The sequence below is a fragment of the Glycine max genome, chromosome 17 (genome assembly GCF_000004515.6).
Source record: "Glycine max cultivar Williams 82 chromosome 17, Glycine_max_v4.0, whole genome shotgun sequence".
Lineage (NCBI taxonomy): Eukaryota > Viridiplantae > Streptophyta > Magnoliopsida > Fabales > Fabaceae > Glycine > Glycine max.
Genome location: NC_038253.2, coordinates 41,539,960 through 41,608,683, shown reverse-complemented (window position 1 = coordinate 41,608,683; position 68,724 = coordinate 41,539,960). Strand labels below are relative to the sequence as shown.

The 68,724-nt window shown below is 31.9% G+C and overlaps 14 protein-coding genes and 1 pseudogene across 23 annotated transcripts in view; 7 read left to right on the top strand and 8 right to left on the bottom strand.

The window, feature by feature from the left end:
• Nucleotides 1–4,082, bottom strand: part of LOC100793671 (probable alpha-amylase 2) — a 4,907-nt gene extending 825 nt beyond the window's left edge. Inside the window, exons 1-9 of the mRNA XM_006601647.3 lie at nt 3,675–4,082; nt 3,540–3,576; nt 3,081–3,118; nt 2,636–2,762; nt 2,412–2,592; nt 2,202–2,314; nt 1,495–1,586; nt 1,112–1,233; nt 1–596 (exon numbers count right to left, since the gene is read on the bottom strand). The exon at nt 1–596 is cut by the window's left edge and continues 825 nt beyond it. Of these exons, the coding sequence (XP_006601710.1) occupies nt 1,174–1,233; nt 1,495–1,586; nt 2,202–2,314; nt 2,412–2,592; nt 2,636–2,762; nt 3,081–3,118; nt 3,540–3,576; nt 3,675–3,692 (666 nt within the window). The 5' untranslated portion in view covers nt 3,693–4,082 and the 3' untranslated portion in view covers nt 1–596; nt 1,112–1,173. The remainder of the gene's footprint in view (nt 597–1,111; nt 1,234–1,494; nt 1,587–2,201; nt 2,315–2,411; nt 2,593–2,635; nt 2,763–3,080; nt 3,119–3,539; nt 3,577–3,674) is intronic.
• A 4,480-nt stretch (nt 4,083–8,562) lies between these two features.
• Nucleotides 8,563–9,821, bottom strand: LOC100793140 (uncharacterized protein At1g76070). Its single transcript, XM_006601306.4, has one exon. It carries the CDS (start codon nt 9,506–9,508, stop codon nt 8,819–8,821), a length of 690 nt encoding a protein of 229 aa, XP_006601369.1. The 5' UTR covers nt 9,509–9,821; the 3' UTR covers nt 8,563–8,818.
• A 3,323-nt stretch (nt 9,822–13,144) lies between these two features.
• LOC100782536 (uncharacterized) lies at nt 13,145–14,604 on the top strand. Of its 9 annotated transcripts, none has more exons than XM_014770101.3 (4): nt 13,145–13,400; nt 13,709–13,782; nt 13,960–14,085; nt 14,218–14,604. In XM_014770101.3, exons 3-4 carry the CDS (start codon nt 13,992–13,994, stop codon nt 14,358–14,360), a joined length of 237 nt encoding a protein of 78 aa, XP_014625587.1. In that variant the 5' UTR covers nt 13,145–13,400; nt 13,709–13,782; nt 13,960–13,991; the 3' UTR covers nt 14,361–14,604. The 9 variants fall into 9 exon arrangements, with proteins under 9 accessions (XP_014625587.1, XP_006601364.1, XP_014625588.1 ...); XM_006601301.4 differs by having other exon boundaries at nt 13,709–13,811; XM_014770102.3 differs by having other exon boundaries at nt 13,145–13,442.
• A 1,468-nt stretch (nt 14,605–16,072) lies between these two features.
• Nucleotides 16,073–17,247, top strand: LOC100781648 (uncharacterized). 2 transcript variants are annotated; one of them, XM_003550393.4, is made up of 2 exons: nt 16,073–16,580; nt 17,056–17,247. In XM_003550393.4, exon 1 carries the CDS (start codon nt 16,137–16,139, stop codon nt 16,542–16,544), a length of 408 nt encoding a protein of 135 aa, XP_003550441.1. In that variant the 5' UTR covers nt 16,073–16,136; the 3' UTR covers nt 16,545–16,580; nt 17,056–17,247. The 2 variants fall into 2 exon arrangements, with proteins under 2 accessions (XP_003550441.1, XP_006601363.1); XM_006601300.4 differs by having other exon boundaries at nt 17,050–17,247.
• Nucleotides 17,248–17,574: 327 nt separating this feature from the next.
• On the bottom strand, nt 17,575–20,577 carry LOC100792610 (calcium-dependent protein kinase 2). Its single transcript, XM_003549427.5, has 8 exons — nt 19,832–20,577; nt 19,577–19,720; nt 18,926–19,078; nt 18,700–18,815; nt 18,323–18,490; nt 18,085–18,212; nt 17,742–17,838; nt 17,575–17,657 (listed from the first exon to the last, which is right to left on the bottom strand). Exons 1-8 carry the CDS (start codon nt 20,511–20,513, stop codon nt 17,604–17,606), a joined length of 1,542 nt encoding a protein of 513 aa, XP_003549475.2. The 5' UTR covers nt 20,514–20,577; the 3' UTR covers nt 17,575–17,603.
• A 3,450-nt stretch (nt 20,578–24,027) lies between these two features.
• Nucleotides 24,028–28,171, bottom strand: LOC100792082 (calcium-dependent protein kinase 29-like; annotated as a pseudogene).
• Nucleotides 28,172–28,644: 473 nt separating this feature from the next.
• LOC121173895 (uncharacterized) lies at nt 28,645–30,672 on the bottom strand. Its single transcript, XM_041011552.1, has 2 exons — nt 30,318–30,672; nt 28,645–29,096 (listed from the first exon to the last, which is right to left on the bottom strand). The coding sequence occupies exons 1-2, from the start codon at nt 30,633–30,635 to the stop codon at nt 29,040–29,042; spliced, it is 375 nt and encodes a 124-aa protein (XP_040867486.1). The 5' UTR covers nt 30,636–30,672; the 3' UTR covers nt 28,645–29,039.
• Nucleotides 30,673–32,119: 1,447 nt separating this feature from the next.
• Nucleotides 32,120–32,967, top strand: LOC100791551 (glutamate-1-semialdehyde 2,1-aminomutase, chloroplastic-like). Its single transcript, XM_006601646.4, has one exon. The coding sequence runs from the start codon at nt 32,135–32,137 to the stop codon at nt 32,684–32,686; it is 552 nt and encodes a 183-aa protein (XP_006601709.1). The 5' UTR covers nt 32,120–32,134; the 3' UTR covers nt 32,687–32,967.
• A 1,996-nt stretch (nt 32,968–34,963) lies between these two features.
• On the bottom strand, nt 34,964–35,859 carry LOC100780203 (E3 ubiquitin-protein ligase ATL23). Its single transcript, XM_003550390.5, has one exon. The coding sequence runs from the start codon at nt 35,745–35,747 to the stop codon at nt 35,223–35,225; it is 525 nt and encodes a 174-aa protein (XP_003550438.2). The 5' UTR covers nt 35,748–35,859; the 3' UTR covers nt 34,964–35,222.
• Nucleotides 35,860–39,300: 3,441 nt separating this feature from the next.
• LOC100499751 (uncharacterized) lies at nt 39,301–41,170 on the top strand. Its single transcript, NM_001248594.2, is given in 4 exon segments — nt 39,301–39,391; nt 39,565–39,687; nt 40,502–40,582; nt 40,685–41,170. Coding segments are annotated over 3 exon segments (297 nt in total). The 5' UTR covers nt 39,301–39,391; the 3' UTR covers nt 40,778–41,170.
• A 1,184-nt stretch (nt 41,171–42,354) lies between these two features.
• LOC100779667 (probable 26S proteasome non-ATPase regulatory subunit 3) lies at nt 42,355–47,645 on the top strand. The gene is made up of 9 exons (XM_003550389.5): nt 42,355–42,458; nt 42,551–42,632; nt 42,706–42,902; nt 43,055–43,195; nt 43,291–43,427; nt 43,551–43,605; nt 43,677–43,787; nt 44,016–44,255; nt 46,842–47,645. The coding sequence occupies exons 2-9, from the start codon at nt 42,554–42,556 to the stop codon at nt 47,352–47,354; spliced, it is 1,473 nt and encodes a 490-aa protein (XP_003550437.1). The 5' UTR covers nt 42,355–42,458; nt 42,551–42,553; the 3' UTR covers nt 47,355–47,645.
• A 1,346-nt stretch (nt 47,646–48,991) lies between these two features.
• On the top strand, nt 48,992–50,778 carry EXP1 (expansin 1). Its single transcript, NM_001250921.2, has 3 exons — nt 48,992–49,174; nt 49,399–49,720; nt 50,220–50,778. The coding sequence occupies exons 1-3, from the start codon at nt 49,036–49,038 to the stop codon at nt 50,524–50,526; spliced, it is 768 nt and encodes a 255-aa protein (NP_001237850.2). The 5' UTR covers nt 48,992–49,035; the 3' UTR covers nt 50,527–50,778.
• A 3,895-nt stretch (nt 50,779–54,673) lies between these two features.
• On the top strand, nt 54,674–55,871 carry LOC106796602 (peroxidase 64). The gene is made up of 3 exons (XM_014769431.2): nt 54,674–54,877; nt 55,072–55,260; nt 55,436–55,871. Exons 1-3 carry the CDS (start codon nt 54,674–54,676, stop codon nt 55,643–55,645), a joined length of 603 nt encoding a protein of 200 aa, XP_014624917.1. The 3' UTR covers nt 55,646–55,871.
• Nucleotides 55,872–55,954: 83 nt separating this feature from the next.
• Nucleotides 55,955–58,418, bottom strand: LOC100790505 (UPF0496 protein At1g20180). The gene is made up of 2 exons (XM_003549423.5): nt 58,243–58,418; nt 55,955–57,827 (listed from the first exon to the last, which is right to left on the bottom strand). Exons 1-2 carry the CDS (start codon nt 58,292–58,294, stop codon nt 56,734–56,736), a joined length of 1,146 nt encoding a protein of 381 aa, XP_003549471.2. The 5' UTR covers nt 58,295–58,418; the 3' UTR covers nt 55,955–56,733.
• Nucleotides 58,419–62,392: 3,974 nt separating this feature from the next.
• Nucleotides 62,393–64,967, bottom strand: LOC100779140 (putative cinnamyl alcohol dehydrogenase). Its single transcript, NM_001255475.3, has 5 exons — nt 64,736–64,967; nt 64,432–64,659; nt 63,759–64,047; nt 63,045–63,198; nt 62,393–62,719 (listed from the first exon to the last, which is right to left on the bottom strand). Exons 1-5 carry the CDS (start codon nt 64,942–64,944, stop codon nt 62,511–62,513), a joined length of 1,089 nt encoding a protein of 362 aa, NP_001242404.2. The 5' UTR covers nt 64,945–64,967; the 3' UTR covers nt 62,393–62,510.
• Between the last annotated feature and the right edge of the window lie 3,757 nt (nt 64,968–68,724).

Here is a 68,724-nt window from a genome sequence, read left to right as displayed (position 1 = left end):
GGACATGCTTTCTTGCTACTACACGATTATTTATCTGCACAAACATTCTTTACCAACGAATTAAAAATCTGCCTTAGTAAGGTAAGTAGATTTTGAATCAGCAGAGCTGCATGCATTAGATATTTTTTATTAATGCCAAAGAAGAACATGATTTAAATTTAACCAAATTTTCATCTTGTCTTTTTATCTGATGGAATATATATATATATATATATATATATAAGGAAAAATATTCAAGATCCACTTGGTGGATATTGGGTAGTTTCAAAATTTTCTTAATATTATGTATATGTGTAATTATAAATTGCCTCTATATCACTGCTTAAGTGTAGCATAACAAACAAAGGCTTCAAATTAATAGATTACCAAAGTATTTATATAATGGATAGATTACACATAGAATTAAATAGGATGGTAAGATTATTAAATTTAAAAGTATGCCCATCAAATAATCAAACATATTTATGAACGTGCATGGTACCAGATGTAACTAATAATACCTTATAAACAGGAAAACATTATTTTAAATGGTCACTAATGCCAAAAAAGAAAAAAAGTACCTCCATGATATGGTCTTTTGGGAAGGGCCAATGAGCCTGCACAATGTGAAACAAGAGCATAAGTTCAAGATCCAGTAGATAAGAAAAGTATTATAAAGAAAAGTATTATGCAAAGGCAGTGGAATTTTTGCATGTTGCATTGGCACCAACATTAAAGGCACTAGAATTTAGTTATTAGAGGCATCTCAGTTGCATACAACTTTGAGGCAGTTTTCCTAATTAAAAATAACCTTTAAACTTCAGTTACTCCTGCATAATATTTCAACAGACATGCAAAAATTTGTTTTCGAGAGTAAACTTAACTTTACACTTATCTACTATCCCCGTAAGCTACTCGATCATGTCTATTCAGGTTGCCAGCAGAGATGAGATTACACATAAATTTGGGCTGATTCAACAAGAAATTTTTGGGTTTTTATAGTGCTACATGAGAACTAAAAATTTACTCCTCAACATGAAATTCGTGCACTATAAACAATAATAGCAACCTCCCACTATTTTCCAAGATGTATATCTTAGTGTATCATTGTAACAAAGAGATAATTTGCTACCTGAGTTGAACCTGTATCATGATCATCTACAAATGTGACAGATCTTGAGGGCCACCATCCGATCACACCTGGGGGCTTCCCTTGAGGATCACACAGACGCCAGAAGTCTCCTTTAACAGCTTCTTACAAATTAAGAAGAAATCAACAGACATGAAAAAAGGGATTGGTTGTTTATGCTGAGAAATGTAATTAAATGAATCGAATATTCAATGCACCTGAGAGTATCAGAGTTTGTAAACTTGATAATAGGTAGAAATCAACTTATTGAATGGTAAAAGAAGAGAAGGAGGATTAATGAAATCCTATGTGCCTAGGAAGAAATCTAACTACCATGAGCATTTTTCAAACATTCACTGACATACTAAAGACAAAATGTTGGGTACCTGGAGAATTCCTTTTGTTGTAAAGTCAAATGCAGTTGAAAGTTGTCCAGTGCCATCAATCCAATTGATTAGTCGTCGCTGTCTATGGCTATCTGCAAAGCATGTAAAATGAAAATAAGTAAGCTAATGACTAAACAATGATTAGAGTACAAAGTACAAAATGCAAATATTGAAAGTCACACACTTCGCACAAAGCTAATCCACCAAACCATGACCAGAATATATTTTTTTTAAAAAGATGACCAATAAATTAAATGCCAACATCTACTTTACATTATTATTTAATTTCCAAACAGGTCAATAGTCACTTGTACCAAAAAGAGAAACTTAGCAAGTTGCAACTACATCTGAACTGTTTTCTACTATTTATATTTTAGTTTTTAAATAAACGAATTTAAACTTGAACTTCCAGTTCAATTAGGTATGCCTTCCAACATAAAAAACAGTGGATATCTAAGTTATTAGTTAGTAATGCCTTGAATTTCTCACTCAGCAGAAAATGGTGTCAGTTTGGCATTCCTATTTCTGTCTATATGCATCAATTATTTGTCATATCAATAAATAAAAAAATCAACACTTTTTAAAGGGAAAAGAAGATATTGTAGAGCTTTTTTGTCTCCTCATAAAAATTTTATATTTGGATCACCAACATATTCAGATTTCAGAAAATTCAGAACTGAGTAACATTTAATGTTCAATTACTGTACCTTGGTTATAGTCCAAGGTAGAACCCTTGTAGTTGCAAGAATGCCAGTACTCCCCAACACAAAATAATGGTTTTGCTCCTTCAATATATTCTTTAACATATTTTGGTGAAAACCTGTGAGTATCAGAATTGAAAGTATATAAACATAATTAATGAGAACATAATGAAAGAAAAAACACAGTAAAAATAACCAATATTCCAAACATCTTACCCCTTTACAAAACCAAATCGAAAATCATGGAAGCCCACCTCATGGCGCAACCAACGGAGCCATCCTATGATATCCTTTCTCACAAAATCTTTAGTATGGTCGATATTGGGAAATCCATGGAAAATATCTCCTGTGCTTCGATTACCCTGAAATAAACAACACATGTATACAAATGAGAGAACTTTTACGTAGAATGCAAATTAGAATCAACAAGAATATATAACCTTCAGGTGAGAAGGAGTGAGTTGGTGGCGGCAACCAGACTGAAGTAAATCCAGCTTTAGCTATGTCAGGAACTTTGCCTTCTAAATTATTCCACCAGTTGTATTTGTTAGACTCCCAGTTGAATGCCTGCATAGTTTTTCACATTCTTAGATACTAAAAGATTGTATGTCACAACATGATATGCATGCATGCAAGTAACTAATCCTACTAGTTTTCCAAGATCATCAAATCATTGCAATTAAACAGTATTATTGGAGCGCAAACTACAAATACTTCAATAAAGAAAATAGAAAGAACAAAAAAAAATGAAATTCAGGACGATTTGGTTTTTCAAATAGCAACAACATTAACCTGATCACTATAACACAGCTTTGACTTGAAAATTCTTCTATTATGGACAGGGAACTAAGCAGATAAGCCTACACCAGAGTCATGGAAATTTACCTGAAGAAGTATTTCTTTTCCATCACGCAAAACTGCACCTGGTCACATGCGGGGAGAGAAGGAATACTTAGAACGTAAAAGACCCACTACTGAAATATCATCTCAAGTAAAGTACAGCAATTAAACTTGATGCTAGTTCATGACATTAAATATGTTTTAATTTTACGCAGAAGTAGAGCAAAGATATTATATGAATGGTTTTGAAAAAAGTACAACTTACGGAAAACAAGTCCTCTAATTAGAACAAGGTATCCAATATTCAAGCATTGAAATATAAAAACTTAATAACCGGAATCCGGAGCAGTTAGCTGATGTCATGATTTAGACAAAAATTACATCTAATAAAGCACATTTTCTCACACATAGACTGAGGACTGAACAGAGAAAATGATGTGGTTTAACCACTTAAATTCTCAGTTATGTTAATCAGGTTTGTTAGGAGTCAGAACAAAAGCATACCGAGATCACTTTGTTGAGTGGTTTGATCACGTTCCTCCTGCTTGTCAACCAAGAACAAAATAAGCACAGAAATATTATATTATAAAAGGAAAAAATAGATAGAGAAAAAGAGAATGAAGAGGATTTATTGCATACACTGCTCCAATAGCCCATATTAACTCAAAGATTATGAATACTGGACTCGATTAAGGAATTCACTACCAACGCAGTTACCTGCATCAAGGAGAAAAAAAAATGATTATTGAATTTCAAATAATAATCAAAAGAAAAGGGGTGAATAAGAGAAGAGAGAAACGCACCACCAGGTTGATCTGAGAAGGGAAGAGCGTTGGATGCATTGATATTAGTAGAGAAAAAATCAGTGGAATTAGAATCAAGCATGACATTAATCAGGAATATGGAATATGAGGATAAACGAGAATCGGCCTCTGAGCCAAAATTCATATTCAATATTCATCCAATTGGAGGAATAAAGAGGCATTGGGAATTCAACGTTTTTAGCAATTATTTCCAGAGTCCTCTCTTCTCCGCTACAAAGTACAAAGCTTGGAGAGTAAGCTAGCAGTAGCGTTCAGATTCCTGAAAATGATTTCTCAATTATTCCCTGCATTGCATTGGTGCAGCAGCTCTACGACGAGCCCAGCGTGTCTTTCTTTCGGCCCAGACAAATTATTCTAGTTCTAGACAAAAATATATATACATTCTTTTCAAGTAATCATGACGTGATCAGGAGTGTGTTAAAAATAACTATAAAAAGTTGAGATTTATCTCGTACATACACAACATGCACTTTTTTAAATTGTAAATAAATTAGAAGGATACCTGACGGGGAAAAGAATCCAAGTTGAAGTCGGACTCAACAGAAAAAAAAAATGTAAAATTTTGACACGGTTCCAAATTATGTGGAATTAAAAAGGAGGTTTATGATATTCAGGCTGCTCTCCAAATAGTTCTGACAATTCCCTCGCCTGCTCCATCTATTAAACTGAACAGTGATGCGGCTTTGGTCCTCTGGGTGGGGTGATGCGAGACAATTGTGGAAATTTCATTTCAGGCTTCTCGACTAACCTTGATCCTTGCTCCATTAAGCTTGGTGTGAAAATTCTGGGTGAGAAAGGTATGCCAAATGTCTTAGTTGAGTCTGATTCCAGCTCAGCTATTAATTTACTGCTTAATGGGTGTTCCCATTTGCACCCGGTTAGAGAGGTCAATCAAGTGGTGGATAGTTTTGTTAAATCAGGATATACCCTTTCATGTCCGACAAGACAAGAGGAAGGGATTGGTCCTGACATGTTTGGTCGGGGACAACCATAGAGGACCACAAGCTGGATCATAAGCTCATCGTGCTCAATGTGGGACTCATGCAGTTCTTGAGGGACATGGAAGTCATCCAGGTTCCTACCTTTCTCTTCATCAGAGATGGCAACATTGAGGGCAAAGGGGAGCTCATTGGGGAAATTCTCAGGTACCAAGGAGTGCGTATCACTTATTAATTTCTAATTTCTTCTTACTAAACATACATGTTCATGCTTCCTTATTTGTAAAAAAGAAGTTCATTTCAACAAACATCTTACTTTACTACCAGTAGGGAAGGGAACTTTGTGAGAAAGGAACAACATACTATATATGAACTTGGTAAGTGTAATGCGAAATCCTAAATAATATGTAATGTAAATTTGGCGAGTGTAGAAAATAAGAAATCAGTTTATCTATGGAAAATGCTTTGTTGTAACTTGCAAGTGGTAAAATTCATTTCAGTAAAAAAAAAAAACGCCTAATTCAATAATTTTTAGCATACTCTGTTTCCAATTGTTGGAAGCAATCAGAATGTTGGGGATGGGATGAGATGCAGGGTGTGGGTGGTTGCTATGAGCTGAGTTCCGATATCTAAATCTAAATAATCTAAATATCCTTGTTCTAGACAAGAGTGTGATGTTGTATTAAAAGATAGAAGTGTAAAGTAAATTCCCAAATAATGAGATATGTGAATTTGGCGAGTGTAAACACAAACAAATCTTCTTATGACAAATCTTCTTATGTTATGTATGGAAAGTATTTTGTTTCACAAGTGTTAAATCTTAATAAAAAAAGAAGAAGCATGATTTTGGTCATTTAATATCTTAACTTGAATTATGTGAAATTTTGGTCTTTTTAAGTTTTTCTTTGAGCAAATCAAATTCTTTTATCTTTAAAATTTAATAAATTTGGTTTTCTTGTCAATTCTCTTCCTCTTAAAACCTTCCATCTTTTAAAAAAATAGAGATTATAGTATATTAGAGATATGAAATATCTTTAGAACTATAGAAATAAATAAAATTGGTAGAAATTGATAAAATATGAAGGAATTAATATGATGTGAAGGGTTTAAAAGATACTAAAATTTGAAATAATTCAATCAATTTAATTACCTGGTTTGGCCATCATCAATAAATTTTGCCTTTTTTTATAAAAAAAAAAATCCAATCAATTTATTTTATAATTTTTTAACAGATAATAAAAAATAGAAATTTTTAAGTAGAAGAAAACAGTACATAAACGTAATTGTAATAATTAAGAAATTGAAAAATAAATTTATTGAAAAAATAAATCCACTCATTAATTACAAATTTACAATTATAATTTTGGTCTTGGTTGGCCTAATTAAGGTTTTCGCAAGAGTGTTTCTAAGTTCTTCCTGTGGGAGTGAGTTTCACTGAAATTTTATTGGCTCGTGTTATTTTCATTCCTCGGTATTACTAATAAACTTCCCTTTTTAATTTTCTTTCTAAAATACCTAAAAATACACTCCGTTTCATTTCTCTCTACATGGATCTCTCTCCGTGAAACAATGTTTTCTACTTTTGTTGGTCTACTGTCAACAAGCCAGATTTTTTGGAAAATAAAGGTGGGGGAGGAAGTTCTAACTTTAAGGCTTCAAGTGTTAACTTTGATCCTGTATGTAATTTAGTATCTACACGACTGCAATTATTGTAAAACAAAAATTTTCCTTGCTCATAGTTTCCTACTATGCAGTGGTCCTTGATGCAGTAACAATTGGTATTTGTGCTGTGACCCCTTTTTCATTGTGCTTTAAATTTGAATTATGCTATGAAATTGTGGAATTAGTTTTTTTTTTCTTCCCTATGTGATTGTGCCTTTTGCAATGATATGAAGAAAGGGACTGGCTTAGTGTAAACATATTTCTTATCTTTGTGAGAAAGAACAATTGTGATGTTCTGTATGGTGAATGTGCACACAAAATTAAGGTTGCTACTTGCTAGTGCTTAGACCAATACTAACAGAGCCAATTTGGAAAAACATGTTTGACTATATTTTCGAAAGCAAACACACCTGGATGTGTGGATTCAATGGTTTTCTTGATTGGAGTGAACACTAAAATTAGAACACTTCGAAATTGTAACAACACCTGTTTACAAAAATAAATATTGGAGTGTTGTTGAATTGAGAGATTCTTGTGCTTGTGCAAAGAAGAAAGGATTATGATTTTTTGACAAATTTATGGAATGCGACTGGCCTCAAGACAATTCCCAAATGGTGAGGGTGAGTGCAAAAGAGAGTGCATTTTCGGGGTAATTTAGGGGGAAAAATAAAATAAAAGGGAAATGTATTAGTAATAAAGGGGAGTGGAAATAACAAAAACCATTTTATTTTGGTCTTCAGTTTCAGTGGATTTGTTGTCAGTCGAATTGAATGCATGTGGGGCAATTCTTTAGCGCACCACATTTTTGGCTTGGTGCACCCCATTGGTGGTAAAAATGGGGTGCGTTAAAGAATTAACTGCTTGTGGGCTAAGCCTGATCCTTTTAAATGTTGGGCTACATCATGAACGATCGTGGCTGATGATGTTTCATTATTTATTTTATTTTTGGCTTAAATAATGTTTTAGCCTCTCAATTTAGGGTATACTTTTTTTAGTTCTTGAAATTTAAAAATATTTTTTTTAATCATCACATAATAAATTAATACTTTATGATGGTTTTTAAATATTTTGTGATAGATTTTTTTAATACTTTGTAACAGTTTTTAAATATGAATTCAAGTAACTAAAAAAATAAAAATTAATTTAAAACAGCTAAAAATCATTACAAAATATTAATTTATTATCTCAGGAATTAAAAAATATAATTTTTAAAATTTAACAACTAAAAAAATATTATTAAATTCCAGACACTAGTAAAATTATATACCTCAAATTCACGAAGAAAAACAGTAATTAATCCTTATTTTTTATTGATGCTTTTTTCTAAGTGCGAAATTTGTTCAATGGCTTCCAAGAGTTAAAAATAATGCTAATTTTTATTATAAGTTTATGCTTTCTAAATTACTATTTTTTCCTTTCAAAAATAGTAATTTAGAAAGCGTAAAGATATTACCAAGTCGGATATATGCAAATGTCAAATGTAATGATGGGGCTGAGATTTTGTCGTGTTGTTTTATATTTTATTTGTTCAGATTGTGGTGTTAGGCTTTTGAAAGAAGGTGGATCTTATCTACTTGTGTAACATGACCATTGAAAGTGGTGACATGTGATTTTGGTAAACTTGGTAATAATTTGTAAGATTTTTCGATGAAGTAAAATTCTGATAAATATCTCGTACTAATAATATTATTATGGTATAAAAAGCTACAACTTTTCTTAGAAAAAACTTCTACCACTATTTTCTTTAACTACTTTTTTATTTTAAAAATAAAGATAAAGATAGGAAGTGCCTCTTTTTCAATTAGGATGATATAGTACTAGTTTAAACCCACTTAAAATCTCAAAATATAAATTACTTAAGTAAACACCACTACTAGTCTACTACTATTAAAATAGTGAATTGTATTTGTAACTGTATGCACGCTAACTTGTTTGAAAGTGTCGGTGGATATCTTCAAGCAAATGCAGCCACCAACCACATCCTATTCCTGATTGCTGCTTTCAAATGCTTACGCGCACACTCATTGGACCAATTACCATCGACAGCATCGCGGAATCATTAACTAATTAAATTAAGCAGTTCCCAATGTGCTAAAATTTGAAAGAGAAAATTCAATTTCTTTTATTTATTGTTTTGAAAATTTCCCAACAACTCGATAGTTTTTTCTTCATAATTGACCAGAATAAATCAAATCAATCGTGATCGCTAAACCATGATTTATGATTAAACCATATTTTCTATACAAGGGAAGGAAACAAAATACATACTCATGGAGCCGAGCCGAGCCACCAAGAACAGTAGTATTTGTCTGCGGATGGAAGAAAAGAAGAAATCTACAAATTAGAATAAGTAAAAGAATCATTTGGCTGTAAGAAGTGGATTCAACTTAAGAGGCCTAGGTGGTGCCATGGTTCTTCTCTTCCATAGATTAATCTCTTTCCGTGGCTGCACATTAAGATTAAGCGCAGTTGCACCACCAAGGGTAAGAGGAGCAGAGAAAGGGATAATGATCTCATCATCCAATCTATCAACATCATCATGAGGCGCAATCTGAGCCTTCCAATCGAAATTCGAAAAGGTTTCACGCCCACTTGCAAATCGCCTCATGTGACCCATTGGCGGTGCAGGTGCTCTCTCACTCTCCACATCCGCATCAGACTGTTTTGGTTTCCCCGCGTGGAACAACAACATCCTCTGAAACTTGGAAGCGTGTTTCTTTACCTCGGGGTCTCTGGGAGTAGGCATGGACATGGACATGTTCTTTGCCCCTCCCTTCTTGTGCTTGATCTGTCCCATGCAGGAGATTTTGGGGGAAGTGGGTTCTTGAGTTTCAACGCCATGACCATTCTTTGCCTTTCTTCTGGCTTCATCGGGAATCATGCGGCCAGAGAAGAACCCTTTGCCTCCATAGTGTTTGCACTTGTGATCCCTGCCTGGGCTGAAGGGAGGGTTTTGGAATGTCACGCTCATTGCAGCAGCTTTTGGCAGTATTTTGAAGATCTTGTTCTTCAGCTTAGACTTTTTCTCTTTCTCTTTCTCCTTCTCCATTTGCCAAGGAAGGAAGAAGAAATTGTTTGAAGCAGGAGTGCTTGTGTTGTATTTATATGTGCTTAAGACAAGTTAAACCTTAAAACCGTCATATGTGTTTGATTTTGTCAAGAAAGGTGGGAGAGTAAGACAGTAAAATAAAAGGTTTGGTCAAATGAATTCGCTGTAATGAATATGAATAATAAACATACAGTCACAAATGTTAAACAACATGCCACTTTTATCCGCTAACATATGCATAACAGGCTGCGGTTAATGCTGCCTACATTTTTTCTTCTTTGATCTCACGGACGCATACAATTTTCGATTTCTTTCAATGTCAGGATTTTTTCTCTTTTTTATTATATTTTAGTAATGATCATTTTTTCTTCTCTTCAAAATCAAATAATGATCTTTTTTAAGCTTATATCCTTCTTTAAATTACTTACATGAGTCCAAAAAATATCTCTCGCTATTAATCCAAGCTTACTGTATTTTTTGGCTTCAAACGTAAAGATTTTTTCTCGTTTTCGATGGTGCCGTTTTTGCCCTTATTCGTCACTCTCTCTGACTTGTGAAGTTCTTTTCTATCCAATCACTGAACATGACACGTGGGTCAACAAAGATTTAAGATAACGAGTTATTAACGACAAACATATGGTTTTGGTGAAATAAGACAAATTTTGCATTTGCTATCTCTGCACAAACGTGGAAAAAGTGAAACATGACATTTTAAAAGGATTTTCTGTTTTTGTAATCCAATTATAGGTTAAGGCCTAAAGGGGTTGAAAATATAAAAAAAAATTATTATACGAAAACTACAAAAAAAAAAACTATTTATTATATAGTTTCTTTTATTTTTCAAATCATCAATTTATACTACTACTTTATAGATAAAAATTCCAGAAGGTTTGTGATTTCGTATATGTAATTTTGCTATTGTCAACTTGTCATAAATTGATTGTTTTTGTGTGTATCCATGAAGATAAAAGAAATACTACAACCAGAAAGAAAGGTCATCAACCTCTCATACTTGTGTCGCCTAACACGAGACGATATCGACGCTGAGAGTTAAAACATTAACTGTACGATGTTCAAATAAGTTCACGTAATACCAAAATGTTATATTTTGTATGTAAAACAAGGTACTGTAAAGTTAATGGAGAAAATTTATAATCAGTCCTTTAGATGTTGTTTGTGTTTTTCACCAATTAAAATTAGATTTTTATCACAATAATTCGTATAATAAATGTTTGTATTAAAGGTTTAGGTAAATTGTCGAGATGAAATTTTAATTCTAATTAAAGAACAATAAAAATAAAAACAACACTTATTGTAATAATATAGATGTTCCTAAATTATTTTACAATTTTTAATTATATCTCTAATTTATTATTTTTCTTCGATTGAGTCCTTGAAGCTAGTAAAGATCTAATTAAAAAATTAATCAGTCGCCTAATGAAAAAAAAACATAGTTCGGATAACTAATTAAAAATTGTAAAATAATTCAAGACCCTACAAATTAAATTGACATATAAACAGTAATAATAGATGCCAAATATATTTTTATGTAGCAATAATGCAGGAGAAGCATACCTTACAAAAATGCAAGAGAAGCATATCTTTTTAATAATAAAAAAACAAGTTTAACTATATATACCTTTAGTGTCCCAGAATTATAATTGTGTAATTTTAGTCTATTAGTGTCCCAAAATTTAATTTTCATAAACTTAAAATTTATATAAAAAAATAATCTCTAGCACTATTCATCCAAATATGTAAAAAAAAATGTATCAACAAATGTTAATGGTTAATTTATTAATATTTTTAATGATAAAATTCAAATTCCATCTTTTTTTTTCTCCCTTCACCACTATGTCAATATTATATCTTCATCTAAACATGTTAGATTAGACGTTACCTTAAAATTGTTGTTAATATGTCATGGTTATGGTTAGATTCATGTCACATTACTAAATGATGATTGATGACATAAATTATTTAAAAAAATTAAAATTAAAATTAATAATTCTTTTAAAATACTAAAATTAAATTTAATTATATTTGCAGAAATAAAAAAAAAATTTGAGGGGAAAATTAAAATATGTTTAAGCATCTTAAAAATAACTTTAAGAATATAAAAATGAGTGGTTTGGGCCTTTGACTCAAATAATCTACTCTCATTGATTTTATTTATAAGATTCAGATACAAATTAATGTTTATTTTTTTATAAGACTCAATCTATAGTACTTCTTGCATTAATTGTTTTCAGATTAGAAGTACCCTTCATTAAAAAAAAGAGAATGTATTCACAAACAATTAGAAGAGAAAAAAATATTAATGAAAATCATAATTTTGGAAAAAAATTTATAAATTTAAGACAAATTTAGGAGGAGTGTATTGAATTAGGATTTTAAAAAACTATTTTGACATAAAAAAATCATATAAGTTTTAAAAGATTTCGTAAGAATGTAATAACTTTTAAGATTCTTTTAAAAGACTTTTATAATTAGAATTTTATAGTTCAGATTTTAATAGACTTACAAAATATGAATTTATAGTATTTGAAATGACATTATAAATTTTCAAGATTTCAAAGAACTCTAAAAATTTTAAAAAAAATATTCAAAATTATTGATAAGATCCATTAATTTTGTCCACCTACCACTTTAAATAAAATTCATCTTATACAAAGAATTCTGTTACATAACAAATCAATGCCCCTAACATATTTAGAAGCACAATCAACTTATTTTCCTTTAATCATTAATCATGTTAATTGGACAAAAGCTTAATGTCTCTGAGTAACATGGATACTTTGAGTCATTCTCATAATAATGATCTCATCAAATAAAAAATATGTCTAATAATCATTTCAAACCTCATTTATATATTTATTCATTTATACATGAGTCAACTTTCGTTAAAACGATATATTTTTATGTTCATGTATATTCGCATTCATTTATATGTATAAGGTGTAACGAAGATGCTCCAAATTCAATGAATTGGGAAGATATTTCATATCACATGTTCCAAGGCATGTTGACCATTGATTGAAAGAGTAAAAAAAATTATAAATGTGTACCGCTTTCAACAAAGTAACAATGAATTATGTGTGATGGAAAAAGAAGAAAATAAAGAAATAAAGTATCATAAAATCTCAAGGATTTTGATAAGATTGTTTAATATATATATTCTACTAAAAAATCTTATAAAATTCATCCTAAAAAAGAATTTATACAAATTTGTATACTTTTGAATATAAAAAGTTTTTTTTCTAAAAAAAAAACTTGTATAAAATCTTAATTAAATACATACTAATTTTATTCATTTCCTAAAAAAAATCTCAATAGTTTTAATTGAATATCACAAGACTTATTTTTATTATTTAATTTTTTTTATTGAAGACCTTAATTCTTTTTATAAAAAAATATTTTAAAATTCTTATTGAATACATCCTCCTTGTAATTGTTGCTATCAATTAAACTAATCACTTTTATTAATTTTGATGAATTGAATAATTGAATATTATTTATTTATAGGAAGGGGGGAAGTAGAATGTATGTTGGGCTAATCAACTTTGGTTGTTTGATCGGTTAAAATTGACTGAAAATCATTGATTTTGATTTTGATGCTTCACACATATCATTTAAATTTTCGAAATCTCCTTATTTAGACGTGGGAATAAATTTCAATTAATATGAGAAAATATCATAAGTGGCACTAACATTTCTCTATGATATAACATCCACGCACAAATAAATAGGATCGGCTGATTCTACAGACTTGTATAAAAATGAATATAAGCAACGGCTGGCAACGTTGGTGATGTTCCTTGTTTTTGTTTCTGGTCAGTTTTGTGATCACATCAGCTAAGTGGCGGCGAATTTTTGGTTGGGTGCACAAAGAGTGAGCTTTATTCTCTCTTTTTGTGTTTTAAGAATGCAACTTGTATGTAGCTACAGCTCCTTTCCATCCAAATTTTTAATTTTGTATGATATATTATCGCCGCCATTTTGAGACTATTTTTGCAATGGCACAGATGAATCGTTCACTTGTTTCTTTATTTCCTCTTCAAAACACCACGTATTCTCCTTTGCCATGTATGATAGTTGAAGAGCACACCAAGTGTTTGCGAAAATGTGCTAATGATGCTTTTCCAATTCTTATAGACCGTGTTTTGAAAATGAAAGAAACATTGTTTTGTTTGTATTCAGGTAGCCACTTGGGTGATTTAGACTCCTTGCTCCGCTACTTCACCAAGTTAAATAAACTCTGCATCCCTTAAATAGTGTGTTACCTTACCCGTATCCATCACAGGTGTTTACTTGGTAATTGATATATGAAAAATAATGAGGGTTGTGAACAGTGAAGATATATGTATATTGTGCATCTTTGCTTGGCTAATTCAATTTCCATTAATTGTTATTGTTGTGCTGATTTGTTTGTTCTGTAAAATGTTTTTTAGGAAGAGGCTGGATAGTTTCTCTTTCTCTCTCCATGGATCTTCAGGATTTCCTTATCCGTGCTCGGGTCTTGAGGCTTTACAGACAAGCATTGAGAATTGCTGGTCGAGCCCCTTCTTCCGCTAAAGGTGAATATTCTTAAATTATCTGGGTCATTCCTTTATCCAAATCAACAGTCTTGTGATGCTATATACAATTATACATTTATACATGTATGTAAGTTTTATATATGACATTGCTCGGTGTAATGGACTGTACAGCTGAACTGAGGCAGACAATTAGGCAAGAGATGGAAAATAATAGAAACTGCAATGACAAGCAAAGGATCCGTTTCTTGATTAGTGAGGGATTGGATAAACTGAAACGACTGGATGAAATGCTAGATATGCAAGGTTATCGTTGATGGATTGAATACGTATCGGTAGGTAATAAAATATCTTCCCCTTGTTAGAAGAGGAGTAGAAAGTCAAAATAGTTCATGAAGGATATGGCGTCAGTAAAATTATGATTTAATTTTTTAAAGTCTCCGTTGATTAATGACTTGGCTCGATGATTATCCCTTTCCAGAGAGATTCTTCAGTGAATTACACTATGGGTGATGTAAAATATCTTTTGATGCAGTACTTATAGATTCTTATGTGTTATTACTTAATGGTGTTATCTACCTATTCTTGCTACCACTTTTTATCCCAAAAAAAATATTCCTGTCTACCAATCCTCTCTTCCTGCCAATTCTTTCCGCCGAATATGTCGCTAAAGAATTGTATATGTAGATAAGATGAAGTCATATATATATATATATATATATATATATATGCTTTTAGCAATTTTTTTTAAAACAATTATTAACATTAATTTTAAATAAAGGTAAAGTGGATAGACAAGAAATGATAGGCAATGCCAACAGAGTTTGATCCAATTGTTAAGGTATAAATTCATTTAACAAAGATGTGAGTATGATTCCTTTTATTGATCATGTAATGATTTTATTGGTGGATAAATTGTAAGTAGGTGTCTAAGTATTCATTAAGTCTTAAGACATGTTCTGATCTTAACGAGTCTTTGAGATTCTTTTTTTAAAAAAATTATTATAAAAAGGAAATTGATAGACAATTAAGAATGTTAAGTATACTATAAAAATAATTTACTATTGTTAAAGGTTTTTTTCCAGCTAGTTGTAGAGATGTAGAGATAATATGAGAAATGTATTTTGATTCATTTAAATATGAAAATTTTGGATGTTTTTATATGATTCAATTTTTTCACCACAACATACTAAAATGGATCTTCAAAGGAGATTGAGAATATGTGATTGGTATGAATGCCAATCTTTAATAAAAATAGGTTGAATTATCAAGGGGAGAAAAAAAAGAAAGTATAACAATAAATAAATACTTTTGAACAAGAGAGACAAGAAAATATAAAGAATATTTAATTGAGAAAGTGAGAGAGAGAATCTTAGACTTCAAGTAATAATAAATTTAAAATTCAAGCAAAGTATAAAATATATAAATTTTAAGGTGGGCGAAATCAAAATAGTAAATGAGATAAATATAATTAATTAGAATAAAATTTAGAGTACATAAATTTAACAATAAAGTTATAGCAAATGCGTGTATAATAAATTTTAAAGAATTAAAATTTAAAGTTTAAAAGAAAATCAAGAATGACACTATCAATATTAAGGAAGGATAAACTAAGTGATTAAACCATTTTAAAGTGAATATATTTGATTAGTATTTTGGCTTATACAAATGTAATACATAGGAAAAATATTTTTAATATATGTGTTATATTATAATTGAATTTTTTATTCAAATATACAAATTGTATTTTAAATTTATAATAGACAGTTTATATTGTGATAAAAGATTATTTTTTTTGCTTAAAAAATATTAAAATTCAATTAAGAAACAAAGATTAAAAGGATAAATTGAAGAGATAAACAGTGAAGAAAATTAAGTATACAGAAAAGCATGAAAAGAGAACGGATTGACAATTGAGATGGTTGATTATTTTTTTAGATAATTATAAAATCAAATTAAAATTGAGAAGAAGTATATTTAATTGAAAGGAATAACAAATAAAAAATAAAATAAAATGATGAATATATGAGATTAAGAAGAAAAAAATAAAGGGGTGTTGGTGCGTGAGCGAGAGCGAGGGAGAAAGAAGAGGAATGATGGGAAGGGTGCAAAGATGGCGATGCGTTTGGAATTGTATTCATCGCCCGAGTCAGCAGCTGCGTCTATTGCACGAGGGCCCTGACACCGTAGAGGAGCTTCTCGAGAGGCATCTCGTTAAAAACAAAAACGAGAACGAGTTGGAGAATCGGAGGCAACTCACCAGCACTCGCCGCGAAGCGCTATGTCTCTACCGTGACATTCTTCGGGCCACCCGCTTCTTTATATGGCCCGATTCCAGGGGCATCCTCTGGCGCGACATACTTAGAGAGAACGCCCGAACCGAATTCGAACAGTCCCGTTTCGAATCCGACCCTGAAATCGTGACCCGATTGCTTATTGGGGGCCGCCAAGCCCTCCACTCCGCTATAGATAAGCTCGCCGAGAAGCACAAACAACGCTGATTTATTTGCTTATTTCATTTTGTTGCCCGCTGTTAGGTAATGTAATGCAATTGAATTTGTCTGTAGAAGAATCAAATATGGTTTGCTTTTTAAGTTGAGTTACTGGTAATGTTGTATGCTATTGAATTTGTCTGTCTTTGTTCAAATAAGCATGAGGTCATATTTTGCTCCTTGTGTGACCCTAATATAATATTATTATTTACAAAATTTGCCTTATTTTCAAATGCCTTTGAAAATGGCTTTCAACTTCTTAGAACGATTCATTTAGCTGGTAATTCGATGAAATGCCTAAGTAATTGACATGTAATTAGGAACGTGTTTAGGAATAGGAATAGGGAACTGCTTGCATCTCAGTTTTTTTTTTTTTTTTTTTTTTTATATATAATATACATATTCTAGTTAAGATTAGCTCTTGCAATTGATTGGTCAATTGCAGTGAAAATTGAGTGAAGTTGTTTTTAACTTTTATTTCATTAAATTTATTTACTGATGCATTCATTGGTAGGTGCAGGGAAGGACCTGTTCTTTAGGTATTGAGGCAAACTTCTAGTGTTGTGGAATATTTGGTCAAACAAGCAGACTGCTGTTCTCGCATACCAGACAATTTGTTAACAGTTATGATAACAAATTTATCGTGTATATCAAAAAAATTGTTGTATATAAGATGAACTGTCTAGTAACACTACCATAATGTGTTTGCTTATCATGTTTCCTCCCCACCCTTTTCTGGCCTAGTTTATGTAGCTGCAAAATAAATAACAAAAACTTGAAAAGAAAAGTAAAAAGGTCAAAAGTCTCAGAACACGAGGAAACGAATCAACTTTCATGCTAGCATAAGTGGGTATTGGAATTACAGGTTCCTTGTAGTTTTGCATTGTTTATACATCTTCTAGACAAAAAGCCATACAAGGTTTTTGCGTTTCAAGTGGCATAAAATTTTACATAAAGTGCACAGGTTGATCAATTCAAGAGTGATTCGATCTCTGACAGCAAGCAAAAATTACACAAGGTAACAAAAAGTTGATGCCAATGAGCTGAACTTCTTGTTGTCATTGTTATTTAGCATTCATTTTTCATCATGGTCATAAACTCGTGATAATCAATTTTCCCATCCTGCAAAATGAAACCCAACTCTACTGTAAGTTACAAATCACATGGAGAGCAGAACTACGGGAGCATGACTATATTATAACACACTTTGTCAGAGTCAACATCGTTGAAGACTTCATCTATAGCAGCTTCATCTCCCTGGTGTTCAGTTATTGCTTCTCTAAGTTCATCTCTTGTTATGTAACTATCTCAAATGGAAACAACATTTCAGTTAAGCAAGAATGCAATAAGATTCACAACTAAAAACAGATGAAAATCTAGTTTTATATGTATGGAGCAGACCAATATCGGCTTCCTTTGAAGTTCGGTATAACTTGCCAACAAGTGATTCTGATTTTTATGTTGCTAAACTCATTACTTGACCTAACTGTATGTACTATGATTAAGCAGTATATATAAGGAGGATCAATTTAATGAACTGAAGACTGACCCATTGTTATCCTTGTCAAAGTATTGAAAAGCCTTGAACAAACTCTCTTCCTTTTCCACTTTATGCCGATCCATAGTGGCAGCAATGAATTCAAAGTAGTCAATAGTCCTACTCTTGTCAATATCAGCCTGAAAATACACGTGAAGAAGGAAAAGTATGTACCATAATTTAATTTAATCTTGCTTAATAAAGAGAGAAAGGGATATTTATTTTCTGATTTGCGTGAGACTGAACTTACAGCATCCATTAGCTGCTTCATTTCAGATTCATTAACCAGGGAACCCAATCTAAACAATCCAGATTTGAGTTCTTCAAATGTGATTGTGCCACTGCCATCAGTATCCATATTGTTGAACATTTGTATCAGGCCCTTTGTTTCTTTCTCTGAAATATTTTCTGCTATTACCTTCCATGTTAAGAAAAAATTAGACATTCAATTAGTCAAAGTATATTTTGTTATCCGCCTCCTTATATTTGTCTTACCAAGCAAGTGTAACACGATTTTTATCCCAAAATTTCCGCCTACTCAACCAAAACTAATTAGATTAGTTTAGTTTACATTTTGCGTGGACACATCAGATTCCATTTTTATGCACAGATAAAATTTTGACGGACCTTCAGAGCAAGCTTCTTCATCTGGTTCATTGCTCTAAACCGTTTCATCCTAATTAAAACAGCACTGTCTGGAAGCTTGTCTGATGCTTCACCACCTTCCTTCAACCAAGGGTGTTCTGGTTCAAACGAAAAATGAGGAATGGGGTGATGACAGACAGCATCAATCACTGGTTAAACTATCAGAATGCAAATGAGTGAAAATGCGGCAACAATACAACATATTTACCGAGGGCATCAGCAGCTGTAATGCGTTCCTTAGGGTCGCAAGTCAGCATTTTTCTAACCAAATCTTTTGCAGCTTCTGAAATAGAAGGCCATGGCTCGCTATCCATATCTAACTTTCCTCCCAAAATAGCATCAAATATGCCTTTCTCAGTTTCTGAATTTGATCGATACATAATTAATCAATAAAAATAGATATGTCTATCACGAGCTGAAAAATAGAGTAACATGTAAGGGAGTAAGTAACAACATACTCTCTAACACAAAACTCTTTTTACTACTATTCGAAATTTTGTCGAGAATCATGAAATCATGAACGTGACCCTTTAAATAAAGAGTAGGGATATGCTACGTAATTTCTTAATTTCTGATGCAATTTTTTTGTCAATGAGAATGTGCCTAAAAATGTGTTCGACAATAAACAATCATGTTTGACATTTCTCATTTGAACAAGTGGCTGACATTCCTTTAGTTTTTGAATCATATCTCACTAATAAAAACAAACAAATTTACAATTAACATTTATCTGTCAAACAAACAAATCTACAATATGTTAGAGTGTAGTAGCAGCGGCAACAGTTGTTGGGATGTTCCTAATTTGTTAAAGTGTATTGTAAGAACCAGAACAGAGTTGAGAGTTGTGCATTGTACTTACCAGCCCAAAATGGAGGCACCCCACTCAAGAGAATGTACAAAATGACTCCTGCATTCCAGACATCTATCTCCTTTCCATGACTCCGTTTCAAAACCTCTGGAGCCACGTAATATGCATTTCCAACAAAATCTGTGCATACTTTACCTGTACCATAATTTTGAATAATTCAATGAATAGGTTGAGAATGAACACAACAAGATTAAGCAAAAGTGCTTAATAAACAAGATGGCCATGCATATGTAATTAAGTTGTAACCTTTGTGAAAGAAGACAGAGGATCCAAAATCGGTGAGTTTCAATGGGGCATCCTCGTCCTTGGTGGCGAACAAGAAATTCTCTGGCTTGAGGTCTCGATGCATGACACCCATGAAATGACAGACATGAACCACATTCACAATCTGTCTCATGATTTTGGCGGCTTGACGCTCGGTGTAGTTCCCTTTGGCAACGATGCGGTCGAAGAGTTCACCCCCACTACACAGCTCCATGACAAGGTGCACGTTCTTCCTGTCCTCATAAGCTCCCTTGAATTCCACTATGTTGTGTTGCTCCGAAAGATGCTGCAGAATCACAACCTCCATTCTCACATCCTCCATTTCTTGTGGCGGCTTCTTCTTTGCTATGGATTTGCATGCATACGCTCGTCCTGTGGCCTTCTCTACACACAGATAAGTCACTCCAAATTTTCCTCTTCCCAGCTCTTCCTTCATCTCGTACATTTGCTTTATTTTAACGTAAGGTTTCCCTAGAACTGGTTCTGTTTGTGAACAACATTCGGTAGGCTTAGGAGGAGGAAGTGGAAGTGGAGGTGCAATTAGAAGGTTTTTCCTTGGTTGTTTGTAGGTCAGTTGAGGAGTGTAATCTGGGGAGGCATTAATGGGAATTTCATGCTCTGGTTTCTTTGTTAACACCTTAGAGAACCCCACTCCCATTTTCATGCCAGAGGATTTTTGGTTAAGCAAACTCAACTTGCATTGGCCATTCGCTTCTTGTTTTTGCTTTGGTATTTGCACTTTGTGCTTTTTCTTCTTTACTTCGACTAGCGGCAAGAATATGAGAGCATCGATTCCAATCTGGATAATATATACAATCAATTATACCATTCAAAACATCATTACAAATAATCATAATAATAAACATCTCTAAATTTCTCATCTTTCAATGCTAGCTAGACATTTGGGCGGTGTAGTATATGGATATGGATTTTATAATGATGATTTTATTCCCACCCAACTTTTTACAACAATTTTTACCATAAGAGGATAATAGGGAAATGGTGAAATAATTAAGATAAGTAACGTAAAAAAAAAAACGATAGAATTTTTTTTATTCATTATCAACTCTTGTAATAGAACAATTCATTCCAAGATCCCAAGCAATATCCCAGTAAATTTTTTAAGATTAATCACTATCGTTTCGTGATTGTCTTTTCAAGATTAAATTGACGACCATCTTATGTTTGTTCTTAATTTATAAGCAATAAAGTAATTAACATAATAATCTAGTTTTTATGAATTACTTTTTTATTCCTTTTAAAGTATTATTTAAAGTACTTGTATATAGATTAAAAATATAATTATTATATTTATGTGCATTAAAATATATTTTATTTTCTTAATATGTTGTTTTCATTTAACATGCTTCCATTATTTCTCATTAAGTACACCTAGAAAAGTAAAATGATTTTTTTTAGGATAAGTAGAAGAATAAGATACAATTAAATAGATTTCTCATTAAGTACACCTAGAAAAGTAAAATATGAAAGTAAAATGAATTACATTTTAATAGAAGTTCTCTTTAACTTATGAAAAAAGTTTGTTTCATTTTACTTTTTTCTCTCCTATAAATACTTAATGAAAAAATTTATTCAAATAGGACTTAGTGGGTTTTCTTAGAAAAAAAATTCGTACCTTTCTTTAATATTGTATTACTTAATTTTATAACAAGTGTGGTAAAAAATAATAAAAATAGTTAAAGATAACAATGCATGTTAAAATTTTATATATAAAAAAGTTAAAATGTTCATTAGAAGGGAGAAGTTTTTCATGAGTTTGAGAATTCTGATGTATTAGTGACTATATTTTGAATAAAAATTTCCACCACTTAGTCATTGTTAACCAAAGAGAAGTATCCATAGTTTTCATGAAAAGAGAAAGTAAAAAAAAAAAAAAACCCACCATGTATTGCCAAGCAGAATCTAATTAGTAAATGTATAAATCGTTGATAAATCTTTCTCTTGAAAGATTTAAATTTAAATTTTAGATCTTGAAAGTATAAAAAATGTGACAAAATTATTTAACCGTTAACTTTCATCCATTACTGTTGATAAAATAGCCCACTAATGACACATAGAGACAAATTTATTACATAATTGATGGCTAACATGGTCATACTGAATAGATTAGACGAAAATGTCATTAAATTATCATTATTGGACCTAAATGTCAATAATTTTTGTGTTGAATGAAAATGTTAATAATTTTTATATTGAACCAAAATGCATGTATATTTCCATTGGATAAAAATGTTAGAAAGTTATCATTATTAGACGAAAATGTCAATAATTTTCTATTGTGTAAAAATATCAATATGTATTTATTGGACGTAAATGTGAGTAATTTTTTATTAAACCTAAATATTAGTATGTTTTTATTAGACTAATTTATTAAATCCTAAATGTTTATTAGTAAAACAAATATACTAATATGATTATATAAAATGTTCAAAAAATTAACACAAAATTGAAATATGATACAATATTAAACATTAAATAAGATACTTCTAATAAAATTCCAATTAACGTCATCAAATACTTTTCTTTGGGTATTTTATATTACTATAAATCTTGAAACAAATTAAATAATATATACTCAAATATTAAAACTAAATATCTAAAAAAAACACTCTTTTTAATAAATCTACACACACACATATTCTAAATGAAAGTATACCAGAATTAAGATGAAATAAATTCATAAAGTAATTATATATTAAATTCATCTTTAAATATTATAATTTTTTAACTATTGTCGTATGTTGATTCATTAACAATCATTAGTTAATCTTTCTAAGACTTTACGTTATTTTTCTCTGTTTTTCTATTATAACAGTTAACATTTAGGTAATTTTAAGTTGGTTAAGTTAGTTAAGCTTGAGATAATGTTTCTATTTCTTTTTCTGCATAGCCTAGACCAGCAGAAAAATTGTACCCAGAGGAGGAATCTCTAGAGTTTAAATAAAAAGTGGCTGCTGTGAAGATATTTAGAGTTGAATTATTACTCTAATCAAATTACATTTCCGTGGAGTTCTTCTTTGTTCATCCCTTTTCTGCATTTGTGTTTAATCTTGTTCAATCAAGAAACTCATATTTTTTGTGGTTAAATCTGTCTTGGCACAACAACTATCATTTTAGTTTACCTAAAATAAATGAGTATTTTTACATTCTAAATGATAATAAATGTAAATTTGTTAAAATTATTTTCTTTTTTCTGATTTTTTAGGCAATTTTTTTATGCATAGGTATATCTTCTTCTTTGAAAAATAATCTTACAATTCTGTTTAAAATATAATCACAATTAAGACTTTTCATTCCTTCCCAAGTTTATTTAGTGTATATCATATTAGTTCCACAAATTCAAGTTGAATGAGTCATAGCTTTTGAGTTACTAATAAAAAAAAGAATAAATAATTATTTTTGTCCCTAAATGTGTAAATCGCTTACAAATTTGTCCCTCAAAAATTAAAATTCAAAATTTGAGGGAAATTTACCCTAAAATTATATTTCACCCTTAAATAAAAGGAAATTTGGGGTCTAACAAATTAGTTTAATAAAAATATACTAATATTGAGGTTTAACAAAAAATTACTGACATTTATGTGTAATAAAAAATTGCTGACATTTTGATATAATGAAAAGTTACTCACATTTTGGTCCAATAATGGAAATGTACTGACATGTTTGTCTAATGGAAACATATTAACATTTTTGTCTAATGGAAACATATTGACGTTTTTGTCTAAAAAAATTACTAACATTTGCGTTCAACAAAAAATCACGACATTTAAGTCTAGTAGTAACTTATTGACATTTTCGTCCAATCTATTTAGTATGACCACATTGACAATCAATTTTGTGACAAATTCATTCATTTGTGTCATGTAGGATATTTTATTAACAATAATCGATGAAAGTTAACGACTGAATAAATTTGTCGCACTTTTTAATCTTCCAGAGACTAAATTTTGGATTTTAATCTTTCAGGGACAAATTTGTCAATGATTTACATATTTAGTAACAAAAATAACTATTTTGAAGCATTTTTGTTTTAATTTTTTTGTTCCAAATAACGATAATGGTTTCAATAAATAACCTTATCTGTAAGAAGACAAACGAGTAATCAATTTTGTATTGTAGCGTAAGAATGATAAAAAAAATTGTATTGTAGCGTAAGAATGTCTTGGAATGATAGTTTTATTTATTTTCCTCACATTGCAGTTTATTTAAAGCAGCTATACAATGATTGGCATTTTGAATGCCATAAAATGTTACATGAATTAAGCACACACATGCACGTTGACAAATTCAAGAGTGATTGAATCCCCAGCAGAAATCAGGAAGATAAATCCATAAACCACTTTGTCTTCAATTCATGTCAATGCATCACACAATTATCGTGGTTTCTCTTTCTCATCAATATCCAGGATCCCCTCTCATCATATCCACAAACTCTTGGTAATTAATTCTCCCATCCTACAAATAAAAACCCCAAACATAAGTCACCAGTCAAATTGAGGGCAAAAGACTATGAATTCATAACACAATATTGAGAAGTCAATATATATATATATATATATATATATATATATATATATATATATATATATATATATATATATAGAATCAAATTACACAAGATAAACTGTGTAACTTACGTTGTCAGTGTCAACATCATTGATGACTTCATATATAGTTGCTTCATCTCCCATTTGATACTTAGTCAAAGCTTGACTAAGCTCATCTCTTGTTATGTATCTGAACAAAGTCACAAACATGATATTAATTGGTTGGGGAAGGATGAAGGAAAAAAAAAAAGGGAGGAGAGGTCATGAATTTGAATCTTCCAATTGATATTTTTAATAAAGCTAACAAACTAATATTTGCCAATAAAAAAATGACAATAAGCAATTAAAATAGACAAAAATCTTATACTAACCCGTTGTTATCCTTGTCAAAGTATTGAAAAGCCTTATACAGATGCTCTTCCTTCTCTAGTTTATGCGGGTCTATGGTGGCAGCGATGAACTCTAGATAGTCAATAGTCCCGCTATTGTCAACATCAACCTGACCAAACATGTCAACATGTGAAGAAAGAAAATTAAATTATGTACCACTGTTTATTATCTTCTTAAAATTTTCATCAGATTCAACTTACAGCGGCCATTAGCTGCTTTATTTCATATTCACTAAGCTTGGATCCCAATTTGGTCAATCCAGATTTGAGTTCCTCGTATGAGATTGTGCCACTACGATCAATATCCATATTGCTGAACATTTGTTTTAAGCCCTTTGTTTCCTCCTCTGAAAGGTTTTCTGCTATAACCTTTCATATCAAGACAAAAAAAAATTATTACTAGAAGGATGGTCATTATTTTATTTTCTAGCCTCTCATTTTTTTTATTTACCAAGCAAGTGTAACTGATTTATATCCTAAATTTTTTACATTTATGCCTACTCAACCGATCTCACCCAGCTCTAATTACATTTTGCAAGGTATTTGAACACACACACATATAGAATTTCAAAAAGGGATTGCAGTGAGAATGTAATTGTCATCCAATTGAAATTACATGTATAATAAATAAATTTGTTGACTTTGATAACAATCATCTTAAAAATTACACTAAAACTAATTTTTAAGTGGTTTACTGTATAAAAATCTTTTACACTGCCTATATATTATTCAAATTTTATGCACTATTGAAAATTTTGAGGTACCTTTAAAGCAAGTTTCTTCATCTTGTTCATTGCTCTGAACTGTTTCATTCTAGTCAAAATGACATTATCTAAAGGCTTGTCAGATGCTTCACCACCTTCCTTCATCCACGGGTGTTCTGGTTCAAATGAGTAATGTCAGTAACCTTAATAATTAAAGTTAGTTTGTATAAAAAAAACTTTGTGCTAAGCACAGTTAATTGGGTCATAATTCTTAACATAAAAGAGAAAATGAAGTGACATACTACTTACCAAGGGCTTCAACAGCTGTAATGCGTTTCTTAGGGTCATAATTCAACATTTTCCTGATCAAATCTTTAGCAGCAGCTGAAATAGAAGGCCATGGTGCACTCTCTAGATCAAGCTGGCCTCCCAAAATAGATTCAAATATGCTTCTATCGTTTTCTAAAATTGTCCCACGGATAACATAATATCACTAAACCAATAAAAATAATACAATATCTATCTATCTATCATGACCTGAAATGTAAGTATGTAACACATGAAGGAAGCAAGAAATTGATATAAGCTATTAACCAGTCACGTTTGATATTCTTCCTATATAAATCAATTAATTGATGCTCATTAATTAGTCTTTGAATTATAAACATACATAAAGACTTGCCATATAGTGTGATCTATATACATTGTTGTTTTAGTCAACACGTAGCTCTCAACTGCAATTATCGTTAGGAAGTGCAGTGTTCAATTTTGCAATTTATTCACGTACTTACTTAACCAACACAAATATGCACGAGTGGAAACAGAATTCCAAATGATGTTTTGAATTAATTTGTCCGCAGTGTGAATAGAAATAGAGTAATATATACTTACCACCCCAAAATGGAGGCACCCCACTTAGAAGGATGTATAAAATGATTCCTGCGCTCCACACATCTATCTCCTTTCCGTAATTTCGGTTTAACACCTCCGGAGCCATATAGTATGCACTTCCAACAATTTCTTTATACACTTTACCTGTTGAATTGGATCTTATTTAGTACAATACAACTAATAAATTTTCACACACAATCTAAAAAATGTACAAATTTTGCTTCTGTGACAAAATTAGCTAGTTTCCAAAAGAAACAAAAACATAATAGCGATTTTTCCCCATCTCATTGGTCACCTGAGGGGTGTAGATTGTAGATATCAAGAGAGAAATGGAAAGTGAAGTAGTAAAATGTGTCACGAAAATATAAATAGATAGAAATGAAGAGTGTTAACTTGATCTGAGTGTCCAAATGATAGATAATAAAATGCAATAAGAAAACAAAAATACAAAAAAATGATAGGTGTGAATGAGATGTTTTGAACGAAGAGGTGTCAAAATATTATTAGTTTATTTAAATATAAAAATATCACTTCTACCAGTGCAATTTTGAATCATATGATTTATGTTAGTAGCCACATGTGACTTGGCTTCTTGTCTCTGCTTTTCCTCTATTGCTCATTTTTATAATGGGAAATCGTTTACTCGTTTGACTCCATAATAACAATTGGCAAGCAAGCTAATTAAGTCATCTGATGCTGAAGCTACCTTGTTTTCTTTTACTATACTATACATTATTATCATTCTTTTTAGTACAATGTTTAATTAATCTAAAGTTGGAATCCAACAAATTTGAAATTAGACGGCAACGTTTTGAATCTTTTTTACTAAAGGAGAAAATGAAAAAAGAAAAAGAATAAGCAATTAGAACTTAAATCTAGAGAATGTGATGTGAGTGCATAGGCATTAAATAGATTAAATAAAGGAATGAATGAATGCAAAAGCGCGTAAAATGATGACCTTCTTCAATGAAGACGGACAATCCAAAATTGGTGGCTTTGAGAGGTGCCTTAGGATCCTTACTAGCAAGCAAGAAATTTTCAGGCTTTAAGTCTCTATGCATGACCCCCATAAAATGACAAGCATGAACCACGTTGACAATTTGTCTAAATATAGAAGCAGCTTCACTCTCAGAGTAACTACCCTTTGCAGTGATGCGATCAAAGAGTGTACCACCCAAACACAACTCCATCACCAAATGCACGTTCTGTCGATCCTCGTAAGCAACCTTGAACTCGACGATGTTGGGTTGTCCCGAGAGGTGCTGAAGGATGAGAACTTGCCTCTTGGTATCATCAATATGTTTTTTTTTACTTAGCTTCTGCTTTGGAATGGACTCGCAAGCGTATTTTCTTCTTGTGGTCTTCTCGGTGCATAGACGAGTGATGCTGATTTCATCCCTCCCGAGTTCCCTCTCAAGGGTGTAAAGAACATTGATGTCAAAGTATGGTTTGTCTAATATTCGTGCTTGTTGGTCACCAAAGGATGATGATGGAGCAATAGATTGAGATGGGTCTGAGTTTGGATTATGATAGGGGTAACGAGGTTGTTGAGGTTGTTGGGTTCTCCGTGGCTGATAATGATGATAGGGTGGTGAATGATCATAGTTGAATGGTATTTCGTTTGTGTTGGATTTGCTTAAGCAGATCCCCATGTCGAATAATAATGTTTCTTTGTGGACACAGATATAATACTTGGTCATATATGAGATTTTTAGCTTCAGAGTTTGAGAGGTGGAAAAGAAGAAGAAAGAAAAGATGAAGTTTGTGAACAAGCTTAACTGTGTTGCTGCTTTCAATTTATGCTTAATTTGCTTTACCTTTTGGGTTGGGATATGGGATGGGATGGTCCTCACTCACAAAAAAAAGTATCATATTCCTCAATCACTTATTTGCATTAGTACGCAGTACACTTGTGAGAGGTTAGGTTTCATGTTAGTGCTTTTACATATTAAATGATTTTATTTAAATTTTATATATTTTAATTAAAATGCATTTAATACAAATGAAAATGAAAATAAAAGTTATATAGTTTTTTTAGCTTCAGAGTTTGAGAGGTGGAAAAAAAAGAAAGAAAGAAAAGAAGCCGATTGTGAGCAACCTTACCTATGGTGCTGCTTTCAATTAATACACTGAATGTATCAAGTAAAGAAGCTAATAAAGGACTGCCTACACAACTAATTATTTATTTATTTGTCATAACTATAATTGCCAATATTATAACGTTTGGTATATAAGAACAAATCTATAGTAGTATGTTAATGAATCTTGATTTGTATTATAATCTTCTCTTAACTTGGAGCTTACACAGTTCACAACTTGTTACAAATAGATACACTCGAAGAAAACAACCAAAAATAGGGTAAAATGCAAAAAACAAACCCTATTTTTAACTTTAGGCCATGTGCAATTTATAAAGGGTTCAAACCCTGTCTATCTTTACCAAGTGTCAGTGTTCAATAAAACCCCTCGCCTAGAGAACCTTAATCTGACTAATGAAAAGGATAAAAAATTTATTCTTTCTTACTGAATGTGAAAGAAAAAACCCTATGTCAAACATACATTAATCTGACTAATGAAAATGGTCATGTCGGTGTCAATTATAACTTGTTATTTGGCTTGTTGTACCTTAGATGCATGGTTAGACTTCATTTGCAACAATTATTTGCTTGTTCATATGCTTTGTTAATGGCAACATCTGTTAACAAGATGCAAACCTTTAAGTTAATTCTAGGATAAGAAAATGTATGATGGAGGTAAAATAAGACAACAAGTAATACTTATAAATGACATTTTGTGGCCTATTTTAAATTATGACCAAATTGTCTAACATATATATATATATCTTTGCATAAGCACATATTTATACATTCTTGAATTCTGAAAGTCTTGCTTGCACATTATCAAATTTGTGCATTGCTACAAGTTTTTCTCCTGTTGATCCAGAAATTATCTATCAAAGAACATGCCTCACATGTGTGGCAATTCATATGTAGTGTTCGTATAATGTGGCAATAATCGTCTTAGAATCTTATATTTCTAAGACGATTTTCTCTTAAAATCGTATTAGAATGTTGACGTTTTTTTTATATATTTTTAAACAATAAATGAAAGTATCTGTGACGGTTTTCTATAGGAGCGGACGTATTAAGACGATTGGAAAATCATCCTAAAAATATTTATTTTTCACGACGGTGACTTCAAAGACAATTTTGAAACCTTCATGGACTGTACTAATCAACTGCAGTTGAAAAAATGTGTTATGATAGTGAAAAAAAGAAAAGAAGCAATTTGTGAACAAGCTTAATTGTGCGATTGCTTTCAATTTATGCTTTGCTTTTTCTTTTGGGTTGGGATGGTCCTCACCAGTATGTACTACACATTGTGAGAGGTTTGGTTTTATGTTAGTTCATTTTATGTTATGTTGTTACTTACCTGTCTAGTGGAATTTGCTTGATCTTTATTGACCTTTAATGCAAATTCTCTCCCAATTGGTCCATGCCCAATAGCAAAGCTTTAATTTATTAGAAAATAAGAGTATTTTGTGTTGACTCAACTCAATTTAATAGTTGTTGAAACATAATAAATTATGTCGAAATTACATATTAAATGTTTTTATTTAAATTTTATATATTTGAATTAAAAACCATTTAATGCAAATGAAAATGAAAATAAAAGTTATAGTTTTTTTTTATAAAAAAAAAACCTTACCAAATGTTCCTATTCACACCCAAATTATTTGAACACAGCATTAATTATGACAGAGGTTATGTGAACATATATTAACTTTCGGTTAATTAATTAAGTTATTAACAAGTCAAAGCATCATAAGCTACTAGGAAGTGCTTTCATTCACTTCCAACACTATGAACATGCAAAGATTCGATAAAATCCGGAGGGAAGAAATTGAAATACTAACCTTCCTGGATGAAAATGGAGAGTCCAAAACCAGTGGCTTTGACAGCTGCATTGGGATGGTTGGTGGCCAACATGAAATTCTCGGGCTTGAGGTATCGATGCATGACGGCCATGAAATGGCAGACGCGAACAACTCTATTTGTGTAGTAGAGGTTTTGTGTTTATTATTATTGGAACATTGAGCAGGTGCAGCTTTTGGCTTTGGTTTAGAAGAATGTTGTTTTGGGGTATTGTCAGGAGAGGAGTCCCAGGAGTCTGCAACCTCAATTTCATGGGGCTTGTTGCAGCAAAACAATGCCTTAAAAAGCCCCAGTCCCATTTTTCTACAAACTACACAATTTAATTTGCTTTGCTCTCTCTCTCTCTCTATATATATATCAACATCATCTCTGCGCCCCTATTTATATAATTAAATTAATTATTCCCTTCTATGGGATTGATTAGTATTGCCAATTTCTTTTGGTGCTTTTCTTCTTCCGATCCCTTGGATTAGTCGCAATAATATATATAATAATAACGTGCAGCTTCACGCTCTGGATTAGAACCGATTCCATTACTCGTCTCTTGGTATTGCTACGATTACGGCACAAAGACTTGCATTTTATTGAATGCCATCAACGCTTCGCATCTATATATGGGTTCTTGTTCACGACTCTTTCATATATCATAATAATCCTTGGTTCATGTTCAGAACAAGCCTAATCCTAGCTACCAGTTGGGTCAAGCTTCTATTAGTCCAACTAAATAGTAGAAAATTTTGGTTACGCAGATTATAGTTATAAGTTAAAAGCATATGATTCTCTTAACGGTAAAATAGTTCACAATAACAGCAGGCAGCTAATTAATTTTTCTTTATGGTAAGTCATTTTTTTTAAAACGGAGTATAAAGAATACTTCAACCTTTGCAAAATTTAAACGAAGGTCATTGATAACAATCACTAACGACATTGCTTTATTCGGTCTTAGGGGTTAATAAATATTACGGTTTAGTCACATAGTCCACAAAATAAATAAAGTCAAAATCTACCATACATGTGCACTAATAATTAAATTATAGTTAATGACAACCATACCTACCCTGCAGGTCAAGGGCTCTTTCTCGATCACATTCTTATTGCCCACGCTCTATCAGAATGCAAGCATCCGTTCACCACAATACAAACAGTGAATTTTCTCTTCGCAACTCCCAACAAGCTTTCACTCTCTCAATGCTATCTTCATTTCTTATTCACCTCATAACTTAACCCTATTGGGATTCTATTGTCTTCACTTCACCCTACTTTACAACGTGTTTTTCCACTTCAACTTATTATGATGTAATTCATCATGTGTTCATTTCATAAAGTTTGCCTATAAGTTACAATATCTCTGTGATCCATGTTGTTGCTTCATTCCCTTGATATCACAATGGTTTCAAAGGCGTCATTAGTTCTCATTGTAATTAGACTTCAATAATCAGTTTATATGATAAAATTGTGGTTTTAGCCAGGATCTGATGATCCCTAGGGTACTGTGGGCTAGAGAAGGTCAACGATTAATCTGCGGGTACTAAAATCATCACTTTTGTTGAACATGAAGTCACTTTTACCATTAGGAATTTGACATTAATATTTCTTAGAACCAACTTATAATCGTCAAATAAAAATTTGATTCAATAAACTAACTCTAAATCATTCTTTAAATCTGTATAGATATTATTCTCATATTCAGGATATTGTTGTAGGAAACTCAGGTTTCATTGTTCCTAAATTTGAGTTTCTTGATGCCATACGCAAAATCGCCAAGGAGAATAATGCACTTATCATCTTTGATGAAGCTATGACCGGATTCCGTTTGGCGTATGGAGGAGCTCCAGAGTATTTTGGCATTGTTCCTGATTTGACAACTCTAGGAAAAATAATTGGTGGGGGTCTGCCAGTAGGTGCATATGGGGGAAGAAGGGATATTATGGAAATGGTGGCACCAGCAGGACATATGTACCAGGCTGGTACTTTGAGTGGAAACCCCTTGGCTATGGCTGCAGGAATAGAGACTCTGAAGCTTATTAAGGAACCAGGAACTTATGAGTACTTAGATAAAGTCACTGGAGAACTTGTTCAAGGGATTCTTCAAGTTGGAAAGAGTGCAGGACATTCCATGTGTGGTGGGCATATAAATGGGATGTTTGGTTTTTTCTTTACAGAAGGACCTGTCTTCAATTTCGCCGATGCTAAGAAGAGTGACTTAGCCAAGTTCGCTAGGTTCTACCGGGGAATGTTGAAGCAAGGTGTATATTTTGCACCTTCACAATTTGAGGTTGGGTTCACAAGCTTGGCACATACTACTGAAGACATCAAAATGACAATAGCAGCCAGATATGATATGATATGATTGATGATCTATACTTTTGTTTTTCAAAATGTGATTTTCAACTCTCAACGAATATAGTAACTGGGATGATTTCCTGACATCATGTCGTTCTTGGGAGACTCTAATTTGGGACTTTGCTGCTAAGACTAGCTGGACTTAGCTCAGTGTCCTAATGAGTATTTATTGTTTTTGAGACTTTTTTCGTTCTTTCTTCTTTTCTTACCATACCTTAAACAATAAAAAGAAAATGTTCTATATTTATCTCTATTTTGTTGTACTTGTCTCTATTGCCGAATACATACATAAACTACTTATCTTGTATTGAAAGAAACATTAAATGATCGGTTAATTTTAAGACCATCTCATTTCGCTTTTTTTTCCTGCTTGAATTTTTTTTTTCACCGCTGCTTGAATAAGTTATAAACCTTGAATGCGATCGGTGATGACTGCAGCAGCAACATATCCCCCCCATGATTGTCCATGAAGCCAAGGTAGTTCTTACCATCAATTTCCTCATACTATTTTCCATCAAACTTAGGGTGATCCTTGCCAAAGAGCTTCCTGGCAACCCTACGTGATACGAATTTAAATGAAAGCTAATCAAATTTAATTTCTCTAGTTTTTACTTGAAAGACCTGTTTTGATTGAAGAACAGGTTATTAACTAAACCGATAAAATTAAGGTAAATTAGTTGGGTGAAATAGATATGGAAGACATTTGATAACTTCCTAAATGAAGCAGAAAAAATAAAGTATAGAACTGTAGATAACAGAAAAGAACTGATAACATTCATTGCATTATGTTTTTTGATGTGGAATTTGAGCATTCAACATGTAAAGGTCCAGATCGAGCAGTAGCACCGTTTGACTTGCTGAAAGCATATCGATTCCATTCCGTATTATTGAAAGCAGTTACGTAATTACATACTTAAGAAGAAATTAGTATGTTTAAAAGAAATAGGAGAATAAATGAGTACTGCTATTAAGTAGAAGAAGAAAAAAAAGATGCACTGAAATAATTAAAATTAAAAATTAACCCAACTTCAGGTCTATAAGGAAACACGAATTCCCTGTAGAAAAACTCATTTACATTTCACTGTTGAGGTGGCATGGGAGTTCTTGTTTCCATTAAAAAAATGAGGGCCATTGGGACACTCGGTTGAGATAAGAATTAATGTCATACAACATTTTATATTCATATATTTTCCCGGGTGTATGGCTTCATGAGCTCATGGGAAGTAAAATAATAAGTAGGACAAAGCACTTGCTCTATTATTCATTCTTTTCCACTTGTCGGATATGCATCAAAGAAGTTTATATTCACGACAAAAAATCTCTGGAGAAAGCGGCCTTCAACATGCATGTGAGATATTTGCAAAGTGGTCCTTTTTCATTATTTTTTTTTAATACTAGCTAGGATATAAGGCAGCACAGTTTTGCTATTTAGTGTACCGATTTATTAACATGAACAGTGATCGACGACATTTATAATTCATTTATCAGATTGTTGTGCAACCATATGCGAGGGAGAAAAGGTAATATATATATAAAATATACCGTTAAATGAATTTTTTAGGAGATTAACTTTCATCTACTCGATGAGATAATACTTTAAAAAATTAAAAAAAATACTTGTATATTTTAGAGTGTGCAACAATAAGAGTAAAATCTTATTAACTAAGTAAGATTGACTGCATATATATAGATATAGATCATATGAATTTGAAATGGTTAATTTTATAAGTTTAACTGACAGGTTACAAACTACTACTATAATTTATCAAAATAAGAAAGCCGGTGGATTACCTTAAGCATGTGTGGAGGACGCTTAGGAAACAATAAACAGATGAGCCAAGCGAACAAAAAACACACGAACCGTTCAATTCACGATCACATCATCCACCCCCCACTTGCTTCAACGTATCGTGTTTGCGTGAATTACCCTTCCTCTCCCTCACACAATAAGTTAAAATGTAATTTATCCTTCTCCTATTTGATTTTAAACATTATAATTTTAATTTTTCTATTTTTTTAATTGTGATATTTTATCTTTTATTTTTAAAAAAATCATTTTTTATTTTTATTTTTTGATTGAAATATTTTATTTTTACTTTTAAAATTTCTTTAATTTAAATTTTTTTATCAATTTTAAACTTGTTGATAATGTATTTTTTTATTTTAATAAATTAAGTTTTTTATAATTAAATAATTTTAATTGGGTATAAGAAATAAAATTATGAATTATTTAAAAATGAAAAACAAAATATCTCAAAAAAAAGATAATTAAAATTATAAAAAATAAAAAACAAAATATTTCAATTAAAAAATAGAAAAACTATTAAAAATATGAAAACAAAAATAGCCAAAAAGTGAAATTGCAGTTTTTTCAAAAAAATAAAAAATAAAAAATCTAGAAGGCATCCGAGAAGAGAACTCCTAATCAACCATCAGCAGTGAAAATTACTAATTACTAAAGTCGGCATCACTGCGTTCGCTCCGGTGCTTGATCGGAAAAAAAACAATGTGAGAAGACATTGAAGAAACAAATTAAAAGAGGTTCAGCATGGATTTTGGGAGGAAGAGAAAAGCGCTGGGTCGAGTTTGGCTCTGCAGAGAGGGCAGAGAGGGTGCTCGGAGAGCCAGGTGTCGGCGCATTCCAAATGGAAGGCGTGGTTGCAACCGGGAACCAGCCGAGCCGGTTGCTCTGTTCCGATATGGTCCAGGCAGACGGCGCATTCGTTTCCCATCACAAGTTCCTTTCCGGTGATTCTGGGTAGCTTGTCGAGCTGGGAAGGGGAGAGCCCGCTGTCGGAGGCTGGCTTGGCCGGTAGCGCGGGGTCGGAGAAGTGGTCGGTGAAGTAGTAGAGAAGGCACATGTACACGATCAAAGCGGCGCTCATGCCGATGCACGGCAAGAAAACCGCCAGAAGAACGGAACCGAGCATGTTTGTTGGCGTTGGTAGAGAATAAGGAAAGGAAAGGTTGTTTGCATTTGATTGAGAAGATCGCTGTTCCCTTTTAAAGTTTTGCTGTTTCGCATGTGACAAGGAAAGCTCTCCAAAAGCCCCACCCCCATCCATCATCGCCTCTTAAGATTAACTTTTAGTATTTATCTTATCTTATCTTAAACCACTATATAATTATTGGATTATATTTCGCTTATCTTCCTATTTATTTATACCAAATATTCTTTAATAACAACTTTTCAAACAATAAGCTAGGTTTTAGAAGCAATTTGGGTCACGTTTAGATCATTTTTTTTCAATTGAAAAATGCTTTATTAACACCCATTGTGTTATTTATAACAAACTCGGAGAGGAAAAAGTATAAGATTTATGACTGATAAGAAAAATAAAAAGATAGAGAAAAATTAGAGATATTAGCACCCATTGTATCATTAACACTTATCTTCTTTCTAGATGGGCCCCCTCAAGTTTACCAAATCAGACGTATCTATTCTTCTTTGTACTTTCTTTTTCGTGTACAAGTGTGTCGTTGATTTAATTCATTTTGCATTTGAAAGAGGTCATAAACAAAATGCGTCACAATGAATTCAAGCCGTTATTAACTTTTGAATAATTATATATATATATATATATATATATATATATATATATATATATATATATATTAGGTATTATAATTTTAATTAAAGAAGTTCATATCCTTAAAATAGTGACTTGTTTTTAACGAGAAGAAAAATGGTTCCAAGAGTTTAATTAACGAAGTACGTACGTAGGAAAACTAAACTGGGAAGGTTAACATGGCACAACGAAAGTTAGCCTCACGTGGAGTATGCGTAATTGGGACCATCACTGTTTCGCTACATAAAGACAAGAATGAAGAATGTCCAGAATCACAGCCAAAAAATGTGAAGGTGATAGCAAGGGAATGAATGAATGGGGATGGGAATAAATAAAATTCATTTTGAAAGCTTGAAAGATTACTTCTATAATGCTTCAGTTATTATTTATTTTCTGATGAGCTCACAAAATTTTAGGACCCATCCTCTACAGGATCAGAGGTATAGTACTAATATTTTTGTTTTTTTTCTTTTAAAAAAATTAAATAAGCTTACTCTACAGGATCCGAGGTATCAGAGATGATATAGTACTAATATTTACTCTGCGATTACGAACAGTGTGAGCGAAGGATATGGTCAATGGTGAGGTTCGTTTGAAGTTTCTTTTTCAGCAATGCTTTCTCGAATGGTAATTATTAGGCATTTTGATTTTGCTTTTCAAAAAAAAAAAGGCTTTTTGATTTGATTTTGATGCGTGCAGATAAAAAGCATTCGTCTTCGTTTCTTCAATGTTATGATTATTAGATGAATCTTGGAGTAATATATATCAGATTAAAAAAAAAACCATCATGGTCCTAGTAAGAACGAGTAAATCCTCCATTTAATTTCTGATCTTGTATATCACTTTCCAAGTTCCATTGGCATCATGTTGTTGGAAAATGATGCTCGAACGCTTCCCACTATAGCCGGACACGATATTCAGCTCTTGCAAACGCAACAACCATTATCTTAAAATATTCACTCATTTGGAAAATTGTTTTTACTATTTCTGTATTCATACTTTGTTTTTTCACCAATTGAATTAGAATCCATCAAATTAAAGCCCCGATGTTTACGGTGCTAAACGTAAAAGCAACATCAACAAATCTAGGCAGATATTTTACTTTTATATCTATCACTTGCAAGTTGCAGAACTAATTAAGCATGCATCTTACTCCTTTTTTCATAATCTTGCGGTAATTAATTCGTTTCGTTCATTTGGAACCAATCGAATAATATATATCTCGTGTATATAAGTAAGCCACTTTACCATAACAAAACGTACCTGAATCTATTCAAGTGGATCCCATTTCGCCAATTGCCAACGCAACTTGCCATCGAATGGTATAAGCACCGTTTTTATCCGTCAATGGTTGCTAGGACTTTTCCATAACTATGTGCAAACATAAAATCTGTGGGTTTATTGATAATAGGGTAAGGAAATTCTTTAGGGTGATTTGACTAATTTAACCATAATCAACTTGGATTGAAATGAAAAAATAAACTAAAAAAAATTCACTACTATATATCAAATGATTTAGCTGATCTGACCTGGAAAGAATAGTCTAAATCTAAAGCATACAAAGTCCAGTATTCCAAAATCAAAATCTCACGATCTATCTATCTATATATTATTTACAAACAAAATTGACGGCACAATAACTTGTGTGTGTGAATTTAAATATATAAAAGTATTCCTATTTTTAATTATTGTCATTCATTACAAATATTTTAAAGTAACAAACTTTTAAAATTATTTATAATTTTATTACATGGTAACAATTTAATCAAAATATTATTTATTCATTGTAATTTGGGGAGAGATTCATGGTAGTGTTGTGTTGATACTTTGGTTTATGGGGGCGTGAGTGATACGTTTCAGTGGTTTAGTGCTGTTGGATTGTGTTCGTAAGGAGAGAAGAGAAGATATTGTAGTGTTGTGAGTGTTAATCGCACATGGTTAAATTGCTAGTTGAGAGAATGTTGGGCGTAGTTGGTTTGTGGTACTGGTTGTAGATGGCAGTCATGGAGGGTCAAAGATTGCTAGCTACCATGGTTTTCATTTAGTGAAAGAGAAGGTGTTGTTGTATCATGAGAGAAGGTAAGAAGTAATAAGAAGGAAAGAAGTTGAAGTAAAAGAAAATTTTAGTTTTAATTTCTCTTCACTCATTTATTTGGATTTTTTTTATTGATAGATTTTTTACCTTTAGTTTAGGGAGATTTTTGCTCGTGTTCTTGTTATTTTTTCCTTCCCTTCGAGGTTGAGCATTGTTCTTCTTCTGTTTTTTTTTTTTTTGACAAATGTTTGCTAGAAGTTTTAAAAATATATTCGCAAAGCATTGTTGATTTCTAAGAATATGAAATATTCATATATCAAATAGTCTAACGGAGATTCATAAGTTGGTTTAAACCTTTCTTGATATGTGTTTTTAATTTCTACGGATTAAAAATATGAAATATCCATACTTATCTCAAGTCTTATTCATTCTCACAATGAAATGAATATCTTAGATTTTCATGAGAATAGAAGTTACTCTCTACAATAACTACTCATATCCACTCTCTTTTGTTGTATTTATTCTTTTATTCTTATTTTTGTTAAATGTTTTTTTTCCTGAAATTGTCAAATGCCAACTAAACATGTTCATGAAATTAATATTTCCAAGCATACCAAATAATGTACCAAGAAATGTAATTATTGAGAATTTAATTTGAAATCTTGAAACAAAGGTGTTCTAAAAGTACTTATTTAATGAATTTTTACACTAGAATACATTTTATTTCTTCCAAACATACATGACGCTAATTTATTGTGAAACCACGTGTTTGTTGTCAAAATTAAAAACATATCTCTACAAATTTATGTTTTTGTACTGTGCGAAAGATTCAGATTCCATAGGAGATTTTATGAAATGTTGAACAAAATCTGAGTGAGGAGTTATTGAACTTGGATAAAGTGGGAGAGGATGATGGGCCATTGGGGAATGGGCCGAGAAGAGGCCTATTAAGAGAGAGGGAGAGAGTGCCGGGTGTTAGGGGGTATATAAAGTGAAACACATCGCAGCAACCAGGTTAGGGCGCAATAGAAAATACAAAGCCGTAGAAGAGGGCTCGCTCTTTTGTGTTTGTCCGCGAAGGAAAGAAACTCTATCCTTAGCTATCGCGGTAACTCTCACTCGCAGATCAATTCTTCTTCCTATTCTTCCATTAACAAACCTCTCTCTTGTGTTTTGTTTTCTTTTTCTTCTTTTTTTCGTTTCCAGTGATATATTTTTTCGATGTTGTGGTTGAAGGTTTTTCTGTGTGTTAATTTTTTTTTTGTTTGTTTGGCGGCGTAGATGGATCGGTACCAGAAGGTAGAGAAGCCAAGAGCTGAAACTCCAATCGATGAAAACGAGATCCGGATTACTAGTCAGGGAAGGATGCGTAACTACATTACTTACGCCATGAGCTTGCTTCAGGTTTTCTTCTTTTCTTTAAAATTATAATTATACTGAGCTTTTATGACGACTAGTTGAACTTTGGAAATACTGTTTGTCTTTGTTTTATTGCTTGCTTGTCGAGTCATAATTATTACGCTTCTCGTTTGAAGCTCTCAACATAACCATGGCCTCTTGTTTATTTATTTATTTATTTATTTTTGTTTAGCCCTTTGTGTTTGGTTATGACGAAATTGTATGTTTTGGATTTTGGAGCGAATGGGAAGGATCAGTGTGTGTGGTAGGTGGCGTACCTTACCCTACTTGTTTGTACTTCTATTTTTCACTTTTAAATAAAAAACGAAGGTGACTAATAAATGTATTATGAGTTTATGACTAGTATGCCACTATACATATGATTATTGTAAGGCTTAGATCCTCGAAATATAATTTAAAGCATGTGAGTTGTGACATCTCCTTCCTTCCTTTTCCCTTCTCTCCCCATATTTAAATGTTTCAAGTCTAAGTGTGTGTGTGTGTGGAGGGGGGGTGGGGTTTAGTGCTTCTGCTCTTTCCGTTGCGAAATTCACAACAAGGGGACACTCTATCTTCCCTTTCCTTCTGTCTGTAGCATTCTCTGGGGGCATTGGGAAAAGTGGATGTTATGAGTCCCGCGCTTGTGTCACGAGGCTCTCTCGCCTGTTTGAGTTGTGCTTACTGCTTAGTCATAACATTGGAGCTGCAGAAAGTTTGTGTGTGAAGTCTTTTATTTCCTGAATTCTGAATTAAGATATTGATTCTCTGTTTTCTGTGCTAACTTCTGTAAGCTCACTTTTTCTTGTTTATGTCTTCACAGGAGAAAGGTTCTAATGAAATTGTTTTCAAAGCAATGGGGAGAGCTATTAACAAAACCGTGACAATTGTGGAGTTGATCAAGGTTTGTTTGCTTCTGCGGTTAGCTTGGCTGACCTTTATCTTAGTATTTTGTTTCACTTGAGGAGGATTTTATTTTAACGTTTATTTCTTGGGGTTAATGCAGAGGAGGATTGTGGGCCTCCACCAGAATACAGCAATTGGATCCACTGATATCACTGATACTTGGGAGCCCCTAGAGGAAGGCCTCCTTCCGTAAGAGCAGTTTTATGATCTATGCTTTCTTTTATTTGTTCAATTTTCTTCATTTCCCCCTTCTTTTTCTCTGGGGCCCTGAAGAACTGTAGGGCATTTTCTTACAGTTTTATGTAGACTTTTAGTTTTCAGACTGCTGCCCGCATAAGGCACCCTTTATGTTTTAGACCTTGGTCAGATGCTTGAACAGTTGTACTTCTGTTTTGGCCCTGAATCTCATTCTTTAATTTTTATTTTCTAGAGATGTGTTTAAATTGATGTTTTTTTTTCCTTTCCTATTCTTACACCCTCTATTTCATTTTTGGGCAATTAAGAAAAGATTATGCTCCCAGCGAATGCGTGGTTTAATAATTTTCTTAGTTGGATGTATTTTTTTTTTCCATGAGCTGAGATGTTATAGACTTAGTTTGGTGCAAACTTGTACTGTGTCATGCAAATTGGTTCTTGAATGGTATCCCCTCGATGTAGCTCTAATTATTTATTTGCCTACTAAATTTAACTAATTTATGGGACTACGACGGCCAATTAACTGTGCTAATCTGACCAAATCATTTCTTAAGTCATTCATGATCAGTCAACCGACCTAGATTGATTATGCGGGAGATCGCATTAATTAACAAGGACGACTAATAATTAACTCATTGATGCACATTAACTGCCACCCCCATTACACGACTTGTGCCGCTTTATTTCCTATTAAAGAAGAAAGAATTTACAAGAGTAGACTCATAGTAGTGGACTGAGGAATGTGGGTGATTCATTCCAATTAGTTAGACGTGTCTAAAAAAAACGAATTGAACTATAAACATTGCACTATTTACATGTAATAAAATGAAATGAACCGTTCTTAAATAAAAAAAAAATTGAATTGAATTGATTGAGAATCAAATTGAAAACTCGGCACTTTTGCGACGATAGATTGTATCAGGTGAGTAAATATATATTTGGATTGAGTGTTTTTTTTTTCTTTCTTAACCTCCGATTTATTAGGTGAAATAAGTGACTAATTTAAGGTAAATGGATTGAGTTCTTATATTCCTAATAGCTTACCTAAGTTAATATTGTCAGACCCCATTAATTAATTAAGGTGCAACTCATTAAACCATATTAATTTACTGGTTACGTTACACGAACCTTCCCTCCTCATCCATTATTAAAGAATTCTTATGAGAGAAAATGAGGACAGCATTCACCCTCTACAATCAAAATACCAAGAGTTTTTAACCAATCGCTTCTGTAATGATAACATTTACGAATAGTGTAGGTTTTTAATCCTGTCAAAAAGGAAAAAAATATCAATTTTATATGCAACAAAATTTTTATTGCATGCTTGTTTAAGAGGATTGCACTTGACTTATTTAAGAGTTCAATTATGGAATAGGATTCATAGTTAATACGCGACCGATGGTAGGACTGACACTATTCTTTGATAAACAAACGCATGTAAGAATATTTTGTTCAAAAAAATATTTTTAGCCATTTTTAAACAATAAAATAAAATAATTTTTTTTTGTCACAACAAAAAAAGAATAAAATAAATTTCAAACAAAAAAAAATGCTAAAAGCTAGAAGTAGAACGCTTCCTTAAACTTGTCTTCTTTTCTTAAAATAAAAGCGTAAAGAAGAAGAAAAGTATCGTGCGTTTAGCTTAGGAAGATGAGGCTGCATACTCTTGTGTGACCAAAGTTGCTTCCTCTATCTATCGTGTTCTTCGCGTTAGGGTTTGCGTAATTTTCAGATAGAAAAACACTGACATCATTGTCTTGTGCGGTTGCAGAAGATGAGTGAAGACGTGGAGATGAAAGATCAGGCAACGCCTTCACACTCGCTTTCTTCAGTTCCTCCATCTGCATTGCAGCGTAACTTTCTTCCTCAATTCTTTCTGAAACATCATTCCGTTTTAATTTTGCTGAATTTTGAGCTCACTCACAGATTTGAAGGAAATAGCATCAATTATTGAAACCGGTTCGTACTCAAAGGAAGTTCGTCGAATTGCTCGTGCCCTGCGCCTTACATTTGCATTGAGGCGTAAATTGACAGCACCAGTTCTCTCATCTTTCCTCGATTATGTTCTTCCTCCCGCTTCTGAACCTCACACTAGGTTATCCTCTTTTCTCCCTAATCCTAAGGTATAATTAATCTTTTTTTCCTGCTTCAATTTCACTTCTGTAAACATTAGTTATATTTATATCCAAGTTTAGTTACTTTGATCAATTATGTATGTATTCAATGTTTTAATGGATGTGATGGTCTTTGATTTTGTAACTGGCTGGCTGTATAGGAGGGTGATCGAGAGATGGAAGTGGACAGTTCAACATCTACTATTCAAACCCCGGCGGCAAAGCACTTGTTGCCTGAGCTAGAAATCTACTGTTACCTCCTTGTCCTACTTTTTCTGATCGACCAGAAAAGATACGACACGGTTGAGTCCTGTTCCTGTATGTTTAAATTTTAATCAGCTATGCCAATAGGCTGCTGCTCATTATATGCTAAGGTTTCTTTAATTTCTCATTTTAGGCCAAAGCTTGTTCCTCAGCAAGCATTGTTCGGCTGAAGAGCCTGAATAGAAGAACTGTCAATGTTATTGCATCCAGACTGTACTTTTATTACTCATATAGCTATGAGCTCACTGGAAATCTTGCTGAAATTCGAGGGTGAGTTGGGTTCTCATCTGTGTGGTTCAAAAATAAATTCAGGAACAGATTTCTATAATGTTAAGGGGATTTACAGCTGATTGAGATTAATCTATTCCAAAATAAATGGCATTTTTATTTCAGTAACCTCCTTGCATTGCACCGGATTGCTACCCTGCGCCATGATGAGCTGGGTCAGGTTTGTTTCGAACTTGTTGGTTTGTTTCATAGATGGGTCATGTCTTGTACTTACCTGGTGACGTGATGCAGGAAACCCTTCTGAATCTGTTACTTCATAACTACCTACACTACAACCTATATGATCAGGCAGAGAAGTTGAGGTCTAAGGCTCCACGTTTTGAGGCACATTCAAACCAGCAGGTATGGTGGTTTGTTGTTCTAGGCATCAAAGGGATTTGTTTCCTATGGTGAATGCAATCTTCACCTTCTATACCTGGTCTGATTACCTTTTTGAGATGATGCGCCTGTGTTGAACATTCTCAATAATTCTGAGATTTGTTTGTTTAGCTAGTCTAATTTAAATTTCCTTTTGTTTTTTAGACTCTTTTTTACTTGATGTTTGATCCACGTGTTGTGTATCTTTTTTAGTTCTGCCGTTATCTCTTCTACCTTGGGAAAATTCGCACAATTCAGCTGGAGTACACCGATGCAAAAGACTTGCTCTTGCAGGCTGCTCGTAAAGCTCCCAGTGCAGCACAGGGTTTTCAGATTCAATGTAACAAGTGGGCTGTGATAGTGCGTTTGTTATTGGGAGAAATACCTGAGAGGATAATCTTTATGCATAGAGGAATGGAGAAATCTTTGAGGCCTTACTTTGAGCTTACTAATGTAAGTCCACATTATCAACCAGAGTTAGCTACTTTAGTGTCCAGAATAGAAGCGAATTTCTAATTTGTTTATCTGATTATATGTTTGGTTCCTATAGCTTCATCTTGTTATGAAATTGGCACTATGCTTTTTGCATGGAAATTAGGTCCTTGCTGTTTAATTATTTATTCTACCATCCTATGTTAGAACTCTTTCAAAATTATGACGTGGCATATTAAATGCTTGTCACATAATTGGTTTTGTGTGACAACTTTTTTTGTCACAAATACCTCAATCTATAGTGAGATTGCAGAAAGCTTGCTGGTCACTATTTTGAAATATTATAAGACAAACTAAATAATTTATACAATACATGTAAATACTAAATACTCACAATTTTTTTAAAAAAAAAATCATGAAAAACAATTAGTCAGTTTACACTCACAATCACCATCAATCTAGGAGCAATACAAACATAGGAATGAAATGAGAAAAAAAAATGAAAGATGATGGTGAAATTAATAGAAAAGAGAATTACATAATAACTAGGATGTGAACTGTGAAGTCTAAACGAAGAAGAAAAAATAACACACACAAAAAAGAACATAGACCTGTAAAATGTGAAGGAACAGAGGTCAATAGAAGTAACTTTTTTTTTTAGATGACTGAGGAAGAAGGGTCTAAAACCCTATAATGTTTCTGAAGCAAAAAATGCATTAGAAAATGGGTGAGAAATCACAATTTTACCCACAAAAACCCCTAAACAAAGATGTTTCAGGGGTAGAAATGGTTTTTGAATCCCATCACGGTAGTGCTGCTAAAGCACATAGAAAGCCACTATTTTGTGCATGATGGCCGCTGCTGAAAACTACTTCACATTTGAACAGCTTAGTCTCACTTCACTCTGCTGCTCTGCTATGGCGTGCTATAGACTATATCATAAATAAGTGAAATCCTGCAGTAATGCTTTGTTTAACTGAAATTAACACAAATAGAACAATTGTGAACCATGGTTAGATACTACTTTTATCCTAATCTTATTGGAAGAGAAGGAATAGTGTAGGTCTGCTGAAAGTATAGTGGTCAATGAAGAAATTGAGTTCTGCATTTTTAATTTTGATTTCTATTATCATTTCTCACTTTCTTCACACAGCTGACATGGGAAAACTTTTTGGCAGCTTGGATGGGTCATCTTTATTAACATAAGTTGATGGGAGATACCCAATTAGAAAGAAAGTTAATCTGTAAGGTTCAACATTGGCCCTATTTCAGTTTTCAAAGTAATCCAGAGCTATAGTAACTTTTGAATAAGCTCTAATCAACAATTGAATGACCTATTATGAAAATTTCATTAAACTTTTGAATAAAAACTGATGTCTGGGATAACAACCCAACAAGGCTTTTCATCTACGTTGTCACCCTTGCCTTTTATAGTTTTACATTCATTGCAAAATTTCCTTTCTTTAATGTGATTCCATTTTGGCTTCTCTCTATTATTATGTGGGTTTTTCTCATGGAGATTTTATTTTAATATTTGTTTTATGAAATGAAAAATTTATACAAAAAATTGAATTACTCTCTATGTTGCAGTTATCAAACTTTTTTTAAGGGTGTATTTGATTTGCTGAAAAATGAAGAACTGGATAGTACAAAAACATATGTTCCATGTTGGATTTTAATAATGGTCATATAACAGAACAAAACAAAAGATGAGGCACAGGACAAAAGTCTAAATATTTATTACTCTTTAAACCTGGAACAACTCTTGTCTCACACGCAACCCCCAAAGGTAAAAAATATCCATCAATTTGGCTAAACCTTGTCAACACCAATGGTTAACAACCAATAAGCCCCATCAGGTAGTAGTGCCCAATGCAACCCCTTGCTGGCTTGCTCCACCTCCTAAACTACTTGTGCTATGCATTGACCATCAAACAATAGACAAAAAAGAAGTGCTGTGACTCAGCTTCTTGTACTGTGTTGATTTGCTTGTGTTCTTCAATGTGCTTCAAATGCACTGTAAGACTTCAAATTTAGAAAATCTGACAAACTTATTATGAAACAAAAGAGATGATAATGGCAACCATGATGCCATAGATAAATAGTGTTGATTAGAGCTTCAAATGAATAATGCACTTAAAATGCCATATCATTATGGTTTTAATCAGTTCAACTATATTTAGGCACTGAGCTCCAATGACTCTATTTAAGGAGCCATAGTTTCAAATATTTGTGCATACTCGTTTTACCCTGGCTTCTTTTTTTTATGCTTTTTGTCAGCAAAAGTCACAAATGTGTTAAGTAAAAGAAAATCATTGTGCATCTTCCAGTTCTTTTCAGAAGCACCTTATGGAATGCTTTTGAAAGTTGTTCTAGGGGTCAAAATTATGAAAGCCCTTAAACAAGTTTACTTTTGTAGAAATTCAATTATAAAACACATTTTTATGCATGTGTATGGGCCTTTGTTCAATCTTCGATGATTTATCATATGTTATTTCATGTGTTTCTAAATCACAATCCACTGGCCGCCTTCTAAATCCAATACTAAAATTTTGGGTTAAGTCCTTAACCATGTTGGTAGTGTTTAATTATGTTGTGGAATTTCAGGCTGTCCGGATTGGTGACTTGGAGCTATTTAGGAATGCTACAGAGAAGTTTGGTACGACTTTCAGTAGAGACCGAACTCATAATTTGATTGTTCGGCTCCGTCATAATGTCATCCGGACTGGTTTACGCAACATCAGCATATCATATTCACGCATCTCGCTAGCTGATGTAGCTAAAAAGTTGAGGTTGAACTCTGCAAGTCCTGTTGCTGACTCTGAGAGCATTGTAGCAAAGGCTATCCGTGATGGGGCCATTGATGCTTCATTGGATCATGCCAATGGGTGGATGGTATCCAAGGGAACTGGAGATATTTACTCTACAAATGAGCCTCAGTTGGCCCTTAATTCTCGGATTGCCTTTTGTCTTAACATGTACAATGAGGCTGTTCGAGCACTGCGTTTTCCACCAAACAAAGACAAGGAAAAGGAAAATGCTGAGAAGAGGAGAGAGAGGCATCAACAAGAGCAAGAATTGGCTAAGCATATCGCAGAGGAAGATGATGATGACTTCTGATAATGACTTGCTCTTTTTTATATTGCCAGTTGTTGTCAGGATCTCTTTATTTCCTATATTTGCTGCTCATATTTCTGCATTCGAGAACTTCCATTACCATTTCCTTTTTGGAGCGCCAAGTTTTATTTTCTACACCAAAGTTATCTGTAAATCCTTTTGCCTTATTGAGATATTTACTGTTAATTACATTTACAGATCATGGCGACACCGAGTATTTGTTTCCTGTTCGGTGAACTATGTTTTGGGATTTGAGTAAACTAATCAATTATCTAGGACCGTGTTAGTGATTCAGTTCTAAAGTTTGACTATTGAAAAATATTTGCTCATTGACCCATTCCCGGAGCCATTACACACACACACACACACATATTTCCTGTTCTCAGATAAAATTCTCCTGCCCCCGCTGTTTGAGTCTGAGATAGAATTGATTGCCATATCTAAATAACATTTTTTTTGTTATATATTTCAGAGCATCTCTTAAGATGGGTGGGGGTGGGGTCGAAAAGTCATATTTTTAGAAAATTGTAGTATAGTGACAAATTAAATGAACTTGACTGTATATATATATAAAGAAAGGATTGCCTTTAGTTGGGCTCGCAGGCATTCAGCAATTTCTGATTGCTTGAGGGTGCTGTTAGTTTGTCATTTTTTTGTTTGATTTTAAGGTGAAAAAAATACTTGAGATAAAAGTAATTTCATCATTTTTTTAATGTTCGATTTTAAAGTGAAAAAATACTTTAAAGGTAAAAGTAATTTCATTGAAGAGTCATAATCTTTATTTATTTTTTATTATACTTTTATCCATTAAATTTATATTAGAATACGTACAACATTTCTAATTTCAAGTTGTTGACTGTAACTCCCATGGTAAACTTCCTTAAACCTTTTAGTCTGTCTTTCTTTTTTCCTGCTCTTTCCTTTCTGATTGCTTGACGGTGCTGTTATTATAGCATAGCATTGCTTGGTTAGATCAAACTTATAATTTATTAATACTCCACTTAAAAAACGAGAAAATTTTGGTGTCTAATGGACAACTAGATAATTTATTTACTTGTGAAGATTTAGATGTCAAATATCCCATGTGTTATCAGATTGAATCAACGGCGATTAATTGAGCTGCTAGCTACCGGACAACTGACAATCTGTATAGCCAAAATGGAACATGTGGATGTAGCTCAGAAAAAACGACACTGTCATCATTTCCATGTGACCCATCTTACACCGTTTGTTCCATTTGATAAAACCATTTTATCCACAAATAGAGTTACAAACCATGAGATCCATGTGTAGTAGACATTGGGATCTGAGAGAAGCTAAAATAATAAATAAAAAATAGAGTACCAAATGGGCTTGTGGGTTTTGAAACATTCACGGCTCTTATGTTGGGATGGGCATGTGGGTGGGTGGGAAGGGACCTACAAGGGAAAATACTGAAGAGAACGTGGGAATGATTGAATGATGTTCAGACTTGCACAGATAAATAATAAAAATTGTTTCTTGAGTTCTCTCGTCTTGCAGAATCTCACATGTGCCATCGTTGCCTTAGCTAGTCTAGTAGTCCCTTATTTAAACACATAGCTTCTGTACTTTGGAAATGACAATAATTGCAAAAACAAATTCTAGTCATATCATATATCCTTCAACCTCTCATCATTAGGCATTCAGCAAGCAAGAAAAAAAAATGGGCAAAATCATGCTTGTTTTGGGTAGCCTCATTGGATTATGCTGTTTCACAATCACTACCTATGCCTTCTCACCTTCTGGATGGACCAATGCCCATGCCACTTTTTATGGGGGTAGTGATGCTTCAGGAACTATGGGTAAGCCATTCAGACTTAACCTTTTAACACTATATTCTTTTTCTTTTTTTTCTTTTTAAATTTAATCGGAGTTCTTAATAGATTAGTTAAGAAATAAAAAATATGTTTAATAGGAGGTGTAAAATTATGTTTTTCATAACTTTACAGTAAATATTTTTTTAAAATTTTTTTTTACCCTACTACTCTTCCAACATTGAATTTATTTTTTGTGTGTATGAGTGCAGGGGGAGCTTGTGGGTATGGGAATCTGTATGCAACTGGGTATGGAACTAGAACTGCAGCTTTAAGCACTGCCTTATTTAATGATGGAGCTTCCTGTGGTCAGTGCTACAAAATTATATGTGATTACAAATCAGACTCTAGATGGTGCATCAAAGGAAGATCTGTAACCGTAACTGCCACAAACTTTTGCCCTCCCAATTTCGCCCTTCCTAACAACAATGGAGGCTGGTGCAACCCACCACTCAAGCATTTTGATATGGCCCAACCCGCTTGGGAAAAGATTGGTATTTACAGAGGAGGGATCGTCCCCGTGCTATTTCAAAGGTTTGAATACATTCTCTTTCTCTACCTTACTAATACTATTATATAACATTCTTAGCATAACAGTCTAGTAGTGGTGAAGAGTTTGACTAGTTTACAGGAGATCTTAGTTCTAATTTCATTGTTGTCGTCATACACTAGGAAAAAAAAATAACAATATTAATATTGCCGACCTTGTGTGCATTTACATGCTCCTTCCTATTTTAATTATAAGTAAAAATAGAAAACATACTTCACACTTATTATTAAGAAAATCAATTAACAGCATTAAATTATTTTATTTTTAATTAAAAAATAAATATTTTTCTTAAACTATCCATCATTAAAACCTTGATATTAAATATAAATTTTTGCAGTCTTATTAAATAAAAAGTATTTTGGGAAAATTTTATTAAATGAGATGTAAATAATTGAAATTTATTTATATTTAAAAGAATAAGAAATTCTTGTTACTTATATTAGAGACAGCAAGAAGTAACATTTTTATCAATTATTGTTACAGGGTTCCATGCAAAAAGCATGGAGGGGTTAGGTTCAGTGTGAATGGGAGGGACTACTTTGAGCTAGTATTGATCAGCAATGTGGGGGGTGCTGGATCCATCCAATCAGTGTTCATTAAAGGCTCAAAAACTGGATGGATGGCAATGTCAAGAAATTGGGGTTCTAATTGGCAATCCAATGCGTATTTGAATGGTCAATCTTTGTCCTTCAGGGTCACCACCACTGATGGAGAGACCAGAGTTTTCCAAGATATTGTTCCAGCAAGTTGGACATTCGGCCAAACTTTCTCTAGCCCAGTTCAGTTCTAAGCTGATTACAGATAAACCAACCAACGGCTGAGGCGTGCTTTTTTATTTTATTACTGGAGCTGCCCGCCACCCTTCTTCTGGTTTTGATTATTCCCATCAACTCCAAGCCCTCTATCAAGGCATAAATTGTTATCAATAATAACAATCAATCACCATCATATCATCATAAGCTTGTATATCAAATAAACATCTTTCAAGTTTAAATTAATTTATACTATAAATTGTTGTAATATCATTATAGTTGAAGTTCAAGCTGTGCCGCGGGAGTTGGGAAAGTATTAATTCCCTAAATTTTGTGATGTTGTCACTGTTGTGAATTAATTATGTTTTATTCTTAGAAAATATATTTTTAAGAGAAAGAGGAAATGTATTATAGGGAGAAATTTCTAAAACTTTTATTGCTCATATACATAGCAAAGTGTTACAAAAATTTCAAATACTAACATTAATCACACGGCTAACAACTTAAATCTAAATGATAATTAAGAATAATCAAGATATGAATGGTTCTAAATTGTGATTATTTATTTGCTTCTTATACCATCTTTGAATAAATAATGTGAGAAGTACTCAATTCTAAAAGTTAACTCAAGAGGTGAGGATTATTCCTCATTTATATATTATAATTTATCTTTATTTTTAACAAATTTGAATATTTTCCAATAAAGATAACAATTTTTTTTAAAACTCTTTGATCGAAAAACACTCGATCATAAGTCATATGGTTTATAAATCACTGTGAATAAGCTAAAGCTGCTTTTATAGAGTTGTTGGTCGTAAAACATGTCATTGTTCATGTTTTTGTTGATCCCCAACAACCTTGGCCTCTACTTGTTGATGAAACTTGCATATCTTCTCCATATGTCATAATCATCCCACTTGTAGCATTTTGCATCAGGCCTCTACCAACTTGTCCTTTATAGATGATTAGCATTTTCAGTAATAACTAATAAGTACATGGTGGAAAAGCTAACTATTATTATTGCTTTGGTCGTTATTTTAAAAATCTTTTACTCGTTCTTGTTTTTTTCACCTCATTTTGGCATGGAAGCATCCTTCATAGTTTTTTCTTGTTTCGTAAGCCCTCTATGCTCAAGTGCTTGTAATGCATGTAACACTTCGAATCCTTTCATCTTCTTCTGCATATTCTTCCTTCAAATGATCCCAAATTGATTTTGTTGTTTTGATAGTGATGATTATGGTGAAAATAATTTGTGAAACACCAACAAATATACATGTTTTTGTCTTTGTCTTTTCTTTTTCTTTTTGAATTTTTACCTGGACCAAGGTGGGATTGTCAGTAGTGCAGGAACATCGTAATCCTCTTCTGCAACTTCCCGAAGATCTAAAGTCTCTTAAGTATGACTCCAAAGATCATAGCTTTTGCCATCAAAGAACAACTTGTAAAAAACTTACTTTGACTTCTATCTTCTCAAGTCTGTAAGAAGATAACTTTGACACCAATTATTGATTTTTTATGCAAAAAATATATTTCAAAAGAAGAAGAGTATAGTAACAGATGTATTATATGTAGGATTTCATAGAACTTTTATTCATTAACTTTGTATATAGAAAAAATGTAACAAAATTCAAATATTAATATTACTTTAATCTTAAAAAATCAAATCACTAACCTGCTAAAGTAAATGATAAGAATAATTTTTTTTGACTAATAACAACCACACACCATGGCTAAAATTAGTCTTTAACACCTAGAAAAAAATAATTCTAAGAACAATATCTTATCCTTATCTAAATACAATAATATTCTAAAATTTTGAACTATAATAACATTTAATTTCTAAAAACTAAGTTATTCAAATTCAAATTATACATCTATATATTTTCAACAAATTCCCTCAAGCTTTTGAAATCAGAAAAAAATTTGAGAGAGTTTACTAGAAAACAAAACTTGTTAGAACATTTCTATTGAAGATGCATGCTTATATATGTTGCTTAACTTTAAATAATATTGTTTAATTTATTTTACTAAAACAAATGACATAATATTTTTAGCATAAATAATCATTGTTTAATAAATATATACCATGAATAATATTTTTAAAGTATTTTAAGGTTTATAAAATTAAATTAATCACTCATTTTAATAATTTTAGCATTAAAATATATTTATGTATATAATGTTTAAAACATGAGATAGATGACAGTGTTGCTAATATAAACAATCATCGTTTAACAAATTTATATCATAAATAATATTTTTTAAGTATGGTAGGACTTATAAAATTAAATTAATCACTTATTTTAACAATCTCAACATTAAAATAAATTTTTATATATAATCTTTAAAACTACATAAAATTAATATATCTATAAAATTAAAATAAATAAGTATAGATTATAGATACTCTTAAATGTAACAAGATGCTGGTAGAGCTGGCAGAGAATCTAAGTGTGATAAGCACATGACAGGAGTTAATAAAGTGAGAGACACGACATTAGCTGGCACCCTGGCAACTGATGTCTCACAAAAGTACCGCAACGGGAAAGTGACACTTGTTAATTAGTTGTTGTTAAGTTTACCCTTTCAGACTCATCAGTTAACTTGAGCGAAGAATGAAGATGTGATCATACCTACTTACGTACCAATATCTATCTCACTTCAAATCAATCTTCACCGAAATTACGATAAATATCAGTAAAAAAACTTTATAGATTTAAATTGCTTACAGCTTCAAGAATATAAGCTCTCTGCTATAGCAATAGAAGCATCATATATTAATTAGTTAACAGTCTAACTATTGGTTGAACTGAGTGCCTGATAAAAAAAATAAAAAAATTGAAGCATCATTAATGTCATAATGTGCCTTCTACATGTCAAATTTTACCAATGATAATTGACAGACATATAGCTAGGCTGTGTCATAACGTGCCCTCCTTCTAAGACTTGCAGCGGTTTGATCTGCACTTCAAGTAGAAGTATATTAATGATGGTGTGTTAGGCATTAAATCAATAATTTTAATCTTCTCGGTTCTCTTACAGCTGATGGTTCAAGTTTCAGTTCATAGTTTGATTCTATCCAAATGGAATAATACTGTATTGGTTTGAAGCCAAACCCACCTAACCTCTCATTTTGGGATCAATATGTTTGTTCAACCGAAGACCCCTTTCCGGTTACACATTTCTAATTGGAATGCAAGCAAGTAAAATTGTAGCGCAATATTCCCAAAATAAACTCGTTTTTGTTAGAAAGCAAAATATTATTTATAATGCCTTGAAAAAATGTATTGAACTATGATTAAGACAAGATGCCCCGTATTTGTTGAAGCAAAACCACCAACCCTTCATTTCAAGGGTCCACCGAACACCCATATTTGCGCTGCCTTTCTAATTGGGACTCAAGCAAGAAAAACTTTAGACTTGGCAATATTCCTAAAATAAACTCGTTTTGTTAAAAATATATATCATTATGCTATTTATAATTATAAGGGAATCGGGTCAAGTAATATATAGCAAGAATGCAACTTTTATTGTCATAAAAAAGAAAAGAAAATACAGGAAGGGCAGCTAACGTTTGGGAATCTAACCAATAGACAATTCCATCTTTTAATTAAATGTCAATAATTTCACTTACTTAATTAATTTGTTTGTATTCAGCATTTAATTCATGAGAGGAAAAGAGGAATTTAATTTAGAATAAATTCTAAACTATTCTTTCAAAGTTAAGGTGTCATTGCATTAATTCTTAACTTATTTTGATCTCTAGATTTTAATTTTTGAATAACATATTTTCATCTTTAGATGTAGGAAAATTAAATTGAACTCATCAAAATACACGTACCATTAAATTAAATACTAAACTTACTAAATAGTAGTATTGGAAAAATTCGTCACTATATTGAAAATATGCAACTTTAGAAATAAACGTCAAAGGGGAAGAGGTAGCCAAAATTTGAGTTCCATATGTTTGGGATTTTGCTTTTGTATTACTGTTTGCTTTTAAAAGCAACTGTACCACATGCAAATTTCTTTTTATTTAATAGAAGATGCTTGAAAACACTGCTCGACTAACAGGGTCGTAGATCAACATATATGCTTAACAACCATACACTCGTAACAACTCCAAGTTTCCCGTGTCACCGCCTCGTCTCTACAAATACCATTCTCGTTAATGTGAATAGAAATATGGCAGCTATTGCTACAGTTATTATGCTCATAACTATGTCCCTGGCTTCTCTTGTGAGTGCACTAAATGTAAATTACTATGAAAATACGTGCCCCCATAATGTAGATTCCATTGTAGCTGCTGCTGTTCACAAAGCAACCATGAATGACAGAACTGTCCCAGCTGCTCTCCTTCGGATGCATTTTCATGATTGCTTCATAAGGGTATGCAACTTTTTGCTTGTCCTAAATTCAAAAAATATTCATATGGGGCAATGCAAGTAACATGCCTTTGCGTGTTAGTTCAATTTATTTTGAAAAACTAATCCTCTTCAAAACATGCATGCACTAACATCGTAGTAGTTAAAGTGGATACGTATAAAACTGATCATATATTTACTCTTTAATTTTTATGTAAGGGTTGTGATGCCTCTGTACTTCTGGAATCAAAAGGTAAGAATAAAGCAGAAAAGGATGGACCTCCTAACATTTCTTTGCATGCATTCTATGTCATTGACAATGCTAAGAAAGCAGTGGAAGCCGTTTTCCCCGGGATCGTATCTTGTGCTGATATTTTGGCTCTTGCTGCTAGGGATGCTGTTGCCCTTGTTAGTGTCTCAAACAATTGCATATAATTTAATATAATTATATAGTAATCATAATTGTATTTAATTATTATTTTGAGATACTTTTTTGTCAATCCCTCTGCAACAAAACCATTTAGAATCTTAGATAAAATTAATATTAGAAATTTATTTACTTATTGCCTTTGTGTGGATTTAGTCCGGAGGACCCACTTGGGATGTGACAAAAGGAAGAAAGGATGGAAGAATATCAAAGGCCACTGAAACCAGACAACTGCCGGCTCCCACCTTCAACATCTCCCAATTACAACAAAGCTTCTTCCAAAGAGGCCTTTCCTTGGAAGATCTTGTGGCCCTCTCAGGTACTATTGAAAATTTTAAATTACGAATTCAATTGCAAAAGATCTAATAATGAAAATGAACATGTTAAGTTCTGCATTTACAGCCACTTATCATGATTTCATATATATTTGCTTAATCAATTCCTAACATCCTATTTCTTAAACAGAAATGAAGTTTCCATTAGTAAAATAACCATTGCACATAAATATTTTAATATATATATATGTGTGTTTTAGATTTTACATTTAATATATTCAAAAAAAAGCTAAAAAAATAATTTATTAAATTATAAGTATCCAGTAAAATTAATTGTTGAAGTAATTATTTGTTTAAAAATATAGAAAAACAATAAAATAACAATTTATTTAAAAAAGAATAAAAAGAAATTTAATAAATATATGTATGCATGTTTTATAGTCAAATGTGCGTTAATATATAATAATTTATATATTTAAATATAAAGTTATACCTCTTATATATTAATTAATATATAAATCATTAATTTTCTCATTAACTCCTTTACTTTTGCTCCTGTTAGATGAGGCTAAATGCCTAAATCCACTGTCAAAAGCAGGAAAATCATGACAAAACAGTATTCTTTAAAAAAAAATCTTGTTTTTTGGGGAGGGGAGTGTTCATGAAATATTCTTGGATGGATAGATAAGGCAACTTCGGATTGTAAGACGACAACTAATTTTATTGCGTGTTACTATATATCGAAATAAATAATTATTTTCTCAGTTTTTTAGAAGAAAAAAAACGACAATTTAGTTTTCTAAAATTAATCTGTACAGTAAGTGCACTTAACCAACAGATCAATGTATGTACAACAGAAACTGACAGTATGACAAAAAATTAGAATAAGAAAAACATGTACATGTTACGAACCTTAGATTTTTTGTGCTACCTTAATTTGTACAGACATGTGTGTGTATATATATATATACTAGTATATGCTATATGGTCTAGGAAAATTGAGGGAAAGCCCTCATCATCAAATTCAAAAGCAAATTAATTGGCATAAAGAGAAGGAAGAGCCATCCTGCTTGTGAAATTGAACCTTCCCCCATGTGTGCTGTGGACTTAACTAACTCATGTGCCTTTTTGAACATTTTGCTATATAGAATGAAGAAGGAATATAATGTGTTGTTTTTTTCAATGTTTTACTTTTTTGTCCGTAATTTGTTGCACAACAAGCCTCCTTGATCTGTTTGTGGTGAGAAAGCACAAGTAGATATGCCCCTCCAGCTCTTCCAACTGCTCCAGAAAGCTAGACTCATGCTCATGAAAATCCCTCATAACCTGCTTCAGTAGTATCTCACTCTTCCCATTCCTCACACAAACCTCAGCAACCACTTTCCTATGCTCCACTTCATCGTTCAACCTCTTCACCATCCTACTCATTGTGTCCAAATCATTGATCAGAACATAAACCCCTTTTGCAGCCAAATCAAGTTGCTCACACAGCCTCTCTTCACAATTATTATTATTATTATTAGAGCTAATTGACATAAACCTTTGACGACCCTTCTTCACGAACAAACCAACCAACCCACCCACGATACTAGGCGCAGCCACCAACCCTACAATGCTATGAAAAGCAAACACCAACAAAGCAACAAGAACCACACTATGAGAAGTAATAAGAGCAATCCCCGCAACCTTCTTGCAAACCCTCTTTAATGTCAACCTCCTTCGAATTTCCTTACTCGTTGATTTCAGTCTTTTCAAGAGTTCCACGTATCTGTCATGAATGTCACGGAACTTCACGCTGCTAATAGCAACGGACAAAGGGTTGTTTTGCAGAGCAAAGGAAGCGAGCTCTCTATAGATTACACCCTTGGTGTCATCATCATCAAGCACCGTTTTGCTTAGCTTAACAATTCTCGTGATTCGTCGATAAGAAAGTCGCATTGAATGGATGGCTTCAAGGATTGTGTCACAACAACGACACGCTTCTAAGCTGGCTTCGAAGTAGTCCACAAGAAGATGATGAAGCTTCAATCTCTGTGTTATGTTTGCTATCATCTCTTGCCGTGGCTCTAGTAAATACTCCGTGAGTTGCATGCACAAAGGAATTGAAGAAGAAGAAGAAGAAGTTAGCATTTTGGTGCTTGTCTTTCCAATCCCCCCTTGTGCTTTGTTGCATATTTCGATGTAAGACTTTGTTCTGAACGCTTCCAAATATTCTTCATTCACGCTTTGCTTCTTACACAATCTATCTTCCTCACATTCCTTCCGTGATCTACCTGTTTATATAATTTGCATAACAAAAAGGGAACAAATTCATTATTAGCTAGCTAACTAATTATTGGAGCAAATTATGTGGATAATATTACTTTACCAATGAAATCAAGCATTTAATTGACAAAAACAAAAGGAAAGCAAACAACAGAAGCTTAAATTAATGATTAATTAATTAATGCTTCCAACATACCTCAAAATAATGCAAAATATATCTGAGCACATTAATTAATGCAATTGATCATGACGGGAAAGAGGAGCTAAAGTATGAACTATATGTTATAAGAAAGATGTTTCTTATGTTATATTTTATGTATAATAACTCCCACGTTCTGTTCAAACTGTTAAATTTGCTTAACTGTTTTTATGTTATATGAATTGAAGGAAGAGAGGAGTTGAGAAGAAATTAAATAAACTTGCCTGTTGTTCTTCGTAGAGAACAAAGCCACCCCGTACATGTCATATCGCGCATATATAAAGAAGAAATCAATGAGAGATCTAATTCTGTGTTGTTGTGTGGACTCGAAATCTAATTAACTGAATGAAGGAATTATGGCACCGAAATATATATATATATATATATAGAGAGAGAGAGAGAGAGAGGTGTTTTGTATTGCTTGATTGGGGAGAAGTTAAGAAGAAAAGGAGAAGGAATCTAGTTGGCAGTTAGCTCTACCACAAATGGTTAATTGAATGGCTTTGCTCACACGTTAGCGTACCTCACACATTGTGTTTTCTCACGTCAACACCAGGCAGCTCCTACCATAAGCTTAATCTATCCATTTTCATTCTATTCCCACGCAAATTCAATTCGTTAGAGAAATCAGTATTTGTTCCATGTGAAAAAATTTATATTTTAGGATATATATTTTGTTCTATGACGAGTTTTTTTTATCATTATCGTTTTACTCATAATATAAAACATGTTGGTATATAAAAAGAACAACAATTCTTAAGATAATAAACAAAAATCAATCATTTCATGAGGTTAACTCAATACACATTACTTAAGAAATTTTTTCTATATTAAATTAAATTCATATTCATTTAAAAAAAAATCCTTTGAACTCCGTTTTCAAATATAATTAACTTCTAAGAACAGCCTTTTGTCAAAATTCTGCCAAATTGTCGCCTAAATTTATTTATAAATTTAATTGTTTGAACTTTGAAAGGGTCATGTGGTTAATTATTGCTTAGTACTCCAGTTATTTCGTGTGGGTAGGGTTCTGAATTGAAGGAGGCGTTAAGGTTTGCATAAATAGATAAATAGATTGTGGATAAATTTCGAAAAATGGTGTTTGCTAGCGAGTAATTGATAATTGATAACGAACGCGCTTGTGTGTAAGATATGGAGCACAGGTGGCGCAAAAGCAAGATACTAACGTGGGGTCCTATGATTGTCATTGGATATATATCTGTTTGCCACGTGGGCACGGTAATGATTGCAGATGTTACGTAGCAGCTTGATGATGGAGGTAAGAGATTCTTCTAAATTGAATAATCCAATCATCATTCATCACAAATATTCATCTGATTAAACTCAGACCATGAATAACAACCCATACTCGTGCAACCGATGTCCCTTCCCTGGTTTTTGTTTGAAAAAATAATTGCTTTTTTTTCAGAATAAAATCTTAAAAATTAACAATTAAACAAATGATTGCTTTTTTTTTTAATTGCGTCTTCTTATATTATATCAAACTAAAAAGTATTTACTATCAACCATTCACACAAGGAGTTACTTGTATTATTTTAACAAGCCATTCAAGGTTTAAATCCTAATTCAACGTTAGATATAAAATAAATTATGTTAAAAAAAATACACACCTTGTGAAAGTCATCATTTTTTAATTACCAGAATTACTTCGTAATGAGAAGAAAAAAAACTAAAAATTGTTTTTTCCTTAGATAAGATAAATTTTAATATTATTATAGGGCTATAGGGTGTATTTCACACCTTACTTTAATAACATAAATTATTTGACTAATTTATAAATTGGCTTCACCAAAATAAACTTTTTTTAGGGTTCACCAAAATAACTAAATGTGTGTTTTTATATCATTTTATATTTTATATTCATCAACTAGCATATTAATTAATCTGATGAAACACCTTTATTTTTTTATTAAAAATGAAAAATTAATTCAATCAATTAACTTATAAAATTTTAACTTTCCAGTTAGTAGCTTTTGACATACTATAAATTACCAACTAACTTCTGAGTTTTAAGCTAATTTATGAGCTAATTTTGTTATAAACACTCAAAATCTTAATTAATTTTAGTTTTAATTTTAAATTTTGATGTCTTACATTAAATATTAAATACTAAACATTAAATATTAAATATTAAATATTTTGTTATTATCATATTACTAAACATGAAATACTAAGCATTAAATAATAAGTAATAAATATTAAACATGACACATTAAATATTAAACATAAAATGTTAAATACTAAATGTTGATTATAATATATATACTCTCAGCATATTTATATAAACAACCCAACTTTTCTACCTCGATCTTAGGTATAACTCAATTTATTTTTCCTACAATGAGTTTTTTTTTTTTTGTTAAGCAACCCATTAAGTTTTTTTTAATCATGTTATTGTTATCTCAATCACGTACTTTTCATTTAAAAGGCTCCAATCCAAAATTTTATCTAAGGAAATCAAGTACAATATCAACTAACAATTTGTTGATAAACAATGATTAAATAATTCACATTGCAGATGCTCTGAGACTACGTCTACTTAATTGACACTTAAGTTATAAATTATAATTTTAAATATTATTAAACTTGAGGGTATTTATTATATTACGTTGAAAAATACACACTTTCGTCCTTAAGTTGTTAGACGTCGACAATTAGCATGGAAAAATTAAAATTTTGTTGCACTTCTTATAAATTTGAAGACAAAATTTTAATTTTTTTATCTTTCGAGGACCTAGCTGTCAATGCCTAACAAATTCAAAAATAAAAATAAGTATTTATTATATTTTTTTCATCTTGTAACATGTAATCTTACCATCATTTAACAACTTATTTAATATTTCTATATATTTTAAAATTTTAAATTATCTTTTATTTTGATACTAAAATATATTTTTGTCTTAATTTTTATTACCTATATTTTAAGTTAATTCTTTTAGCAAACAATACCTCTTGAGCATTCATCAAATTACACATAACTCAACATTTTTTTTTGTTTTTACATTAACTCTCCTTTAAGTTTAAAACCATTACACTAATATTTTCTTATGTTTGAAAATATTACATACACCCATCAAACATTACACTAAAACTTCTATAAAGAAGGTGAAATTCATAATTAAAAAAGTAAGAAGTATTTCTTTAATTATATAAAATCTCATGAAGGATTTTTTTTCACAAAATAACAAAACCTCTTGGAGGTAATAGTACTAGTAATGGTTAAAATTTACTTTTTTCTCTCTCTTGAATTTGATATATATTTCCACTTAATCTTTTAAATTATTTATATGCATATGTCTTATAATTTCGAAATTTTATTTAGATTATAGATATGTGTATGTATGAATTGTAATACATGGATACTTTTTAATTTAAATTAAGTTTCTTCGCACTTCACAGCAATAGCTAAATAGATCTTTTTACTTATGTGAACGCAACTCAAAACCTTACACAACTGCCTAAATTCTTTATTGGTATTTAATAATAATACATCTTAATACATATAATTGAGAAACAATATGTTGATCTATCTAATAATACAACAATTATTTTAAAACTTGGTACGTAAATGAAGCGATTGAAAGCAAAAGCAATAATGTATATGATAATTAGCGGGTTCTTAATGATAATTGCCGTTGGTACTTAATGATTATTTTTTGGAAAGAGGCAGCTAATTTTTTTTATAGACCCCTTAGAAAGAGCTCGCTAATTATTATTAGTATCCATAATTCTAGATCATAAGTCCAACGGCAATTGGCAAGTATCCCATACTACTTAACGCCAAAAAAAGAAGAAGAAAGAACTGTATTTCTAGTTCTAGAATCCAAAATAAGCCTAATAGATAAGAGTTTTTTTTTTTTTTTAAGAGAATAGGTAATAGTTTTAATTGAAGGGAGAGTTGCTACTTTTCGTTCATGTCTTTAATTAATTGTTAAATATTTATTAGTGATGGTTGATAGGACTTATTGTTATTTAGATTTAAATCACCAAGCAATTACAAGTAGTTAAATAAGTACTTTTTTAGACAAATACTTTATAATATTAGAAATACGTTTAGTTTGATTCATTTTATTAATAAATAAAACGAAAGTACGAAACAAACATAATTGTTTTAATTATAAATTTTACTTAAATCCTAATAAATTAATTAAAGAATTTAATGTCTAAACAATGACAGTATAAAATAATTTTATTGTGTCATTTAATCACAAATTATCATTTTAATTACTTTAAAATAATTATTTTAAAAGTTAATAAAATTTATGATAAATGATAAATTTAATTAAATGAACTTAAAAAATATCTTAAATGCATAACCATTTTTCTCTTAATTCAAACTTAAACAGAAGATAATTGGGATAAATATATGACTTAGTGATCCAATTGCAGAGGTAAAATTACCGGTTTACTAAACAGTAGATATAGAAACAAGTAATGAATAGACGAAATTTGAATCAAATTGAAGGCTAGTTCAGTTGTTGTTGGAAGTGACAGCATTAGCAATATCAATGACGAAACGGTAGCGCACATCATTCTTAGCAAGGCGCTCCATAGCCTCGTTGATTTTGTCTGGTGTGATTAACTCAATGTCACTCGTTATATTGTACTTTGCACAAACCTCCAACATTTCCTGCGTCTCTTTTATTCCCCCTATGATCCCACCTTTCACTGATCTCTTGCCTGCATTTCACCAATAATGGTCATCAATCAAATCTGTTTTCATTTTTTTTAGATTTATATATCTTTTTCTTACTTAAAAAATAAGTTACTTTTATTTTATTATTTAAACTTTATTTTTTATCCAAATATTTGACATTATATTTGTCATTAAGTGAGACATGAAAAAATACTAGATACTTAAATGAAAAAATATATATTTTAGATATTTTAGATAATAAAATAAAAATGATTTATTTTCTAGATATAGAAAACATATTTAAGCTTCTTTTTTTAAAAAAACCAACCAACTAAACACAGGAAGGAAAATTAAGGTTATATAAGTTACCAAATATCAATGGGAAAGCAGGCAATTGTAAAGGCTTGTCTGGTGCACCCACGAGAAATAAGGTTCCATTGACTTTGAGCAATTCCAAAATAGGCAAGAGAGAGTGCTCTGCCGAAACAGTGTCCAATATGAAATCCATGCTTCTCCTTGCAGCCTGAGTGTCACAAGAGAAACCAAATCATGTCAAACCATATATTTTTTGGACCAGAAGCTATTCCGGAAGACAAAAAGGAAGTACAGTAAGCAACTCAGAATGCCGAAAGCAATAGCCCATTTCTAAATTGCCTTGGCCCATTATCCCAAAGCCCAAATCCATCTTACCATATATATCTTGGATCAGAAGCCCAACATATTTGAATCAGAATATTTTTCCATATTCATAAATATTACTTCCTTCCTCTCAAAAATAACAGTGATATTAGATTCCAATATTAATTTATATTAACAAAAAAAAAGATAATAATAATTTTATAAAATTCACCTTATATTATTATTAATTTATTTCTAGATTTTATAGTTTATCATTTATATATAAAAATATAAGTAAAAAAATAATTAATTAAGAAAAGAAAATGACAATTATATATATTGAAATAATTCTTTTTTGTTTTTACCCAACAATTATAATGAAACAGAGTTTAGAATGTTTTAACGTGAAATCTAGAGGTCAAACCCAAAAGAATGAAGGAATGTGAAATGTAGAGGATAAGAAACCTGTAATTGTTTAGGATTAGAGCTGAGAATGAAGTGATCAGCACCCAAACGCTGCTTAGCTTCTGGTTCTTTGGAGGGAGAAGTGCTGATGACGGTAACATGGTGGCCAAAAGCCTTGCCAAATTTAACAGCAATGTGTCCAAGGCCTCCCAGTCCAACCACCCCAATCCTCTTCCCCGCTGTTGCTACCAAATCGTGCTCTTTCAAAGGACTGAACACTGTTATTCCTGCGCATAGCAGAGGAGCCGCCGCATCCATTGGTAGGCTTGCCGGAATGTGTACCACATATCTACACATCCAATGAAAATATTTTTTCATAGACAAAGTTCAAAACCTTACTTTACTTATTTTAATACTGCCAAGCAGTGTAGTGGGGCTTGTATTGGTTGCCTTCAACCACCACCGCCATGCCTTTGAAAGCAACGTGAATTTCAAGATAATGTCTTCTTCAAAGTATCGATCAATTTCATTTATGGATAATAATATGGTACTCTAATAAAATACAGTATAAAAAAATTAACTACAAATATGTATTTAATTAGAATTATTTCACGTATATTTCAAAACAAGTAAAAGTATTGAAATGAGAAAAATGGTCTCAATAAAGAATTTGTACGGACAAAAGTTCAAAAAATTGACTTCAAATAATAGAGTGATGAATGAAGGAAGCAACCTGTAATCCGCGACAAAGATTTGGGAGTAGCCACCATAGGTGATGGTGCCATCCCAGAAGATTCCATTGTAGACAAATTGGAGGTCTTGGCAGTAGTTTTCCTGATCGGTCTTGCAGTGGTGACATTCCAAGCATGAAGCCGCCAAACAGCCCACACCCACTCTGTCTCCTTCCATGAACCCCTTCACATTGGTCCCAACCTTAGTTACCTCCCCAATGATCTCGTGTCTATAATAAACAGAATGAACATTAATTAGTTAGTTTGAGAGAGGAACATATAATACTAATGTAAATACTTAATTACCCGGGTACCACAGGGTACATAGTGATGCCCCATTCATTTTTAGCACAGTGGAGATCCGTGTGGCAGATCCCACAATAGAGGATCTTTATTGTCACATCGTTCACACCGTTCTGCCGTCTTTTGAAGCTGTAGGGGGTAATCTTGCCCGACGAATCATGAGCTGCCCACCCAGATACGCTCACTGTGTGATTCGCTCTGCTCTCAGCCATAACTAGAGAATTAATCAGACCCCAAATTAGACTTGCATCAACCTTCACATTTTATAGAGGGAAACAAAATAAACAATATTCCAATTCTTTTCCCAAAAAAAATTAAAAAATCTTAGCCCATTTCCTGCACCATGACATCTCTCTTGCGTGTTACGCATGCTCTTTGTTAATATTGGATATATCTAGTTAGTTAGGTTAGGACTTTGGAGTAGTTGTTACCCCAATATTTCATGTATTCTCTACTTATAAATTATTTTTGATATAATTTTTTAAAATAATTTTATAACAACCAATAAACTTATAATAAATGACAATTTTTTTTATTGAAAGATTTCATAAAATTATTTTATATTGTTATATTTTTTTCTCATATTTTAATTCTACTATTCCATTCATCCCAAAATAAAGTGTCATATTAATTTTTTTAATATAATATTAATTAATTTGTTCTATTAATATTCCTAATAAATGTTAATTTAATGTTTTAGTGTAATATTAATATCAAAATTAATTTTTCAATATAATATTAATTATCTTTTTACTAATATTTCTAGCAATTTATTTTTAAATAACCTAGAATGATATTTATGTAGGGACGGAGGAGTATTATACATCAAATTAGCTTTATTTTCTTTATTTTTAAATGATGATAACAAATTTGATTCTAAGGTCTGATGCACATTATAGTCAAATTTTTCCATTAATAAGCTGTCTTTTATTATTTTTATTTTATAATACAAAATTTACTTATAAGAGTTATTTTGTATTTTCTAAATACAATACTGGTTGTTGTCCGAAAAATTATATTATATATTTATTTCGTTAAAGACCTAAACTAGTTCACTAGCAAATAGACTTCTTAGTAAACTGGTAGTTGACGGAAGCTGCCCAGAAATTGTTAAATGGTGGGACAGTGCATGTGAGTAGGAAAAAAGCATAGTCGAGATAGAACTAATAATTTTTTTAAAATAATTTATATATGTATATATTGCATAAAAAATAACTTTTTTTTCTTGTGTAGTTATATATGATTCTCACTGTCTCTCAAAAAAAAAAAATATGATTCTCATTAAATGTGTATTCAATAATAGTTTAGTTATTATTTTCATGTAATTGAAATTAAAAGATTAAATATTAAATAACTAACATTATGATATAAAAGTGGTGTAGATCGATTATATCTTTATTGATATTTTAAATAATTTTTATTACATTTATTAATCAACAATAGACAGAATTAGTATATAAAAAGTAATTATAGAAGAGACGTGACCATGTCTCATTTAATAGACATGATCTGCTATCAGTTAAATAAATTTTATTTAGGTGTGAATAGAAAAAGAAATAATGAAAAATCTTATATTGCTTGGATCGAGTCAAAATGGAACAAAGGAAAAAGAAAATGGGAGAAGTTCATGGGTGCCAAATAAAACGAATTGGTTCATATCGTGACAGGGGAAGAGCCAAGAGGGAAAAGAAAGTTTCCCTAATCTCAAACCATGGTTCCAATTCCAAATGAACAATGATAAACTAATAAGTTAAAACAACAACGATCATCATACATAACCAATTTCCATCATCAAGCAAGCATATAATATGAAATCAAATAACTACCCATAACAATTTTTTGTAGAAAATTTTAATCACATACAAACTAATTAAATAAGTACATAACATTACCAATTGAAGCCTAAACATCCTCTCCCACCTTAGATTGTTCGAAAAAAAATTAAACCAATCCTTTGCTCCACATAAAACAATCCCTCTGTTATCAAAGTTCGAACGTTATTCTTTTTTTTTCTTGACTTCTCCATGTTTAAACGTGAGAGAAGAGAATATTATTCATGGTTATTGACTGGTGCAGAATCGTCAAGGTAAGAGTATGCGAGAGACAGAACCGAGACGTATGTTAGACACACTGTCCTTAAGGATTTATTCGCATAGTGCACAAATTCCTCAGGATATAGCATATCCTTCCTAAGAACAAGGAACAAAAACGGACAAGAATAAGAAAGAGAGCCCACAGAGAAAGAGAAAGTAAAAGCGAAAATGTTTTTTATTTTTGGTGTGTTTGAAATTGAAGGTAGAAGACGGTATTTATAGGATAAGAAAAGCATAAAAACGATCAGAAAATAATTGAGGTAATTAGACCGTTTTAATAACAATAGAAAGAAACTAATAAAGGTAATATAATGTTTTAATAAAAATGAAAATAAACTAATTGAGGTAATTAGACCGTTTAAATAAAAACAAAAAGGAAATAATTATGATTAAAAGGATTTTCAAAAATTGAGGTAGAGCATAATCTAGAGTATTAAATATGCCATTTGCCTTGTATGCATTTCAAATTCAAATCTTTTGAAATACTTCACAAAAAACACAATAATCTCCCACATATTTCAAAAGGTTTTAAACCGATAAGAAAGGAAGAATGAAAGTTTGTGGGTTCTCCTCTAGGACATAGTGTTTCACAATGTAGTTGGTGTAACATACTATATAGACCAAAAAATGCTTAGCGTATGTCGATTGTTTAACAATCACATTACACCCCCACAAATCTTGTTGTTATCATTGGTTTGCGCTAATAGGTCATGCGTGTGCTCGATATTCATGAGTACTCTAGAGATTTCACCACTATCTCATGCAAGCGGCCCCACTTGACACTCATTAGTGATGTCATCAAGTGTATGTTGCAATCATACACCACTCATAAGGGACATGAAATTTATTAAAAGCTTTAAGCTTCACCTCTCATTAATGCAATATCTAGTGTTTTCTCACACTATAGGAATTGATTAAAATTATTTAATTTTAGCACTAGAAAAACTAACAAGTAGCTTGTTTTTACCCATATGAACCTTCTTCATGGGATCTCCAATCACAAAGGTTAGGTTACCATCACTTGTTTGTTTCAAGTGGCTTAAGTTTCATTCCCTTCGATGTTTTGTATATCAGTTTCTTCCCTAGGGGTTTCGTCAGAGGCTCTGCCAAATTCCCTTTTGACTTCACATAGTCAATGGAAATTGTTTCATCATTTAGCAACTACTTTACCACATTACATCTCAATTGTATATGTTTGTTTTTCCCATTAAATGTTTTTCAACCACTTAGCCTCACTACCAGCCAACTCCAAAGCTACAAACTTTGATTCCATAGTTGATCTTGCAATTATGGATTATTTGGCTGATCTCCATGCAACCATATCACCACCAAGTGTGAAAACATAACCACTAGTGGATTTGTCTCATCTGAATCTGAGATCCAGTTAGCATCATTGTACCCTTCTAGTACAACAGGAAATCCACTATACTAAATACCATATTTTATGGTACCTCTCAAGTATCTCATAAATCTCACAAGAGCTTCTCAATGGTCTTGATTAGGACTATGAGTATATCTACTCGGTCTACCTACTGCATATGCAATGTCTGGTCTTGAAAAGTTCATTAGATGCAGTAGACTCCCAATAATTTGGACATACTAAGTTTGATCAATAAAGTTTCCTTTATTTTTCTTCAAGTGAGATTTAACATCATAAGGGGTACTTACTGGGTTAAGGTCATAGTAACCAAACTTTTTAAGGAATTTTTCAACATAATTCCTTTGGGATAGTAGGATACTATCACCTTTCCTTATAATTCTAACTCCCAAGATAACACTTGCTTCTCCCAAGTCTCTCAAGTCAAACTTTGAAGTAAGAAAAGTTTTAATCCTAAGGACTCTATTAATACAAATACCAAATACCAACATGTCATCCACATATAAACAAATAATCACATG

Coding starts and splice junctions, on each gene's coding strand:
- LOC100781648 (XM_003550393.4), top strand. CDS start 16,137: ATGATGGGAAGGGTGCAAAGATGGCGATGCGTTTGGAATTGTATTCAT.
- LOC100793140 (XM_006601306.4), bottom strand. CDS start 9,508: ATGGAGAAGGAGAAAGAGAAAGAGAAAAAGTCTAAGCTGAAGAACAAG.
- LOC121173895 (XM_041011552.1), bottom strand. CDS start 30,635: ATGGGACTGGGGCTTTTTAAGGCATTGTTTTGCTGCAACAAGCCCCAT. Junction 29,097..30,317: donor CTCCATTTTCATCCAGGAAG/GTTAGTATTTCA, acceptor TCTTGTTAACAG/ATGTTGCCATTAACAAAGCA.
- LOC106796602 (XM_014769431.2), top strand. CDS start 54,674: ATGGCAGCTATTGCTACAGTTATTATGCTCATAACTATGTCCCTGGCT. Junction 54,878..55,071: donor TTCATGATTGCTTCATAAGG/GTATGCAACTTT, acceptor TTTTTATGTAAG/GGTTGTGATGCCTCTGTACT. Junction 55,261..55,435: donor CTAGGGATGCTGTTGCCCTT/GTTAGTGTCTCA, acceptor GTGTGGATTTAG/TCCGGAGGACCCACTTGGGA.
- LOC100779667 (XM_003550389.5), top strand. CDS start 42,554: ATGAGTGAAGACGTGGAGATGAAAGATCAGGCAACGCCTTCACACTCG. Junction 42,633..42,705: donor TCCTCCATCTGCATTGCAGC/GTAACTTTCTTC, acceptor GCTCACTCACAG/ATTTGAAGGAAATAGCATCA. Junction 43,196..43,290: donor ACCAGAAAAGATACGACACG/GTTGAGTCCTGT, acceptor TTCTCATTTTAG/GCCAAAGCTTGTTCCTCAGC.
- LOC100792610 (XM_003549427.5), bottom strand. CDS start 20,513: ATGAAAATGGGAGTGGGGTTCTCTAAGGTGTTAACAAAGAAACCAGAG. Junction 18,491..18,699: donor TGAAGAAGCTTGCTCTGAAG/GTCCGTCAAAAT, acceptor TTAACATGGAAG/GTAATAGCAGAAAATATTTC. Junction 18,213..18,322: donor TGAAGCAGCTAATGGATGCT/GTAAGTTCAGTC, acceptor GTGTATTTTCAG/GCTGATATTGACAAGAGTAG.
- LOC100780203 (XM_003550390.5), bottom strand. CDS start 35,747: ATGATGGATGGGGGTGGGGCTTTTGGAGAGCTTTCCTTGTCACATGCG.
- EXP1 (NM_001250921.2), top strand. CDS start 49,036: ATGGGCAAAATCATGCTTGTTTTGGGTAGCCTCATTGGATTATGCTGT. Junction 49,175..49,398: donor TGATGCTTCAGGAACTATGG/GTAAGCCATTCA, acceptor GTATGAGTGCAG/GGGGAGCTTGTGGGTATGGG. Junction 49,721..50,219: donor GTCCCCGTGCTATTTCAAAG/GTTTGAATACAT, acceptor TTATTGTTACAG/GGTTCCATGCAAAAAGCATG.
- LOC100782536 (XM_014770095.3), top strand. CDS start 13,525: ATGGCACAGATGAATCGTTCACTTGTTTCTTTATTTCCTCTTCAAAAC. Junction 13,709..13,959: donor ATTGTTTTGTTTGTATTCAG/GTAGCCACTTGG, acceptor AATGTTTTTTAG/GAAGAGGCTGGATAGTTTCT. Junction 14,086..14,217: donor AGCCCCTTCTTCCGCTAAAG/GTGAATATTCTT, acceptor TGGACTGTACAG/CTGAACTGAGGCAGACAATT.
- LOC100779140 (NM_001255475.3), bottom strand. CDS start 64,944: ATGGCTGAGAGCAGAGCGAATCACACAGTGAGCGTATCTGGGTGGGCA. Junction 64,048..64,431: donor ATCTTTGTCGCGGATTACAG/GTTGCTTCCTTC, acceptor TTGGATGTGTAG/ATATGTGGTACACATTCCGG. Junction 62,720..63,044: donor TGCTTTCCCATTGATATTTG/GTAACTTATATA, acceptor GGTGAAATGCAG/GCAAGAGATCAGTGAAAGGT.
- LOC100791551 (XM_006601646.4), top strand. CDS start 32,135: ATGACCGGATTCCGTTTGGCGTATGGAGGAGCTCCAGAGTATTTTGGC.
- LOC100790505 (XM_003549423.5), bottom strand. CDS start 58,294: ATGCGCGATATGACATGTACGGGGTGGCTTTGTTCTCTACGAAGAACA. Junction 57,828..58,242: donor TTCTCTACGAAGAACAACAG/GCAAGTTTATTT, acceptor TTATATAAACAG/GTAGATCACGGAAGGAATGT.